Source organism: Lissotriton helveticus, chromosome 2_2, assembly GCF_964261635.1.
Source record: "Lissotriton helveticus chromosome 2_2, aLisHel1.1, whole genome shotgun sequence".
Classification (NCBI taxonomy): Eukaryota; Metazoa; Chordata; class Amphibia; order Caudata; family Salamandridae; genus Lissotriton; species Lissotriton helveticus.
The window spans coordinates 284,293,504-284,365,592 of NC_136060.1; the positions used below are offsets into that span (position 1 = coordinate 284,293,504).

At 45.7% G+C, this 72,089-nt stretch overlaps 2 long non-coding RNA genes across 3 annotated transcripts; one reads left to right on the plus strand and one right to left on the minus strand.

Moving 5' to 3' along the window:
• Nucleotides 1–27,750: 27,750 nt before the first annotated feature.
• LOC144821408 (uncharacterized) lies at nt 27,751–38,894 on the minus strand. Of its 2 annotated transcripts, XR_013608347.1 has the most exons (5): nt 38,776–38,894; nt 38,617–38,676; nt 38,444–38,520; nt 38,115–38,160; nt 27,751–27,845 (listed from the first exon to the last, which is right to left on the minus strand). It is a non-coding gene; the product is annotated as an uncharacterized LOC144821408 (long non-coding RNA). The 2 variants fall into 2 exon arrangements; XR_013608346.1 differs by lacking the exon at nt 38,115–38,160.
• Nucleotides 38,895–39,981: 1,087 nt separating this feature from the next.
• Nucleotides 39,982–40,761, plus strand: LOC144821798 (uncharacterized). The gene is made up of 4 exons (XR_013608447.1): nt 39,982–40,100; nt 40,200–40,259; nt 40,356–40,432; nt 40,716–40,761. It is a non-coding gene; the product is annotated as an uncharacterized LOC144821798 (long non-coding RNA).
• Nucleotides 40,762–72,089: the final 31,328 nt, after the last annotated feature.

Genomic DNA, 72,089 nt, shown 5'->3' on the forward strand with positions numbered 1-72,089 from the left:
GGTTTTCTGGGCTTGTGGTCGATTTCTCTATTCCCGACCTGGTTTTGTTTTCTTTGTTGCTGGTTTCCGGTCTTGTTGGCCTCTCCTTGTTTGGTGGGCTTTCTGCTGGGTTATGGGGTTCTTCCCCATCCCTGTCTTTTGGGTCAGGTTCTCGATCCTGTTCGGCTCCTGGGTGCTTGATGCTTCCTGGGCCTCCTCGGTGGGGTTTCCTCCTCAGGTCTCTTGGACTCGAGACCTTTCTTTTTAGGTGTTTGGCCGTGTTTCTGGCCTGTGCTTCTCCTTCCTTTTTGGGCTGGGTGATTTTGCCTGCGCTCTGTTGGCCTTTTCTTTCTTTGGCTTTCTTCCGGGTTGTCTCGTCTTCCTGGTGAGTCTGCCTGGCCCTGTGTGCCTTCCTGCTGGTTCTGGCCTTGGCAGTCTTCTCCGGTGGGTTGTTTTGGCTGGTCTTGGTGTCCTGGTCCGGGTCCCGGTTGCCGGTTTCTCGGGTTGGCGGCCTCCTTTTCTTGGTGCCCTGGCCTTTTTCTTTGTCTCCGGTCCTTGTCCCTGCTGTCCTGTTCGGGGTTGCGGGCCGGGGGTTTCCTGCGGTCTTCCTTTCCTCCTTCTCAGTGCTCCCTTGGGTGGCTGCATTTGTTGTGGTTTCCTGGGTGTGCTTGTGCGTGCGGAAGGCCGGGTTTTCTGCTTTGGTATTCTCCAGTTGTAATTATGAAGGTGTCGAGGACGGAGGGACCTGGGGGCAATGTCCTATTACTTACCAGTAATCTTCATTACTCCGGGTCCCGTAGTCCTCAACACCTTCATACGCCCCCTCCCTCCCTCCCGGGAGGCCGGCCTTCCTGTCTGGGCTTGGTTGTACAGACGGGATGCTGGGCAAGTACTGCTTATGTACTCCCGGTGGGAGGGGCAGTATTAGGGTCCCAGCATGCCTCTGCTCTTTTTTTTTCTGTCGGGAGATAGTTATCTCCACTTGTAATTATGAAGGTGTCGAGGACTACGGGACCCGGAGTAATGAAGATTACCGATAAGTAATAGGACATTATGGGAGACATATTAAGCCGGTTACTTTTCTCCTGTCTTTTTCCAGGAAAAAATGTATCTCAGCAACCTATTCTCTACTCAATCCAGTCTCCTATGGTCAAACATCAATTCGAGACAGAGTTTGGGAATTATGGGATTTTATTCTATGATTGCAAAAAGTTAGCAGTCCTAGTGCTCGCCTAGCCATTTAGTTATAGTACATGTAAGTGCACACTTCATTGTTTCGACTTTCGTTCACTTAATGCCGTTCAGCATGTACTATTTATTTTTTGAAGTTTCAAGTATTTTTTCCACAGTATGCCTGAATAATCATTTGCAATCGGCATATACGCTAAGGCTCTTTCATGTATGCTGGTTTTCACGGAACTTCACATGCTTTGCTACTTTGGAACCTATTTGCTAGCACTTTCATGTGGTTGCACCGTTGAGCCAAAAGATCTGTCCTGAAGAGGACGAGACCCTATCACCATATATGATACTGAACTGTAAACACTACTGACTGAATGAAGATGTCGTTTAGTGTATGCATGCTGTGCTATGCAATAAACCCTTTTGCCACCTGGACATTTTTGCTGGTACAAAAGTGCTTATTGTTGCACCCAACCATTGGGTGCGATCACAAGAGCACTGAACGCTTTATGTACTTAAAGTACACAGTCATTAACAATAGGCATTCTAGAATATTTGTTTGTCTGTAAATAATGTTTGTCTGTTGGAATATAAATTAAATCTACCACAACCATTTAGAGTCTGTCACAACACCTATTGACAGAAACCACTGTATTTACTTTTCATTAGTTGCAGCTAGTTTCCAAACCATCAGAATTTAGGACTGTTAATGGTAGAACTGACCTACTGAGTGTTCAGAATTTGGAAATTATTATCCAAGTAATGGAGCAAGGACTCATGAAAAAGAGACTTGCTTGAAAACAATCTTCTCATGTAACCTATAACCTCGTGCTAAACTTGTATTGTGGAGATAATATGCATTACATTACATTTATTAGTAAGAACAAAGCTTGCCTATGTGTTTTATTAATAAGTAACTCGAGTGTGATTCTAAAAAGGCCGATAACTGAAAATCTTTAGTGCGCATGCGTCTACTGCATCTACATAGTATGACGTATCTTTGCTTGGAGGGAACTTTCTGCACTTGCGCAGTAGCGTACAAAATGGCAGCTTGTAACTCACATGCTTGCCAAAAAACTAAACACAGCTATTTTACTAATGGTAATGCGGGAAGAGTAGTAATAAGTAAATGGGGGTAGAATAGAGACAGGTGGTATACAGTGAAACAATTTATTTTTGATTTCAACGTTTGTTTTTTTGACTCTTTCAATATTGCTTATTATGGGCCTAGAATTGTGAGTCACTGTCTATTCCCTCTCGTTCTACCGCACATGCGTAGTACAACCAAGATGGAAGACGCAATGTCAACTTGAATATCATCCGCGGTTGCTGATGGATACGTTCCTGAGAACCGTAACGACAGTCCACTGAACTGGATGGGAACCTGCAGACTTTTATAATTTGTAACAATTACAGTGTGAATGTGGATGGGAAATAAAGTTTGAATAAAGAATTTAGGGGATGGGTTTATTAACAAAGGGCTAACTGAAAAGAGTAACATGTAAGCATGGCGTGACGATCACCTCCCCTTGCCTGTACAATCAGGGTTAGTATTTTCATAAATTTGAAACATTAATGGGTGGTAGTAGCATATGGATGGGTATAATTGAGGTAACATTAGATAGTTAGCTAGCTAGAGGTTGGAATGCTGTCCGAGAACACAGAGAAGTTGTAGACAGAGATGCTGAAGAAGAATTGAATTGCATTGCTGAACCAATTATCTTAAGCAAATTAATTTAGAAGAAGATCGCGGAAGAATCTCAAGGAGGAAGAGAGTGTCAGAGAGGGGTGCTATGCAAGGGTCAGTGATAGAGAGGTCGACTGTCCTGTCCTAATTCCTGTCCTGAAGACTTTGTTTGCCAGATCTTTCCTGAGAGACCCTTACCAATTCCTAGGCCTGGGAGTTGATTTTCACACAATTCTAGGTAAATATAAATATATTTGTGTATGCGCTTGTGTGCTTTTCTCTCTATCCTCTCCTTTTATTGCAGTGTCATGCAAAGTATAAATGAATGCATTCTGATTGATTATTTGAACCTTCCTTCTTGTGAGAAACAGAGTTTGTTCTGTACTGTGTAAGTGGTTCACCTGAATTAATTTGAAATAAAACTTTAAAATTAATCCAGAATCTGTAATCATTTCCAATGTGTAAGTATAATAACTTTGCAATACGGTAGTGTGGCCAAATGCCACACTCTTCTGCTCATCGCTATTAAATGTGATGTGGCACTATGCCACTCTTCTTCTCCTCTTTCCTCTTCTCCTCTGTGATGTGGCATCACAACATCTTGCCATGCTCTTCTTCCTTTTGCTCTTCCATGATTTGGCATCATGCCACGCTCATCTCCCTTTGACCAGGTGTCTCAATGTGATGTACACTTCACATGGAACTCCCTGGTCACTGCATCCTCCTAGGACTGATTCTCTTCTTCTCTGTCTCCTGACTAGGCCTTCTCTTCACAGGGACCTCCCTAGTCACATCTTGTCCTCTCTGTAGGACCTAATTCTTGTCCTGTTGGTAGGACATGACTCTTCTCCTCATGGAGTTCTCTCAGGTCTTCTTTCTACTTGTGGACCAATCACGTCTTTTTTCTCCTCATGGACCTCTCACAGATCCTGTCTCTCCTCTCAGGGATCTTCTTTGTGCTCCACTCTCTGCCTGGAAAGTCACCCTTCTTCCTTCACCTCTTCTTCACTTGAGGACGCACTGCTTGCACCTCAGGGCCATGCTGCCACATACTTGTTCTTAGCCAAGTGTGGGTATGCTTGTCAAGGTCGGTCACTCCATGTGACAAACTCAGTGGGCCAATGGTGGCCATTCTCTGCTGGGTTAGGGGACTGGTGCGGCCTCGTTCCTTCCCCTTTCCTTTTCTTTTCTCTGAGGGCTCACTCAGTTCCTAGTCTGGCACCTAACCTCCCTTTGCAGTTGGCCTCTTCTATCAGGCCAATGCACCTTAGGCCTTCTCTGGCAGCCTGTGGCTCAGTTGCTCATGTCACTCTCAAGCCTTTTCCTGGGCATTGCTGCTTTGGGTTTGGTTGCCTTTTTGTGTTACTACATTGGCCGGACCGTCCCTGGTCACTTGATGCTGTACATCACTGGCTTGCACTGAACTTGTGGCATACTGCTTTGCTGGTACTCTCTCAGTTTATTCGCATACGGCCCAAGATCATCTCCACAGGTGTAGAGTACTCTTGTGATCAGTCTCTTAGTTTCTCAGTTCATGCCAGGCGAAGACATGGTGGCAACTAAGTGCAGTGCTTGACTCTGCTGCAGACAATGTGAAATGCTGAATAGTCATTTCCTCTCTGTGTCAGTAGATTACTGGTTGGGGCATTGCCAGATTGAGCGTGGCCGCGGGCATGTGCCGCTGATATCTTCCTCAGGCAAATCCAGAGTGCCGCTGTCAGCGCTGCCTGTTGCCTTTGCTCCTTCCCCAATTCAAGCTTAGTGATGTGTGCCTCCCAGGGGGAATACCTCCACTTCCCCACTCACCAGTTTACCGGCTTGACTCCGAGGCCTCTTCAAAGTTCGGGCAAAACTCTAGCCTGCAACATGATGAATGCGTGCAGTTGCGGGCCACCAGATAGCACTGCGGTCACCGTCCTCAAATATTCACAGGGGCTGGCAGCAAAAACCGACTAAGGCCACACCCCGCATCCACAGGCAGGGACACACAGTGCCGCCAAGATCCGAAGGGACTACACCTTCATTTACTTATTTGTTACTGTCCTGGGACAATTTGGGCAGTGCCAACCCACTACTGCCGGTGCGGGCCTCTCTCAGGCTTGACGTGGCACACTACAGCAGGTCAATCTCAGTGGGCGGCGGCTTGTCATTGCAATTTGCCAGGTGGGGTCGTCGCCATTCAAGCCTCCCATACAGTGATACCAGGCGGTGCAAACCACTGCATGCACTTGCTCGGGAGCCATGCTAAGTCAGCAGGTCATGCTACTTTTCTCAGTACGCAGTAGCTTTCCTACTGGATGACTCTAGATCGCGGTCATGTTCTGTGCTGATACTGCCCCAGCTCGCTCATTGATGCTGGCGCCTTCTCCACGGGTGGGGCCGTGGTGCTACACAGTGCCTGACTGGGGTCTCACTCGCTCCTGCCAAGTGATTCAGCAGTCTGTGACCAGGCACAGTCTTAGCACAGTCCCTCTCAAAATTCTCCTGAACGCCCATCTGCAGCTTAAGGCAGCTGCGTCGCAGTTTTCCTTCAGCTTGCGATAAGCGGTTCGCACCTTGATCGTGTTTTTTGCTCTACTGCCTGTCTCATGGAGTCTCACAGCTATCTGTTTGGCTGCCCATGGTCCACGAAGGGGACCCTCTTAGAGGGCAGCCGCCTTTAGTGCCACATGTGGGCACACGAGCCAGTCTGATTGTTGGGGGACCCCTAGGGTCCATGCCGTGTCATTTCCTGGTAGGGGTGAGCGGGGGATGCAGTATAAGTGCCTCTTCCCGCCCACCTGGCGGCCTCTTTGAGGCTGCCCTTGACGCCGTTTGGACGTGTTTCCCCGGAGCTGCTTACTACAGCAGTGAGTGTGCACCTTCCCCCTTCCGAATCATGGCGGCTAGGCCCAGCTTCTGCCATGGCGGCAGCTCGCCATCGGGGGGGAGGACAGCTCCTGGAAGCCAGGGCAGCGGCACTCCTCACCTGGTCGTGTCAAGCACTGTGCTGAACGGGGAGGCATGTGGAACACCCCTTGGTTCGCCGTGCTCCGGGACCCGGCCCAATGGGGGGGTTAGGCCCACGGGTCCAGCGAATGCTTGTTTAGGGATTTGACCTGCATGAGCACGATGCCTCAGGGTGGTGAGATAAGGGGAGGTGGGGAACAGTGATCCCATCTGCACCTTCTACCCCCCTTTGCAACAACGTGTGTTGAATTGGGGGTAGGCCGCATGAGTTATTATTATTATTATTATTATTATTATTATTATAATTACATTTATTAAGCGCGCAGCTACCCGGAGGTTTCCCGGCGCTAAGGCAAACAGAACGATATACAGGGTGAGAGGAGCGTCAGACCAGCAGTTTAAGTATTGAAGAACCAGGTCTTAATTCCTTTACGGAAAGTCAAGAAGCACATTTCAGAACGCAGAGATAGGGGTAGGGAGTTCCAAAGAGAAGGTGCTAACAGGGAGAACGAGCGACCTCCCATTTTAGCTCTCTTGACACGCGGTATCCTAAACTTATTCCATGAGTAGCGTGGAGGGGCTGCTTCCGCTGGGATGGGCAGGTAAACTAGTGGAACCTCTGTGGATGCTTCACCTACATGTTGACCGCTGCAAGCAGGAACTGTTCTGGCAGTCGCCCGGCGTGGGCCTCACTCGCCCCATCCGGGCTTGTTTTCTGTCAGTGCCTTTAATGAGTGGCTGCCATGGAGGTACTTTGTCTCTGATTTCCCGCTTGGGCGGGTGGTGCAGCCTGCTAGCACCCATACTTGCCCATACCCATATTCCACTACCATGCTCCAACCTCTCCTGCTCGGCCTGGGGTCCGTCGCCTCGCTGCGCTGCAGGCTCTGCCCACCGCTTTGCCGTGGGTTAGGGCTGGCAGGGTCGAGATCAGATTTTCTGTTGCGGGAGGGGGGGCAGCAAGTCCTACGACTCCCTCCCAGTGGCTGTCCACTTGGCGGTGTCCATCATCAGGCCTTGGCCCGTGGGGGCCTGATGTGCTGTGGGTGGATGGCATTGAGCGTCACGCTGAGCGTAGGTCTGACCGCTGCTGCCCTATCCCGGGTGGCGGTGCTCCAATGAGTAGTGCCAAGTATCGGAGGGGGCCTGGTCACATTTCCGAAAGCTATGCCTTAGGGCAGGGTTCGGGCGGATGTCCCAAGAAGTTAGCAGTCATTAGCTTAATCCTGCCGTCAGTCAAGCAGGAGCATTCGGCGCAGTAAGAGGAAGGGGTAGCCTTGCACCCGTACTTGGCCCAGATGCTGCACCATGTTACCGTAACACGATCCGGGTTGTCAGGGATACCCTCAAATTCGCCGAGGTTCCCTCCACCACACACATACTAGGAGCTCAATTTTATCAGGTCCCGCAGGTGCGTCGCACGCCTTGGTACAGTGGGTGGGTCATTGAGGGCCCGCCGTTGGACTGGGTACGCATGTGCTGCGGAGCACCAGGGAGTGGCAGGAGCTACCAGGGCTCAATTGTGTGTGTCGGTAAGGGGCATACACAGAACATTGAGCCAAGCAGCAAGGGGTCAGGAGCTGGGCCCTAGGACGCCCGCTGTGCTAGCAGTTACAGAGTTTGGTACAGCGTTCGCCCAGCGAAAGGCGTCTTAGAACAAGGCAACTCAGCTCTGCATGCATGCTCGGGGGAGGCATGCCCAATTGTATATCTATTGATGTGAGAATGTGTTGATGGGGAATTGTCGGTGGAGATGTTAAACCAAGGTCACCTGCTGCCCAACTGAACAGTTGCTTGGGTGTGCGCTCCAGTAGGTGTAGGGGCCATAGTTAGGCAGTGACAACTGGAACTTGCACACGTACGACCAGAGCAGCACACCTTGAGCTCACCTAAGCAGTGCTTGCCTCGGATTGCTGCAGACCACGGTTCAAGGCCCTGTGCCAGAACATCTGCCGTGTCCCCAGCTGGGCATGGGAACAGCGCAGATGTAGGGCAGGGTTAGAGAAAGTTTTGCCAGTTTAGCACCCACAACTGGTTGGGTGTGGTTCTCTGGAGAACTCGATGGGCTTTGCCGAGGGGGTCCTCCTGAGTCTTGGCACCGGCCCACAAACCTGTGATGCGGAGCTAATCCCCTATTCTTCCCATGTCTTCTAAAGTTGACTGTGTCCTTGTGAAGTAACTGGTCCTCAAGTAAAGCGCTCCAATACCGGCTGGTCGGGTTCGCACTATACCAAGCATTGGAACGTTCATTAGTGCACTAAGGATCGGCGACAGAACGTTATTCTTATGAGAAAGAAGCAATGCAAAACTTCGAGTTTCTTAATTTCAGTGTGAGAAGGTGCAGTTCAACGAATATGGGTCTCTTTCACCATTCCAATTTGGGCACACAGGACTGGGGCTTTCATGGATCAATTACCCCGACGGGGGCGAGTGACTCGCATTTAGGCCGCAAGCATTCGTTCCGATTGTCGGGTGGCCCACGTTCACCAGGCTGAGTGCCGCTTATTCCCACTTGGCGTTTTGTGCCCCAGTCTTAGTCACTCTTCCTTTCACCCTTTCTCCCAAGGTTAGGGATGGGCATGTGCAGTGCTCCAGTAATGGGTTTGGCTTCCTGGCATTTCTTAAATTTTCCAGGGTCAAAGGTATGGGTGATTAGCCATTCATGCGTTCTGAGGGTGGCACGATGGGCGGAAAGCAGGAATTGGAGGCATGGGTTTCTCGCCACTGAGATAATATGGTTGGGGTTCCAATGCTTACACGGGAACAGCTTGCTAAGAAACTGGCACAGACTAAGGGGGGTGTCTCCCCTCTCAACTTTCTGGTCTGGGTGGAGGGCCTTCCGTGCGTCTTGAGTGGCGAGATGCCCGGAATTTAAGAAATGGAGCAATGGGTTTCCCACCACTGAGTAATTGGGTTGGGTGGCCATGGCAAGTACTGGAACAGCTTCTGTAGAAGCAACCAGGGGGGTCCTCTCCCATCATTGTGGTGTGACACCTGGGAGACAATGATTTGACTTTCCAGGGTAGGAGGGTACTGCTACCAGAATTGAATTCCTCCTGGTGTAAGTTATGCAACCAGTGGTGGGCACGTGAGTTTGATGGTCAGAGATACTGCAATGTAGTATGGGACTGGCCCGGCCAGGGGTTGCCGTGGAAACCTCACACAGGAGAGTTCACAGTGCCATGTGTAGAGGCCCTGAACAGAAGTGTTTGGTTTTATCAGGCAAGGCCGGATGCACACTAAAGTCCACAGGGAGTTTTAAAAATTGATGGGCTCCTGTCCCGAAGGGTCATGTCTGGCTCCTGGTCCAGTATGGGCTTGGACTTCTTTTGCTGGACCTGGGATAGGCTCTGAATCATCAGGATGTAGGTAAGAATGGCTACCTTGGGTGGGGGCCTTGGTTATGATGGTGGTCACACCCAGAGCTGTGGCGGAGTTACAGAGGCAGAAAGATACTACAGGGTACCCTCTTCAGGAGCACAAAGGGTACAAATGCCAAATATCACCAGGGAGGTCCTCGGTTGGACCCTGGAGGAGCGACGGTGCCCACTAGTCTTACGGGCATTTGTAAGCCTGAGCATCCGGAGGTCGCCTAGAACGCTCCGTCCCCCTCTGGGCATGAGTAAGGAGGTGGACTGGTGGTCCACCGGTGGGAGGGGTTAACCCCTCCCCCAACATTGTTAAGCACCATTTGGCTAAGGTCATGGTGTAATTTGGCTAATCAGGTGGGCAGGCGGCAGAGGGCTGCCTGCCCTTGGATCACCCATGAGATAACCCACCATGTTTGGCGTATTTGTTATGCAAATAAACCTGCAGCAATTTTCTCCACAAACAAGGTGTTGTGTGGTTTATTTCCTAATGGTATTGCTGTATGAGGGATGGGGAGTTTTACTGATATTGGCACTAAGGTAGCAGCATGTGTGGGTAGGTACTGAAGGGTCTCTGTGTCCCTCTTCTTATGAGGGAATAGGGTCACCCTCTACCAGGGGCGACGTGGCAGGCCGTAGTGCGCTGTGCCTATGGAGACATCTTCTCCTCCTGCATTGGAGGAGAGGCGAAGGCAGCACACGCATGTGGCCTGACCCGCTTATCGCTATTGTAAGGGAGAGGGCTCTAGGCCCTAATGCAGTGCTAATAGCCACACAGACACGTAGTGATGCTATTGGGAACTGCCCCAGGGCACGAGCGTCCTGCCTCTTTTTTAGCAGGGTCACCTGACCATTGACGCTTGTGGTGGGTGTGTGTAGAGTGTAGGTACAGCATAGTCCTGAACACTGGAATGTGTCACGTAGGACACGTCACAAACTACCCCAACTGTTGTCTGAGAAATGCATGAAGTGTGACTGACGCTTCACCAAATTCTTGGCTTTTCACTGGTACTATCTTGCCAGAAATTATTCCACACCTCTAAAGGAGTTCTCACTCCCCACATTGGGTATTTTTTTCATGTGGAGAAAGAAAACAAAAATATATAAAATATAAAAATGCACATTTTCATCTCACTTGTGCCTGAATCTATGACTTGCTCACATATTCGAGGCATTCTGCTTAATATTCTGAATATCATACACAGAAGGAAATGTAAACAAATCATAGGTAAACATGTACACCGGAAGTTATCGCCCAGTTTTTTGGGTGAATGGCCACTCAGGTGCTTTAAGGCATGGGGAACTTCTCCAATAATGTGCAGCACTAACAGATATAGTGGCAAGAAAATAGAATGAATGGAAACATTCCGTTCTGGGTGTTGGTGAGTAAATAAATATTTTAATAGCGTTAGTGGAACATTTCGCAAATATTAGTAAGCACTGCTGATATTTAGCTATTGTTTTAGCACTTAGGGATGGTTTCCAGGAAGTGCTTAAATGAATATAAACCTTTGCTTTCAATGGTACTAAGGAACTCATTAACGGCAAGGCCATACCGGCTTTCAGATAAATACACTAAAAAGATATAAACCAGAGTATGCAGCCTGGGCTGAATAACAGTACTTACACAAACATCCCAATTTGCAAGCTTTACACATATGTTCTAATTTCCATCACAATGAGCTCTGAATTTAAATAATTGTCAGATTATGTTGGAAATTTGAAGAAGCAATCAAATGCAAAGTGGTTTCTATAGAGTAGTAATTGATTCTTCCACTTATTTTGCATATTGAACTCATAAACAAAAAAAATGCCGCGCAGACTTAGGCAAATATGCTTTTATTATTTAGAATTGTCAACATTTTTACATAAAGAGGGTAGATCATACTTACATCACACTCCTCCATAAATGCGGTGGGCTGTTTTTTCTAATGTACGTTTTTTCGTCGGTTCAAATTTTGCAGGGGACATTGAGTGGTTAAAACCCGAGACCGTAAGAGATTTTGAGAGACTGACTGTGTGTATCCAATTACAAAAAGTAAAACTATTCTCATTGAGTAGTTCTTCTATGATCGGAGTAAATTTTGACTTTTTTGAGTCTCTAAGTGCTAATGTGAACTTACACCAGCCACAGGTTTCAGGAAGTTCTTCTAAAATTCCATCTAAAAGCATGCAACATCTATGTCTCAGAAGGGGGGTGTTGTTTTAACACGTCACTTTAACATTTGTTTTTTTTTTCTTTTTGTTCTACACTGGGAACATCTTGTTCACATTGGAGAAACCACCTTTCCCTGTGCTCCAATACATTTGTTTGGGAGGGTCCCTCTACGTTCCCACCCTGCACACAGGTTTACAGCTAATATTTACCATGAGAAAATAGTGGACATTCTCCATTAGGGAAATCTGCTTTTTAAAGGGTGTATTAAAACATTCTTTGCCAAATTCACCCCAGGACATCCTCTCCCTACTCACGGGAGAAAAATAACGTGTACAAAAAAGTATGTGTGAGTAAATCTCGTTATAAATATAAATTCACTTTCTGAGAATACTTAATGAGATTTTACACTTGCAAATGAAGACATTTGGGCGCCTATGTTGTATTTAGGTGTGGAAATGGTTTTGTGACCGCCCGGACCGACACAAGTTATATTTTGCATAGTCTCTTGACCCTTACACTCACCAGATGTTGGGCTGAGGGTCACTGTGGTTCCTGGGTTCTACCTGGGGAATACTGATTCTGTGGGGAGTTCTGGTGCAGCCAAAAGATCAAGGCCCCGAGTGGGGTCAAGGAAGATGGCATCTGCGAGGAGGTGATCGGCACAGGCCACAGGCTCCAATCTAGTAGGCTCCCACATGTCTGACTTGATAACCTGCACTGCATGGGGTGAGACCAGCAGTGAAGACGGTCTGGCAGGCAGAGAACACAACTGATTATCTGCCGCAGCCCTCTCACCATGGGGCTGCTCTCTACAAGTTGCAGATCTGCTCCTGTGTATTGTGCCCAGCAAGCCCCTGCACGTCCGATATAGCAGTTGGCACTGGAGGGGAGGGGTGGGGGGGAGGAGGGCGAGTTGAACCCAGCTTCGAAAAAGTTCCTGGCTGCCTAGGGCCAAAACTCCCCTTGCAGCTTCTCACTATGCATCAGCCTTCTGTGGGGGAGGCCTGATTTCTGGGCCTTGCGGTTCACTCCTGTCTTGCAGACCTTGTTCAGTGGATGCTGCTGGGCGGTGTGCCACTAGAGAGATCGGCTGCCCTGCCCCTGCCATCGCCTAATAGACTCTGCTGCCTCCCTCGCTTCTCCTTTGCACTGCACAGCAGAGCCAGAAGGTTTTAGAGCGGACTCTGAGTAACAGTAGGCACAGTATCCTGTTTGCTGTTGAAGATGTCGGGCTGAGACGCGAGCCTAGGGTGTGGTCGACTTGGGGGTGGAGGGGTGCAGCAGCATCTCTGTATGAAAGTAGACAACTGGTACCTTGAAGAGTGACAGCCTCCCCACCTCTCCCCTGAGGAAAGTCTCTGCACACAAGCCCCAGAAAGTTCTATAGTGACTAGGGCAGAGCGCCACTGTAACCATTGTCCCTAGCGCACAGTGCTGAAAGACAGGATTTCCTGTGGACCTGGACAGGGCTTGCTTCACAATATCATTAGCTGTGGGTGCCTGTTCTGAAAGGATAAGGGTCATCCAGCTTACTTTGACTAATCACACAATGGCAGCCAGAAAGGCAGAATGGAACACTCCATTCGAGGCATGCTCACCAGATTTACTCCCACCACCCCAAGGAGCCTGCAATTGGCCCCGTAGACACCCAAACAGGCAGCTCTGATGGATGTGGCGGATCAAGACCAACCCAGTTGATGCAGGCCTTATCTTATCTTCTCTTAACAAAGTTTTATATAGCGCTCGTACACCCAGAGGTTTCATGGCGCTGACCGACAGAGGCTATGAGGCTGCAGCTTGGAAGGCATAAGGAAAGTTAGGCAAGAGTCTGGACAAACAGCCAAGTTTTAAGATGTTTCCTGAATGGCAGGTGTAGGGTTCGTGAAGAGACCTCTGACGGGGCAGACGGTAAGGGGTAAGGTAGGCCTGGGGACATAAGAAGAGACACACACACCGCTTACTAGTTTAGTGGGACCGGAAGCCTCGATCGACCTCCTCCCCTTTATTTAAAGCCTTCTGGCCACGCCTGGCCAGAAGGTGATACAATGTGTGTATGTGTTTCCGGGTCTCGGCCGAGACCCGCGAAACACTAGAATGTTACATCCCTTACCAAGTTAGTGTTCAATTTTCTTTTCTTGATTACTTCCTGGCAAAGTCACCATTCAAAGTCCGCCAGTATCCGACTGGGTCTCGGATTCGGTCTCAGGTTGTGAGATCCCCGCCCTCGGGTCAGTAGATGTTCAAACTCTTCTCTCCGGGGAGGTGAGGATGTGTTGGTGATCTCCTCACTCTCTTGGGGCTCACACCTGTTGTCAGGTGAACTGGCGATTTCAGATGCGGGTTCTCCAATTATCTCCGGGCTTTCCTGTCTCGATGAAATCCGTTTGAACCACGAAATATTCCGGGTAATTTCTTCTCCCAGCTTCTGTGCTGTCACTGCCGTCCCTTTTGTGGCCTTGACTGTCCATGGCTCAGCCTCATATGGAGTCTTGAATTTTCCTCCGGGTCGCCTTGCTCTCACCAGAACCGCATCACCTGGAGCCAGCACTCTGTCTTGCGCCCGCCGCTTGTGGCTTGCCTTTTCATTTGTCCTTCTCCTTCTCTCTTGAGATTCAGCTGGTGAGTAGGGTTCCGGGCTCCAGTTCTCTGCTGTTGGTAACAGGTCGCGTCGTGGCCCTGCGAACATTAGCGACCACGGGGATCTTTGGGTAGTGCTGTGGGGGGTGCTTCTGTACTCCCTCAGGAACACCTGCAGCGCCGCCTCCGGATCTGACCCCTCTACCAGTGCAATTCTCAAAGTCTTGTTTACAGTCCTCATGAATCTCTCAGCCTCCCCATTGGCTTGGGGCCATTGGGGCGTGATCCTTCGGTGGGTTATTCCTAATCTTTGTAGAAACTCTTGAACTCATGTCCCTGAAACGGGGGCCCATTGTCCGTTTTAACGACCTGCAGAAGGCCAAACATTGCGAAAATCTTGCTGAGTATGGGTTGTACATTTGCGAAGCTGGTAGATTGAGCTACTTCCACCACCGGGTATTTCGTGTAGCTGTCAACCAAGACTACGGTCACTCTCCCGTCGGGGAAACTCCCAAAGTCTAGACTGACCCATGACCAGGGCGCTGGGGGTGGTTCTTCCGTTATGATGGTGGCTGGTGCTTCTGGAAGACTGGTAAGTTGGCACGCTCGACAGTTCCTAACTAGCACATCTACTTTTTCGTCCATGTGAGGAAACCACACCTTTTCCCTCATCCGGGCCTTCATCCTCTTTGTTCCCTGATGTCCCTCGTGAGAGAGTGATGTTGCTCGGTCTTGAAGAGCCCGTGGGATCACTACTCTCGTTCCCCGCAGTATCAGTCCATTGTTCGCCCGGCTGAGTTCGTTGTGTACTTTCCAAAACTGGGACAACCTCGTCCTATCTGCTTCATCCCAGTCACTCACATTTCGCAGAAAGTTCTCCCACGACCCGATATCCATTGCCGCTTTAACTCGGGTGATGACAGCGTCTTCACCATACTGGGCCACAATCTCTTCGGGTGCCATGGCTTGGGGACACGATAGTTGGGACACCATGTCGACATAGTCCTCCGTCCGTGCTTCTTGATCTAGGGCTTCACTTGTTTCTGTCTGTGGATGCCGCAACAGGAAATCCGCCGGGTTCTTAGCTCCTGGTCTATAGACTAGGTCCATTTGGTAGTGTTGAACCTGGATGGCCCATCCTTCAATCCTTGGCGGTGGATGTGGGGCAGTACCTTTGAACAGAGGCACTAGCGGCTGATGGTCCGTAACCATCCTGAAGGGTTGTCCAGTGATATATAAGTGGAAATGATTGCAGGCCCACTTCACAGCCAACGCTTTCCTCTCTATCTGTGAGTATCTGGACTCCGTTGCGGTGAGCGCCTTACTGGCGAACGCCAAAGGCACCCATGTTCCCGGTTCTGCTTCTTGCGTCAACAATGCCCCTAGTCCTACCGGGCTTGCGTCAACTAAGATTTCAGTTTGGCGCGCCGTATCAAAGTAAGCCATGGTTGTGCTGTCCAGCAATGCTGTTTTTATCTTGTTGAAAGCTTCCTCTTCGGTCGTCGACCACCGCCATGGGTTTTCCTTTTTTGTCAAGTTTCTCAGCGGTTCAGCTATAGTGGCCAATTGTGGGATAAATCGGGCGCAATACTGAGCCATTCCCATGAAGCTCCTCACTTCTGAAGCTCTGGTTGGAGCTGGAGCATTCTTGATTGCAATGGATTTCCGTGGGTCCACTTTGACTCCTTCTGTACCGAACACGTATCCAAAGAATTCTATTGACTGCCTAAAGAATTGACACTTTTCTTTGTTCAGCGTGACCCCAAACTCTGCCAATCTTTTCAGCGTTGCCTTTAGTCTTTTGTGATGGTACTCGCTAGTCTTGGCATGGATGAGGATGTCGTCGCTGACATTCAACACTCCACTCAGTCCCGATAGAATCTCTTTGATTGTGTTTTGAAAAATCTCCGCTGCCGAGGTGATGCAAAAATTAAGTCTTTTGTACCTCCGTAGGCCGAGATGTGTGGAGAACGTCGTGATGTATCGACTCTCCTCCGCTAGTTTCAATTGGTGGTATCCAGCATTTAGATCCAGTTTGGAAAACCATTGTGCCCCATTTAAGTCTGTAAGGATGTCATCCACTGTGGGAGTGAGGTGCCTCTCCCTCTTGATTGCTTTGTTCGGCATTTTCATGTCTATGCATATTCGGATTTTTCCAGGTTGTCGAGGCTTCTCCGCGATCACCATTGGCGACACCCTCGGTGTCGGTCCTGTCACCTTTTCAATAACCCCTTGCTCTTCTAGTTTGATCAGTTCTTGTTCTACCGCAGTCCTGAGATGAAACAGTATTCTCCGATGCCTTAAGGCGATAGGGCGTATGGCTTTGTCTATATGTAGTTTGACTGGTGGCCTCTTAATGGTGCCTAGACCTTGAAACAGTGAAGGAAAGAGTTGAAGGATCTCTTCTGTGTGGAGCATTTTGACTGCATGTGCAAATGCAATCAATTTGAGGTCTTCCGCCGTGTGGCTACCAACGAGTAGCTCCGCCTCCTTATCAATGACGTGAAAAGTCGTCGTCAGCTCCTGATCTTCAGCTTTCACCCGCACCGTCATTTTCCCTCTCACAGGCAACGGGGTTTTGCTGCCATAAGTTAGGATTCGTGCCTTCGATGGTACTAGGTGAGGTCTTGGTCTTAGTGCCTTGTAATGCTGAATGCCCATGACATTGATCGTTGCACCGGTGTCTATGACTCCTGTCACCGTCGACCCATCAATTTGGATTTGGCACTTGGGTTGTGGCCTGCGCCGTCTCTTGAGTTCACTGACAAATGATACGTAATAGCATTCGTCTTCGTCATCTGTTGACGAGTCATCCAGCCGGTTCGGGTGACGGGATGGTGTTCTATTTCCTCTTGCCGGGGGCCCATCCCGTGTATCTTCTAGAGCTAACTGTCGAACTGCTTTGGTTGGTATTTTCCTTCCCTCTGTTCTTTGCCCTCGCGACATTCCTCTTGCTCCTCCTCTGCATACGCTGGCAAAATGATTGTTTCCTCCACATTTGTCACATGTTTTGCCTCGTGCAGGGCAGCTCTCGCGATTGTGTTCTTCGTATCCGCAGGACCCACATTGTGAGCGTCTCTGTGTTCTGGTCGGCCATCTTCCTCTACCTCCACGGTTGGCGCTCCGTACAGCATCTACTCTTTCTGTCTTGACTGTGACCTCAGAATTTGCTGATGGGTTGATGACTGATTCCATGGCTGCTGCTCGCACATCTGACAGCTCATGTGATCGAGCAAGCATTAGTATCTCATCCAGCGTTATGCGGGGTTGCCTCAATATTAGCGTTCTCAAATGTTTGTTCTTGCACCCCTGAATCAATTGTGCCGTTACCTCTTTCTCTTGGTCATCATCCGGGCATGTGCTTATTAATTCCCTTAGTCGGGCATGAAACGCATCCATGGTCTCCCCTTCTCTTTGCCTGGATTGTCTGAACTTGAATCTTTCAAAATGGGGATTTAGTTGTGGGTCAAAGTGCGCATTCAGCGCCTGGACTGCGCCATCGTAATCTGTTGCCTCTCCAGTGTTAGGCAAATGTAGGAACAACTTGTATAGTTCATCGCCTCCGAAGTGTAGTAATAGGGACCTCTTCACTTCATTGTCTTTTTCCCTCGTTGCCATGAAGTAATTATTCAGGCGACTCAACCATACCCCCCAGCGTGGCGCTGCCGTGCTTGGATCTGCTAATGCACTGAATGGAGGAATAGGATTGATCTGAGCATGTGGAGATGGTTGAATCACTGCGCCTGGCCCTGGCGGTCCCGCTTGTTGTGCCGGGGCTGCTTGTTGCCCTGGGGCTGTGACTTGTTGTGCCCCTCCCACTGCTGCTGCACCTTGTTGCACTGACATATTTGTGTCGTCTTGCACTTGTTCCCCTTATCCTGTGTGTGTAGGCTACTTCCTTTGGGTGTTGCGCCTTGAGCACTTTCTTCGCTGTGCTGCCTGCTTACACTGTATTCAAAGTTCCCACACAGCCATGTGGTTATATTTCCCCTTATCCTCACTGGTCTGGATGCTCACACTTTGTAATGTGTTCTATTATTTATTATTGTCTTTATTTTTGATTATTTATGCTTTTCCCACAGTGGCCACTGCCAATGCTTAGTGTCCTCTTCAGCGCCACCGCCGTCCAGCTTCCCCAGCTCTTAACACTTCCCGTTTCCACTTCGGGAGCGTCGCCGCTATCTCCTGCCGGGCACACGGCCTCGCCGCAGGCATTCAGAGTAGGGAGGGCCTCAGACGCACTGCGCATGCGCGCACAGCCGATCGCGTCATTCGAGTCTCATCCGGGCCTCACCATGCAACCAGGCCGCGTCGCTCCCCGTCCACTGCTCCGCCACCCGATTCCGGTCCCTCATGCAGCACAGCCCACGCTGCTTACCGGAACATCAGCACATGAACGGCACTTCTGGCGGCACCACGACGGACCTCACACGGTGCCCAGATCGCGCCGCGGCAGCAGACCGCTCCTCACAGGACTCCAGCTCCAGGGTGCATGCGCCTCGGCACCACCTTCGTCGCCAGTGTAGGGGTCGTGAAGAGACCTCTGACGGGGCAGACGGTAAGGGGTAAGGTAGGCCTGGGGACATAAGAAGAGACAAACACACCGCTCACTAGTTTAGTGGGACCGGAAGCCTCAAGCGACCTCCTCCCCTTTATTTAGAGCCTTCTGGCCACGCCTTGTCAGAAGGTGATACAATGTGTGTATGTGTTTCCGGGTCTCGGCCGAGACCCGCGAAACACTAGAATGTTACAGCAGGAGGTTGGGGCAAGAGCGAATTTCCAAAGGAAAGGAGTTCCATAATTCGGAGGCGAGGGTGGCAAACCTTCGCCCTCCCTTGCGTTGGAACTTATAGTAAGGGACAATAAGGAGGTTTTGAGAGGCAGAGCGTAGGCAACAGGAAGGAGTGTATCTGGGCAGGAGGTCATGAATGAACTTAGGACTGCGAGCATATAGAGATTTGAAGGTAATGCAAGCCATTATGAATGTGATACGTTGGGTAATGGGGAGCCATTGGTGTTGTCTCAATAGGGGTCTGGCTGACTGCCAGCGCGGCAATCGGTATATAAGTTTGGCTGCCTGATTTTGGGCCATTTGCAGGCGTTTGCTAAGGGCAACAGAGGGACCCATATAGATGGCGTTGGCGTAGTCTAAGTGTGACAGTACCAAGGCCATCACCACCTGGGTCAAGGCTGGTTGGGTGAGCATCCGACTTATCTTTTTATCTTGCGGAGCTGGAAAAAACATGTGGACACAACCGAATTCACTTGGGTCTTTAATGACAAATGTTTGTCAATAAGCACCCCCAGGCTTTTGACCGAGCTGGAAGGGGTGGGGCGAGTTCGGGTGGCCAATAATGCGGGCCCCAGAATAGCTGGCTTTTGCCGAAAAGGACCAATTCGGTCTTGTCAGGGTTTAACTTTAGTTGGTTACAGTCCATCCAATGACGTACGTGGAGCATGGTGTTCTGGAATTCATGGATAGAATCTGGGGAATTGTCAATTGTGAAGGTAAGTTGCAGGTCGTCTGCATAATTAAAGGTGGTGACTTTAAAGGTTTTGAGAGACCGAAGCAGAGGGAGCATGTAAATATTAAATAGAATGGGGGCCAACGAGGAACCTTGGGGGACCCCGCAAGTGGTGTGAGTTTAGGGGACGAAAAGGGGGCCAAACCGACTGCTTGCGTGCGGTCACTGAGGAAGGACCTGATCCAGTCCTGGGCTGAGCCGCAGATGCCGGCTAGTTTGACACGGTTGAGGAGGATGTCATGGGCGACCGTGTCAAATGCTGCTGACAGATCAAGTAAGACCAGGGCCTGAGGGATTCCCATGTCTGCGTTATGACGCAGGGATTCCAGGACCGCCGTGATGACTGACTCAGTGGAGTGGGCTGGTCGAAACCCAGCTTGAAAGGGGTCCAGAAAATCGGATTGCTCAATAAAGCTGGAAAGATGTGACGTCACGTGGGCCTCCAATACCTTGGCTAAATAAGGAAGGAGGGAGATTGGCCTGTGGTTGGATAAAGTGGCGGGCTCCGCTCCCGTTTTTTTAGGAGGGGCACCACAACTGCCTCCTTAAAAGAATTAGGAACCACACCTTGAGTTAAGGATGTATTAAGGAGTCTTAAAATAGGAGGGGGAAAAGCGGAAAATATGTTTTTTAAGATGTAGGGAGGGCAGCAGTCTTGAGGAGATTAAGACTTTACCCTATTCAGAAGGGCAAGTAGGGAAGGGGCATCCAGGATAGGAAAGTGATATAAGGAATGGGTGCTGGTAACGTGTACCGGACCAGGGGAAGGGGGAGTGGTGACAGGAATACTAGATTTGATGGTCACGATTTTATCCAAAAAATATTGGTTGAGAGTATTACAAAAGTCCTGAGTGACCGCGGGTTTAGGCAGGATTCTTCCAGGGTTAGAGAGTTTATTGACGATGGCAAAGATGTCCTTAGAATTGTTATTTGATTGTTCAAATATACTGGAAAAGAAGGCAGCTTTGGCTAGGATGAAAGCCTTCATGTAGTCTGCACAGGCGGCCAAGTAGAGGGTCTTTTCGAGAGGGTCATAGGCTCTCCTCCATACCCGTTCCTTTTGCCGGACGATTAGTTTTTTTGCCCTAAGGTCGGGGGAGAACCATTTGTGAGCATCAGATTGGCGAATGGTTTTGAGTTTCTTTAACGGGGCATATATGTCACTTGCAGCTGAGAGCCAGTTAGAGATGTCGGCCTCGGCCTGATCGATGTCATATTGTAGGCTGGGATAGAATTCTCTAAATTTCCCAAGAGGGCTGTGGTGTCCAGGGAGCCACATTTTCTAATGAGGCCCTCCTTGGTGTTCGAGTTTTTTTTTAGGCTCAGGGATAGAGATGCTGAATTTGATCAGGGAATGGTCAGACCATATACAGGGGGAGACGACGGGGGGGGGGGGGAATGTTAAGGTTAGTGCTCCAGATCTGGTCGAGTATGTGTCCTTTAATATGGGTAGCGGTAGTGATGTGATGGCTAAAGTTTAGACCTGTAAGTAGCTCCATAAGTTCACTGTCTGTTGAACCAATAATTAAAGTCGCCGATTAATAAGATTTTAGTATAATCGGTGACCATGGTGGCCAATTGGTCACACAGAGAGAAAGGAAAAAGGGTCATGCTCTGGGGGGTTCTATATATCAATTTGCATAGGAGTGGACCCGACTTGGAGTCGAGTTTAATGACCAGGTTATCAGCTGCGGGAAGGTCGAGAGACGTCATTTTGGAGAATACATAACTTTTGTTGATAATGGCTGCTACTCCACCCCCAGCTTTCCCTGAGTCTCGATCGACCTGTAAGATGTAATAATTATCTGGGAGAGCTGCTAAGATATCCGGGGATGAGTCAATGTTAAACCAAGTTTCCGTGAGGAAAAGAATATCATGTTTATGACATGCGAGAAGAAGAAAAATGTCGAGTTGATGTTTTACTAGGGACCTAGTATTAAGGTAGAAGATGTTTAATCGTTGAATTTTGGCCGGTACAGACTTAGATTGCTGATACAAGCGGGGGCCTGAGGCAGGGGTCCCAAAGGGCTGGAGGGGGATTGAAAGATACACAGGTGTTTCAGGTGATCGATGGAGGCTGGGCAGGGCAGGTGGGCTACGCTGCGAAGATTCCTCAAGGTCTCCGTGGAATATATTAATAAAGGAACAGGGGGACTGGCCCCTGGGCCCGGCCTGGCGCGGACGGGCACAGATGGGCTTAGCTTTGGCGCGCCATTGGCGCGTCCGCTGCGCGGCCGGGGAGGGATAATCATCATATGCTGGCGAGAATGGGAGTGGCCGGGCGACTGCACCGGCAACCCGGGGCTTCCCCCAAGATGGCGGCTACCCTCACAGTTCCCCGCAACAGCGCCTAATCGGCTGCACGGGTGAAGCAAAATACAGTGAGGAGGAGAGGGAAGTGGTAAGTGCACAAGAAATGACGTTTAAAATAATACACAAATTTTTAAAATTACGAGCGAGTGGTGCTCCCGGCTTCCGCCTCAGGAGTTCTCAATACGTTCTGTCGGTACTGCGGGCGAGGCTGGAAACGCGACTTAAATGCTGGCGAGAATGGGAGTGGCTGGGCGACTGCACCGGCAACCCGGGGCTTCCCCCAAGATAGCGGCTACCCTCATAGTTCCCCGCAACAGCGCCTAATCAGCTGCACGGGTGAAGCAAAATACAGTGAGGAGGACAGGGCCTTCCTTGCATCCCTGTTTACTGTCTCAAAGTGGACTTTCAAGAGCTCAAGCACGACCTCTCTCAGGCCCTGAAGAAGGTTAGGCAGGTCTTGAGCTCAATGGAAGACAGGGCATCCACACAAGAAGAAAACAAGGACGCAAGGGGTGAAGAGGTTGAGATGTTGAGACAGGAGTATCTTTGCTTAAACAAGCGACAGGCTGACCTTCAGGATACTTGGAGAATAGATCTCAACATATCAGCATTCATTGCAGGGAGTTCTGGTGGATGATTAGGGGACGGAGATACAGAACTATTTCCAGACACTATTCCACTGCATCCTAGGCCACGTAGAGGACACCCCTTTGCTACTAGACAGGGTTCATTGGGTGAGTGAGCCTTGGAGAGGCATTACAAGACCTCCAGATATCCTGCTGTGTGTCCATGACTTCCAAATCAAAGAAGAAATCCTCAAGAAAGCCAGAGATTTGTACCCCCCCCAATTTAGAGGACATAAACTATCACTCTTCCAGGACATATCAGCGCTCACCTTAGTATGATGCAGAGGCTTTAAAGTGATTATTTAATGTATGCACTCTAAAGAGATCTCATACAGATGGAGGAATCCCTTGAGGCTTGTGTTTTGCAGTAAAGGGTTACTCCACTAATCCAAAACAGTTATGGAGGCATGTCCCATCTTGGGCCTGCAGGGAGAGTCCCCCATCGCTTCTCATTAGGTTTCCTTCAAAGCTCCTCCCGCACACATTTTACAGGCGGAGAGTAGCTAAATCAAAGAGTCATCCTCACCCTTGGCCCAGGGAAAGTGCCCAGGTATGCCAGGCTGTGCTGGACAAACTGACACCAGAAGCTGGCAATGGTTCTACATGACCTGCAACACCTCTGACACTCGGCTCATCCGCTGTGTACATATGCTTTAGGGCCTTCCTTTATTGAACTAAATGGTGGCGGTGTGTAGTAGCGCTACCACTCGCTCCCCGGAAGATAATCATCAGCTTTGTGAATGGAACATGCCCGGCTTTGCGGTACTCTATTGTTAATTTATAGGTGTCGGCTTATCAGTGCATGCGCTGCATGCGCTGTCTCAGCGAGACTAAAGTAATGTTTATGTTGGCTGAAACTTAGTGTAATTTGTTATGAATTTGCCATTGGCTTAACTCTGGCATTGCTGTTGTAATCTAGCTTTCTGTTGGCTGTTAATACATACCTAACTTCCAGGTAGTCCGGAAGCAGCAGTGCCTAACTACAGTTACCCTCCGCAGCAACACTCTGTAGGGCGCACAGGGAACTTTCTTTTTTCTCTTCAGCAGCGCCTGCCTTACAAGTCACATGATGCTCGGGCACGCATTCAGCAGCAGCGTGGAGATGAATTTGCTGCCCTTTCCCCCGCCCTCTACTTAGCGCGAGGAGAATCTCTTTGTATTTAACCGAGCTACCCCTATGTACGACAGCCGCAGCTCTCGGCCCTCCTCCCACGGATGCTGGCACTGTGCGGTGACGTCACAGTGATTGCCAGCTCTGCCCATGCTGGTTCTGAGGAGGGGGCGGGACCGGTCCCTTGCCACAGCTCGAGGAGGGAGCAGCTCTGCCGAGTCGTTGTGTGCGGCTGCCTTCACTCCTTAACTGGGATCTGCCTTTGTCTCTCCGTCGGTCTCTCCTCCGGGCTGGCCCTAGAGCAGACATTCGTCAAGGTCATCATTGAGCTTCCAGGCAGCAATCCTGAGTATAGAAAAATAAACAGGGTCCGCAGCCCATTGGAACGAGCACCAGAAAAGCCTCGACGATAGGCGAATGGCTGGTCATTATTCTTCACGTTTTTCCGCCTGTCAAAAAAATTCCAAAAATAATTAAAAAAATTCTGAGCGTTATTTTTACCTCAGCACCTTTGTCTTTCATGCACCATTTATTTTTACCTTAGCACCTTTGTGTTTCATGCGCCATTTATTTTTACCTTAGCACCTTTGTCTTTCATGCACCATTTATTTCTTAAAGCTTATTGGACGTTCCATCGGGATCGCGTTTCAGTCACGGCAGTGTGTTTTGTGCCGAAAGCAGCTTGGATGTTGAGCCATAGTTTCTCTCTGTTGAATGTTATTCCGCAGTATTTTGACAACGGAGAGGCTTGTTTTTTTCGTTAACTTTTGTGGAAGTGATGGAGAGTTCTGCACATACGCCTTTCACTTTCTGTGCACTCGCTCTCGGCAGTGGTACGTTTCGTGTCTTCCACACAGCACTATCCCTGTGCCACCCTGCCAAGGCACATCACTCGGGTGTTTGCTGCCAAGCGTAGGGCAAGTCGGGACATGGCACCAGGCGGGGGGTTTATGGGGGCTTGGAAGCAGGCAGTGCTCCACTGGTAGCATATGCCAGGGCTCCGTGTTGCCAGTACCCCAAACCCTACCTACATCCGGACCCTTGGCTCTGCATCAGTACCGGTAACACCGGTCAGTCATTCCTCGGGATCACTCACAGGCGGGCCCGGCAGACCCAGAAGCTGGCTCTGGCTCTGTGCATAGCAGGGTGGGCACGGGGAGGGGGCTGGCAGCCACTCGGCGGGCGGCCTGGTCTCACTACTGGAGTAGTACTGGGGTGAGCTACAAAGGAAGGAACTGTCCCAATAGTGGGTGGCAGTTAGTTACAGGATCTACTGCACGAAGTACAGCGGGTTATAGTCCACACTACATTCAGGGGTACAGTGGTTCACAGGAAACTGCAGTAGGGGGTACAGTGGGTTACAGGAGACACTGCAGAAGGGGGCAAAATGGGGTACAGGACACACTACAGCAGGGGGTACAGTGGGTTACGGGAGACACTGCAGGAGGGGGTACAGTGGGTTACCGGAGACCCTGCAGCAGGGGGTACAGTGGGTTACAGGATACACTGCCGCAGGGGGTACAGTGGGTTACAGGAGACACTGCAGCAGGGGGTATAGTGGGTTGCAGGATACACTGCCGGAGGGGGTACAGTGGGTTACAGGAGACACTGCAGCAGGGGGTACAGTGGGTTACAAGATACTCTACAGCAGGGGGTACAGTGGGTTACAGGAGACACTGCAGCAGGGGGTACAGTGCATTACAGGATACACTGCCGCAGGGGTATAGTGGGTTACAGGATACATTGCAGCAGGGGGTATAGTGGGGTAGAGGAGACATTGCAGCAGGGGGTACCGTGGGTTACAGGATACACTGCAACAGGGGGTACAGTGGTTACTGGACACACTGCAATAGGGGTACAGTGGGTTACAAGGCACACTGCACAAGGTACAGTGGGTTACAGGATACACTACAGCAGAGGGTACAGTGCATTACAGAATACACTACAACATGGGGTACAGTGGGTTACAGGATACACTGCAGCAGGGGGTACAGTGGAGTACTGGAGACACTGCAGCAGGGGGTACCGTGGGGTACAGGAGACACTGCAGAAGGGGGTACAGTGTGCTACTGGACACTCTGCAGTAAAGGGTACATACCTGACGTGTCACGCAGTTTGGTGCTTACTTTTCCTCCATGTTAAAGAACAGTAGATGTTTCTGCACCCAGGCTAAAGTGCTGCATAGCTAAATACAAATAAGGTCTCAAAGGTGAGAATGATTGCTTTGCAAATGCTTGTTTTTAATGATAGTGTTTTGTTTGTTTTTTGTCAGGGGCTTCTTTGCTATTTACTCTTCACACCTACATTGTCTGCACTGCACATCGCATACATTCTGTGGCCCTGTAGTCCCTGCTCTCCAGCCATTACCACGCCCCTTGCTCAGACATTTTAACATAGGGTTCCATCATTGCTACTCTGTGTGCTGAAACTATGAAGGTCAAACTCACCTGCCGCAATGTTAGAGGCTTAAACAATCCAATCAAGAGGTACGTAGTTTTATCTTTCCTGGAGCAGAACGGCAGTGACATCTGCCTACTCCAAGAGTCACATCTACTAACCAGGGATAAGCAAAGAATGAGCCCCCACCGGGTTCTTCATACATTTTGGTCATCGGGGCACACAAAGAAGGACGGGCTTGCGATACTGCTCTCAAAGGCCTTTTGAAGGGAAGGTGGGGGGTAAATTGGTAGAGTTTCAAGATCGGATGATCTCATATCGGATGCAGATTGGCCATCTCCATTACTCAATTGCCTCCCTCTAGGCACCTAATGACCAGGGGGAACAATTTATAGAAGGAGCCCTGACACAGGTACTGCAATCCCAGATGTGGCTAATTTTGTGGAAGGTGACCTATGCCTTGTCATGAACAGGGCTTGAACTGGTCAGGCTTGTCGTTTGCCAGAAGTTTCCAGTGGTTAAGTGAATGTGGCCTAAGTGACGCTTGGAGTCAATCACATCCTTCTGTTAAAGACTATACATTCTAGACCGCAGCCCACAAAACATAGGCTGGCATTGAATACTACCTAGCCACCCCCACAATACAAAATTCTTATCGAAGACATAAGCATTGCCCCAGGTCCCTATCAGACAGGCCCCCCCTCATGCTAGTCCTCAAGGTGGATAAGGGTGGCATTTGGCCCTCCCACTGGAGTCTCTGTGATTTCCTCCAGAATTAGTCTAAAACCACTGACTAGGGGGGCAGTTATTACAGATTTCCTCCGGGACAACAACACTAAAGGAGACCCCAGTGTTTACCCTTTGGAAGGTGCTGAAGGTGGTGGTTAGAGAAGAGCTGATAGCCATATCAGCAGTGGATAACGGTCGTCGGCGAGAGAAACTAGAGCAATTGGGTTAGAAGTCATACACAAGCACGCAGGGGCTCTCTGAGTTTGGCCGGAACTATATGAGCTGTGAACACACCTAAAAAGACTGGACGTTGACAAGGCAGAATATGGATTGACACGCCTTAGACACATGCTTAATATAAGGAGTAACAGGTGTGGTCAGATGCTGGGCCATCACATTTGGTCTAAAATGCAATTAGATACTATCAGAAATATGCATGATGCTGGTTGGGAAGAGATTCATGGGGACATGCAAATATCAGGGGTCATTTCACAACTATTATAAAACCCTAAACACGGACCATGGTCATCCTCCCGAAAGTATCCATCCCCACTTAGAATTAGAATGGAAGAATAGATTTCTGCATTTCTAGGTTGAACCATTAAAATCCATTGGCCCTGACAGCTTCTCTCCCCAGTTCTATAAAGCATTCTGACAAATGCTAGCCCCGCTCCTCACTAGACTTTTCAACACTTTCTCCAACATGGACACAATAACTGACATTATGCTTGAGGCCCCCATTACTATCATTCCCAAGCCTAGCAAAGACAAAACACTGTGCAGCTCTTATAGACCTATTTCCCTCCTCAACATTGATGCTAAGCTGTTCAGGTGGATCCAGGTGCACCGTCCATACCCTGTTATGCCCGGCCTTGTTGACCCCAATCAGGCTGTGTTCATCTCCAATAGGCAGAGCAGAGATATACTCAATGTATCCTTCATCTCATTGACAAGATCCGCCGGTCTAAGAAGGAGGCGCTGCTCCTTTCCATCAATACGGAAAATCATTTGATAGAGTGCATTGGCCTTACCTATTTGCAACTTTAAAACATTTCAGTTTTCAGGACATGTATTGCTGATTTATTTATTTTGCAATTGGAATTTGGTGGGCGTGCGCGGAAAAATGAAGTCCAAGGGATCACAAAGTAATTAGAATACATTTCTTTATTTTATATTCAATATCCAAAAAACGCTTTAAATTCCAGCCAACGCGTTTCGTTCTCCATCAGAGAACTTCATCAGGGCTGAAAGAATACAGAAATAAAAACTAATTAAACACGAGACATATACATACATGAAGAGAGAACATACAAGGCAAAAAACATAAATTACAATAGTGAACAATACAACATTAATATCAAAATATGAATGTACATCCCAAACAGACAATAAACACATTTAAAAATACATAAATACCCTCAGCTTATATACCCTACTCACAACCATGATAAGGGTAAAAGGGTGGAAAGAGACTGTTTGTAATCCAAGGCAACATGCAATCATTCGAGAGCTCCAGTTCCAGTACCTACAGAAGGGACTTTTACAGACTATGTTCATATACTGTAGCCGACATATCGGAGATCATGACTACGTCGTCTACCCATAGTTTGTAGTCGAACCAAAGGGATGTGGACACAGGAGCATCGCTTATCAAAGATAAAATATCCCAACACCCTATGAGCTCTACTTGAAATAAATATTTGTTCAGATTCAAATTGATGTTTTTGTGAACCACATAACATATTTGAGAAACAGCCAAACTAATTACATTCATAAAAGCACAGTGTGTTTACATTTTTGGTATAAACATCACGACACGTTACAATATGGACAATATCACAACTATAATAAATGCTAATAATGAGAACAAGGCAAAAAATTATTAATAAAGTTCAAATGTATAAAACATGAGGCAAGAAGGCAGGGGACAAATGATAAGTAAACCGTTGGTCATCATGACCCAAAATATTCGATCTATGTGGAGAAATGGCAAAAGACATATGCTAAACGTCAATCCTAAGGAATATATTTTGAGACTAGAAAAAAAGGGGGGACAACTAATAAGTAAACCAATGATCATCATGACCTATATTATTTAATCCATTTGCGACACAAGTATTGCAGATTTATTTATTTATTTGTGGATTTGTAACGCACATAGCTGCCTCAGCAACAAGGCATCCCAGCGCAACCTGAAATGAGAGACAAGAGCAAGAGAGAACAACCTAGGGATTAAACATCAGACGTAGGGAAAAGCCAAGTCCTTATGGCCTTACGTAACACCAGAAGGTTCAGAATGACTCTAATGTGAGCCGAGAGCGAGTTCCAAAGTTTTGCCGCCAAAAAGCGGAAAGAGCGTCCCCCGGCCCTCGCTCTCCAGACTGAAGGTACGCAAACGAGTGAGAGGTTGGCAGATCTCAGCGAACGTCCAGGCACATAGGGCATCAACAGACGGGATAGCCTTGATGGGGCCTGATGTGTAAAGAACTTATGTGAAATACACAGCGCCTTAAACTGAATGCTCTTTTCGACGGGCAGCCAGTGAAGTTAGGGGAGCACATGAGACACCGAGCATGATCTAGGTAGTGCCACCAAAAGCCGCGCCGTCTAAAACCTAATGCAATACACTTAATAACTATTTCATAGATAAAATCAAGATCATCAAAGTGGATATCCCCATGAGTTCCCTTTCAAACTGAAATAAACTGGATGACATGAGCCCAGTCACTTTACCATCATTGCAAGAAATCAGTAAGGAGGACCTTAAGGACCTACTGATAAAAGTAAAATCAGGATCCTTTATGACCCCTGCCCCCCAAAAATCTCTTTTTAATCGTTCCCTCATCTCTGGAAAGGTGCCAAATGCATTCAAGATGGCAATAGTGGTACATCTTCAGAAAAAACAAGGTGAAGATCATCTCACCTTGAAAAACTACTATCTCATTTCCCTTCTGCCTTACTTAGCAAAACTATTTGAGGCAGATGTGGCACATAACCTCTGCACCTTCATTGAGGAATCTGAATTTCTGGACCCCTTCCAAGCTGGCTTTCACCATGCTCACTCCACCAAACTAGTCATCCTCTCCATGGTGGAGGATGTGTGAGCTGAAGGTGACAAAGGTGACACCCAAACACTGGTGCTCCACTACCTATCCGCACCTTTGACACGGTGGACAACAAATCTCCTGGTGGACCGCGTCAGGGCTGCTGGACTAAGGAGCCCGGCACTGGAATGGAATGGATGTGGAGGACATGCAGCTACTTTTCAAATTAGATAATTCCCCTGAATCTAACAAATATTTCCAAATCAACAATTCTGTTTATCTGTGAGTGGATGAACAGCAAATATTTGAAACTAAACATGGAAAAAAACAAAGTTATCATTACCAAAAATAAAGTAGACTATGGGATTGACTCTATATAGCCACCTGAGGGTGGTGACCACTTACCCCAAAAACATCAACAAAAAGTCTCTAGTCCTCTCAAGGTTGGATTATACCTATTCTCACCCAAAGGCATCATAAAGAGACTCCGAATTTTCCAGAACCAGGCAGCCTATTTCATCTACAAACAACCAAAACATTCCCTAATCACCACCTTGATGAAGGACCTTCACTGCTACCTGTTGAACAAAGTATCATCTTCAAAGTTGGCTGCACTATTTTCAAATCGCATCCTATTGAAGGCCCCCTCTTCATCATTTCTCGAATCATAAGGCACACCCCTAATCACCTTTTACATTCTGCCCACCTGAACTTTTTATCAGTCCCTCATTTCAAAAAGAAGAGACGGGGTGGCACCAGGTTCTCAGTTATGGCCCCAAACTTTGGAATTGCTTACCCCCAGAGCCAAGATCTGCAACTTGCTATCCTGTATTTAGGAAATTGTTAAATACCTAGCTTTTTAGACAAGCCTACAATGAACACACTACCCTCGCTATTTGCCACCCTGTTTCACTGCTCAGCAGCATGAAAACGTTTGGTGAACATGCGTTTTATAGACACAGTAACATAACATAGCATATTTTGGGAATGGAGAAACTGCCCCTCGCAGTGGAGGGTAAGCAAGATACCTACCAAGAGCTGTGGACTTCCATTATGAACAATCTCACTGGTGAATTCAATAAGTTGACTTGCCTAACCTATCTTAAGCTGCTCCACTTGACCCCACCCCTGACATTGCTCTCTGAGATGACCCATGACGCCAAGGAGTAGGGTGCGTAGTCCAAGACATACTCTATCACTAACACCGGCGAGCTTGCTAGATAGTAGGTGATCTGTTGTGCATTTCTTCTTTGCAGGAGTGAAAAGGGGAGAAGGGAGTTTCACAGGGATAAAAGTTGGGATTTGCTCATTGTTTAACAATTACATTCCGCTGCTGGTCTATGGGTTTGTAAGTGGAAAGCAGTGTATAATGATTGCCTCTGTGTATGTTTAACCGTGATAAACAGAATTGATTTATATAAGACACCACCCCGTTGGCGTGAAGACAAAAGGGTTGTGAATGAATCCACCATCCCACTGTGTGAAGACGTTGTATGCTCCACCAAAATACAGGTCTTTGGATTGTTGGTGAGTGTCTCCAATCAGAAAATGAATTAGTTAAAGTGATGCTTAGCAAACTCTTCACCAGTAGGTGAAGAGATGCTATCTTCAGGCACTTTCTGGGTTGAGATTTGGTGTAAAATATAAGTGGTCTGGCCTCTATACAACCTGGAATGCGGATAATATTTCTTTATGTAGGACTTCACTTTCTTTCAGGGGCCCATGCCTCTTTTCATAGCTTTAAATTATACACTTCAAAGTGGGTTTGTGTACCCTAGGATGGTGGATTATATATGATCTTATTTTTATTACATGAACCACTCATGTGCAGTCTTGTTTAGGGAACATTTAGGATTCCCCTTCCCTAGAAGGTATGCACCCATTGAAGGATGGTAATCAACAGGAATTCATTGTCCTACCACAGTGCAGGGCTACAATTGAAGGCAAAACGATGATAAGAGCTGTCTCTGCCTACGTAAGGTTCAGGGAGACCCTGACAATTAATCTCTGTGGATGCATTGAACCCTAGGGAGAGGGACATAGGGGCCTACTACCAGCTCAAAGCTTGCAGGCCCCAATCATCACTCCCCCGTCACCTCATGTCTTTCCCTTTTAAAATCACCACTTCATTTTAACTTGACAGGAAAATGGCAGGGCATTAGTGGGGATGAAATTATGTACCTTGCCACTTTATTGGTAACTTCTCTTGCTCCACCTCATAATTTGCATCAGTTATATATGTGGCAGAGCATTAGTAGAGGAAAATGTGGTGTTTTGTATTCTGTTTCTATATTATGATGGTGACCTCTGGAAAGTAGGTATCCATGTTATATCTGGAATGTGGGGCGGTTGGTAATGTGAAATGTGGCAAATAGCATTCAATGTGAGTTGTGACGGTGTTAATTATAGATGGGGTCTCTACAGATACTGTCCTAATAAAGAAGATCCTTTACATCTGAACACTGTATGGCGTTGTCCTTTGATTGCACATTTGGTGAAGAGTAATATGCCTGAAATCATGCTCCCTCATTCTGGGCTATTTTGAATAGTGGATTCACTTTTATTATTGCTGAGACCTCAATACTATGTGTGGGGCTTGGTATAGATTCAGTGGTAAAAAGAGCTAGCAGTGAAAGACTTCATTTGGAGAGGGATCTTCACCTCCACTGTGGCCTTCACAGATGCCGTTATGATTGTTTTGGACCCTTTTTCTTCATTTGCTGGATTACTGTTTCCGTCTTGTGAGGTCTCGGGAAATCAGTAGAGGCAGTGGGCGTGCATGCCTGCCAGTTGGATACACAACCCTTGGGCTACGTACTGAGTGTGAGGTGCAGGGTCATGAGAATTCCTGTTGCTCAGAGACACTTTGATGCTTTTTTGGGCAAGGCATGTCTGTAGCGCCTTGTGCCCTGAGTGTGTCTCTAGTCATATGCTCACCATTTGGGTCCAGTAAATCAGCAGTTTTGAGGAAAGACATGTCCTGAGCAAGACGTGTCGGCAGCACCTTGGGCCTCGAGTGTGTCATCAGTGATATGGTCCCCATCTGGGAACGGTAAAGTGTGCGTGACTTTTTTAGCCTTAATGTAACTGTGTCACATAATCCATTTTCCAATCTGCAATCTGCAAGCCCGCTGGTGTCACGTACAACTACTTCTGGGTGCAGAGTGGGCATGGGCACAGCTTGTTGGCACATGGTGATGGGCACACCTCTTACTGCCTTTATTTTAGAAGTGTCAATTGATAAATTGGCTAGATTTCACAGGAGAGACACGCACACTGTGTATTTATTTTGATATTTTGTATTATACTTCCCATGCAGTCTAGAGTGTGGTTTTGGGGGATATTATAATAACATGCAGAACGTAACAGCACCCCCATTCTTTCTTACATCTCAAGGCAAACCTCTCATTGCGTGGCAAAAACTGGAAGAAGTGTTCAGTCATTATGCCCATGTGTGTGGAACTTTCCTTAGTGCTGAGAGAAAGTAATCATTATTAATGCATTGCCTTGAGCCCCAGAGGAATAGGAGGGTTTAAGCACCTTTCTGTTCTCTCTGACAGAAAGTGTGAGAAAAAATTTGACCTGCATTAAATTCCCAAAGTGATTGCTTTTCTTGAACTGTATCACTTTGGAAGAAGAATGCAATGCCATAGTGAAATGGTGGAACAGTACATCACAGAGTTGCTCAAATTAGTAGTTACCTGAAATTTTGGGGCATTCCTAGAGGAGTGCTTGAGGTACCAACTTATGCTGGTGTGTGTATTAGATAAGGCTCAAGAGAGTATGTGACAAAAGAACAACCCATCCTTACAGGAAGTTCTCACTATTGCTAAAATACATGAACACTCTAAAGCACTTGTGAACATCATACGTAAAGATGCTGTGGGGATAAAAAGTGATGGTGTTGCTCTAAAGATTGTTCAGGAGTACTCAGTATAGCAGAAGCCAGTAAGGGAGAAGCCTTCCACCATTAGGAGATCGATCCCGAAGCACTTTCAGGAAAAGTGCTTTCGCTGTAGCAATTCTGGGCATGTTGTGAATTATAAGGATTGTGCCGGCTGCAAATTTAAATTTAAGAACTGTGGTCACAAAGGCCACTTTGCCAAGTGTTTCTAGGGCAACAAAAGACATAAAGAAAGTAAGAGGAGTTGTCTTCATTGAAGAAGAGTAGGAAGAAAAAAATTGAAACTTTTGAAGCCAGATATAAAACACAAAGGTTACGGGGTGAGCCCATTGATTTGTTGTGGTACCTCTGAAGCATGATTGAATTTAGAGACAGAATTATTCCAGGGAAGATTTATATTTTAGGAAAAGGTGATCTACTAATTAGTTGGTTCCACCAGTGGGATCTATATGTATATTTGAATCCCACCGAAAGTCCTCTGTTCGTGTTAAAGAGATGCCTTCCTTCAGGTCAGTTTCCAAAGGGAGTGAATTTTGGATAAGTGAGTGTCCTGATGTCTTTGCTAATAAGCTGGGTTGTCTGAAAAACTATTGACATCGAACAAAATTAAAACTAACTAAAAGAACTGACTTGAACAAACTCATTGAAAATGGAATTATACAAGAAGTGGGGGCTACAGAGTGTTTCTCTCCAATTTTAATGGCTTGTAAAGCCAATGGGGAGGCCAGGTTTTGTGTGGAGTTAAGTGAACTCAACAAAACTGTGGTGGTGGACCACTACCCACTCCCTAATATGCGTTATTATGATGGTGCTTCCCTGGGCTTAACCTCTGCTAATCACCAAATACGGTTACACTCTTTATCCTAAGATTTGAGTGCGTTTGTAATGCCTTTTGGTACCTTTAAATTCTTGAGAATTACTTTTGGGCTGATTTAAGCTGCCTCTGTCTTTCAGAGAGCGATGGAGTACATTCTCCATGGTGTTGAGGGGGTCAAGGTATATCAAGATGATGTTTTGATCTTTGGGACCAATGTGAAAGAAGATGATGATGTGCTGAGGCTACGCGAAGCGGGTTTAACGTTAAGAGGTGAGAAATGTACATTTGATGTTCAGTAGATCCAATATTGGGGACATTTGGTTACGATGTCTGGATTTAAACCAAAGTCTTCGTTGGTGAATGCCATTAGTAGTCTCTGTGCACAGAAAAACAAGGATGAATTAGTTAAGTTCCTTGGGATGGATGAATCCTACAATACATTTGTGCCAAAATTTGTGTAGAAAACATGTTGTATGAGGGACTTGTTAATGAAGGGAAAATAAATTGTGTGGAGTCAGGAATGCAACAGGAAATTTGAATGTGTGAAATCGTGTTTGGATGAGGCGCCGAATTTAGGAAGCTTTGACCCTAAGGATGAATCTCATATCATGCCAGATGAAAGCTCAAACGGTTTAGGTGATGCATTGATGCAAAAGGTGAACGGGAAAGAAAGAACTATTTTGTTCATCTCTAGGGGCCCGAGGGGTGCTGAGCTTCACTATTCAGTGGTGGAAAATGAGGCTTTAGGTATGTTCTGGGCAGTTTGTAAATTGAGCACATTTCAGGGGGGTGAAGTTTCAAATCAAGATGGATCTTAAGCATCTTAGGGAAGTGTTTTCAAGAAATGGCATAGATTTTGTTTCTCATAGAATTTGCAAGTGGGTTGTAGAAAAAGAATGCACCAAGACAAGTGGTTGTTCTGTAGATGTTCATTGATAAAACTTATACAAGAGCTAGTGTAGTTCAAAGTGAGACATGAAGTTGGAAACTCATATTTTCATTTGGTTTGTCTAAAGTTTATTTGAAAGCCAAGAAGGTTAATCTAAAGCCACTTTTGTGAGGCACAGCCAGCATGTGTTTTGCCCCATGTGGCCGATAGGCCGGGGCTTTCTCAAGGCTGAGATAAGCAACCACATCTTAATACAAATCCAAGCAAAACAAAATTAAATTAAATTAAATAAAGTGAAAATAAAATAAATCAAAATGTATCTCATGCCTGTGGTATCAGTTGTGTTTCATTACAACAAAGCTACAACCCAAAAGGGTATAGAATATATTAAGCATCATGAGAAATACCCAAGACATTGTTTCAAAGAAGAAGAATCAGTAAGACATGAACACGATGTAAAGAGAAAAGAAGAAAAAAGAAGATACAATCCACAGGTGAAACCAGATACAAAGAACCGAAGGAAACAAAAGAGAAGTAAAGTAAACAACAAAAGGGAGACAAAGGCCAGAAAGAGTAAGATATAAGAAAACATCCAAACATTAAGGAAGAGGTTAGAGATGAAAGAATAGGAATTGTGAGAAACAATGATGAAAGGAAAAGCGGAAACAACCTTTACAACATATTTTTTACAACGCATGCTTTTACCCCGCATGCCTTTACAACACCATGACTTTCACAACTCGTGTTTTTACACTTCATGCTTTTACAACGCTTTGACCATTACAATGAATAACAGTACCATGCATAAGGTAACATTTTTAACTTTTATTGTTTATGTATGTAATAATTTTGTTATTCTACTACTTTTATATATACTTTTTAAATTAAATACTATTAATAATTAATAATCTTAGATCATTAAAGGTCTTTGATTAAGAACGAAATTAGTAAGTGAGTATTAATGTTAGTATTAATGTAGTATTTAATGCGGATGGTGTAGTGATGAATTAATACTTGAATATTAATGTTATTAATTATAAATAAACCTGGATATTTAATTTAAGTATTATTAATAGTGAGTGGGTTGTATAAACTAAGTATTACAAATTAAAAATGAAATATTAAAGTGTTGTGAGGATGGAATGATTTGTATTGAATTATAAGGCAGAAATTACAGATATATAGTATGTAATAGAAATATTATTTTTTGCAAATTTAGAAAAGAAATGAAAAACTAATTCATGAAATTTAAAAAAGTGATAAAAAAGGTGTAAATATTAACTTTTTACAAATTAATTTATTAATTGATTAATTTTTAAGTTTTGCCATTTTTTAAATAGATGTTGTGTTGCCAAGTAGTTATGTGTTCTAAACATAATAATTTAATAGGTTCATTGTACAGGTAACAAAGTGCAGGTACTTACATTTTTTACATAGGCAATTGAGAACTCAGGGGCTCATTATGATGGTGGGCGGACACCCGTCCACCCGCCATCATAACATTGCTGGGACCACCTGCCAGACATGCAGTGGTCCCACCAGTGCAATTAGCATCCTGGCCTTTTAACATTGCCTACAGCGCTGCTGGATGCAGCACCATCCACTATGTCAAAAGAGCATGCACAGGATTTCCCTACACTACGTGGCAAGCACCACGCGGTGCCTGCCACTTGGTGCATTGAACTGCAGGGGAGTACCATGGGTACCCCCCCAGTGCACCCTCCCACACACAGAGGGGGCCCGCAACAAGCCCTCAAAGCCATTCTCCACCTGTCTTTTTGTTGCGGGATATCCGCAGAAAAAAGACAGGTGGGAGGGCATATCATAATCACTACATTGGTGCCTACCCGGCACCTTCCGCCACAGAAACATAGGGATTCCCAACGCCATCCTAATTTGGTGGTGGGAATTTTCAGTATGATGGCTCCATCACAATGAACCCCTCAATTTGTATATTTGTAAAATATTATGAGTTTATAAAAAGGATTAAAAAAAAGTGTAATTTTATACATAATTATAATTATTATTTTATAAATAACAAATAATTAAATTGCATTTGTACTTACAAAAATGTCAATTTGAATTTAATAAGTAACTTTTCCACTGTTTCCCATTGATTTCAAGGGGGAAATAGTCCTTTTTTTATTTTTACATTAGATGCTGACCTTTGTGGTTGTTTAACAACACTACTGGGTCTAGACTCCCAAGCAGTAAGGCCAAGCCTTGGCAACCGATCTAACAACAACAATTTGCCAATACTGCAACCTTTTGATTCCGATCTAAATTGTCTCCACTAATTTGAAATAAAACAAAAGAGGAGGTTCAGGGACTATTATCTGGTCCGATTCAATCAGGTAGTTTATTTATTCCAATTAGTTCATATTTAAGAAATTTATATTTTTTTGAAGTTTTTCATTTTTTGATAGCGGCGATCATACAAATAAAATTATACAGAAATTCCAAATCCAGAAAACGTCATTTAAACAATAAACTGTGTGCTTTGCAGCCTTCCATTCATACTCACTCTACACATTCATCCTACACAACATGACACTATTTACAATGATTCGAATTCTTTAACATATACATATCATTTACATATCATTTCTTCTTAGCCATAAAGAAAAACAGTTCAGATTTATTTTTCTTTTTGCATGATTGATTTTGAAGCACTACTGTTTTAGCAAGACTTTTATGGCTGGAAAAGGGGGGGTCTACGCGTTTCGAACTCTAACATTTATGGAGTTCTCATCAGGACCACAAAAGACCAAGCTGTGAGAAAAATAAAAATAAAACCTAATTAGTTTTCTCCTTATTAGTCTGCTTCCTCCCTCTTGCATCAACTGATCCCTCTCTTACCTCCAACGGAACTTGATAGGCAACCAGACTCAATCTGTCGTTGTTGCTGAAAAATTAAACGAAAGTGCTAATTGTTACCCTCAAACAAAAGCCTCACTGCAACCTCGATATAGCAATGCCACACGTTTTCAGGCGAGCAGGGTTCACCCGCTTCACTGGTCTTTCCCTTTCCCACAGGGACTACTATAGTTTCAATGTCACAAATACTACGTGGTTATTAGGGCGACTACTATATGACCGCTTTGCTAAAATCTATCGTCCTCCATGCTATAACTCCCACACGCATCCACCGCTTAGTTCGACAAATGCATTTTTTTTAAAACACTTACATTTTTTGGGGGGGGATTTCTGGATTCAACAGGGTCTAGGGGAGGGCTTGCGGGGGATGCTTTGCGATGTTTAAAGGCTGGAGTGGATGGAAAGGAGAGACAAATATGTTTTATGCGGGGCCCTCTGGGGTCGGCAAAGGTTGAAATAAATTTTTGGTGGAAGCTCGACTTACTTTATAACACATTACATCTGGGTTGTATTGGTTCTTCGGGTCCCTTCGCCTTGGTGCGCGCTGGGGGGCAGGAGAAAAAAATATAGAAGGGCTGTTTCAGAATGCGTTTCAAGTGTGCCGGGGGTCATGTATCTTAGCAAGACTCTCTTTCTGTCTCACCTGTTGCCGCGACCGGGACCGTTATCTACACTCCGTCTGCTTCAGAAGCCCTCTGTGTGCAGCGTCTTCAATTGTCGTCTATCCGGCGCTTCCTGATTTTTGATTTCCTGTATTTGGAGGGAGTCTGGGAGTTGTAGTTTAAAACCTGGTGTTCATGGGAGATGTAGTTTTTTGGGTTCAGGCTACTTGTTAAGAGGTACATTCTCGCGTCTTGTGCAGGTATCTTTGTACATGAGTACAGTTGTTTTTTATTTTATTAATATATCAGCATAGGACAGAAATTAATAGGTTATGTGTCCTATTGGATCATCGGAGGGATGCATGTTCCTTCGAGCGGTCGATCAGCAACGGAGTAACCAACCTAACTCAGGTTGTGAATTTCAGACAGTTCATTAAGCCCATCGATGGCAGTATTAAATTTTAGAATAAGCATTGCCTCTCTCCTTGATAGTTTCAGCTCCAGATCTCCACCCCGTTGGTCTCTTTCCACTTTGGATATCACTGTCCACACTAAATCGGATTCTTGATGATTTTTTAGATGCCAATGATTAACCAGTGGCGCTGTCTGGACATTGTTTCTGATTCTTGACTTATGCTGGGTGATGCGTGCCTTTACTTCCTGGTTCGTTTTTCCTATGTACAACATTTTGCACGGGCACAAAATCCCGTAGATGACATATCTAGATTTGTAGTTTGTAAATGTGTTGTGTTTCCAGAATTTTTTTTTATGTTCGAAGATATTTCCTTCCATTGTAGAGGGACAGCGCCACTGGTTAATCATTGGCATCTAAAAAATCATCAAGAATCCGATTTAGTGTGGACAGTGATATCCAAAGTGGAAAGAGACCAAAGGGGTGGAGATCTGGAGCTGAAACTATCAAGAAGAGAGGCAATGCTTATTCTAAAATTTAATACTGCCATCGATGGGCTTAATGAACTGTCTGAAATTCACAACCTGAGTTAGGTTGGTTACTCCGTTGCTGATCGACCGCTTGAAGGAACATGCATCCCTCCGATGATTCAATAGGACACATAACCTATTAATTTCTGTCCTATACTGATATATTAATAAAATAAAAAACAACTGTACTCATGTACAAAGATACCTGCACAAGACGCGAGAATATACCTCTTAACAAGTAGCCTGAACCCAAAAAACTACATCTCCCATGAACACCAGGTTTTAAACTACAACTCCCAGACTCCCTCCAAATACAGGAAATCAAAAATCAGGAAGGGCCGGATAGACGACAATTGAAGACGCTGCACACAGAGGGCTTCTGAAGCAGACGGAGTGTAGATAACGGTCCCGGTCGCGGCAACAGGTGAGACAGAAAGAGAGTCTTGCTAAGATACATGACCCCCGGCACACTTGAAACGCATTCTGAAACAGCCCTTCTATATTTTTTTCTCCTGCCCCCCAGCGCGCACCAAGGCGAAGGGACCCGAAGAACCAATACAACCCAGATGTAATGTGTTATAAAGTAAGTCGAGCTTCCACCAAAAATTTATTTCAACCTTTGCCGACCCCAGAGGGCCCCGCATAAAACATATTTGTCTCTCCTTTCCATCCACTCCAGCCTTTAAACATCGCGAAGCATCCCCCGCAAGCCCTCCCCTAGACCCTGTTGAATCCAGAAATCCCCCCCCAAAAAATGTAAGTGTGTTTAAAAAAATGCATTTGTCGAACTAAGCGGTGGATGCGTGTGGGAGTTATAGCATGGAGGACGATAGATTTTAGCAAACCGGTCATATAGTAGTCGCCCTAATAACCACGTAGTATTTGTGACATTGAAACTATAGTAGTCCCTGTGGGAAAGGGAAAGACCAGTGAAGCGGGTGAACCCTGCTCGCCTGAAAATGTGTGGCATTGTTATATCGAGGTTGCAGTGAGGCTTTTGTTTGAGGGTAACAATTAGCACTTTCGTTTAATTTTTCAGCAACAACGACAGATTGAGTCTGGTTGCCTATCAAGTTCCGTTGGAGGTAAGAGAGGGATCAGTTGATGCAAGAGGGAGGAAGCAGACTAATAAGGAGAAAACTAATTAGGTTTTATTTTTATTTTTCTCACAGCTTGGTCTTTTGTGGTCCTGATGAGAACTCCATAAATGTTAGAGGAGTGGTGTGGCTCACTGGTTAGAGGCGGCAGACCCGTAAGCAGAGAATGGCCCGGGACCAGGGTTCAATTCCCGACGCGGCAGGGTCGTGGACCAGGGTCAAAACGGACTCGATAATTCTCGCCTCGGTGCCTACTCTAACCAGGGAACACACTCGGCAACTCTGGGCATTAAGCTTGCCTCATCTCTACAACGGCCCCCCACAGACGCCGGGGATGCCTGGTTTCACCTTGGAGACACCCAGAAAGGGACCATCTCACAGGGAAAACCAGGACGGGTTCCCCAGCGGTCTTCAGCGCCTAGATACTCCTTGGAGTCGTAGTGCGCTTTACAAGTACACCCACATTTACACCCACATTTACATTTAGAGTTCGAAACGCGTAGACCCCCCCCCTTTTCCAGCCATAAAAGTCTTGCTAAAACAGTAGTGCTTCAAAATCAATCATGCAAAAAGAAAAATAAATCTGAACTGTTTTTCTTTATGGCTAAGAAGAAATTATATGTAAATGATATGTATATGTTAAAGAATTCGAATCATTGTAAATAGTGTCATGTTGTGTAGGATGAATGTGTAGAGTGAGTATGAATGGAAGGCTGCAAAGCACACAGTTTATTGTTTAAATGACGTTTTCTGGATTTGGAATTTCTGTATAATTTTATTTGTATGATCGCCGCTATCAAAAAATGAAAAACTTCAAAAAAATATAAATTTCTTAAATATGAACTAATTGGAATAAATAAACTACCTGATTGAATCGGACCAAATAATAGTCCCTGAACCTCCTCTTTTGTTTTTTTCAAATTAGTGGAGACAATTTAGATCGGAATCAAAAGGTTGCAGTATTGGCAAATTGTTGTTGTTAGATCGACCTTTGTGGTTGTGCGTTTCTTTCTTCATTTGGTGAAGTGTCGCATGCGAATACGAATGGAAGAAAGAGCTGACGTGAGTCCCTTGCTCACTTTGCCACTGGATTCAAGCAAGCCGGGCTGAAAACGGCTGAAATGCCAGAAACCGGTCCTCGGTAGCTTGTTTCCGGTCCAGGGAAGGCATGGCTTGGCAGTTCGGGCTGGACTGTTCCCATGAGGCACAGGGTCAGACTGATTTGCATATGGTCATGTCTGAACTGGGGTGGCAGAGTGGGCTAAAGAACGGTGATGGATTAAACCCAGATCAGTTGACTGGGGGTGAGTGTTTGTATTGTCAACGCTACGTCCATCATTTCCTTTGGTTTTTCTTTGTTTGCCATAAGTTGGCAGGGTATGCTCAGACGTGAGTCCCTTGCTCACTTTGCCACTGGATTCAAGCAAGCCGGGCTGAAGACGGCTCAAATGCCAGAAACCGGTCCTCGGTAGCTTGTTTCCGGTCCAGGGAAGGCATGGCTTGGCAGTTCGAGCTGGACTGTTCCCATGAGGCACAGGGTCAGACTGATTTGCATATGGCCATGTCTGAACTGGGGTGGCAGAGTGGGCTAAAGAACGGTGATGGATTAAACCCAGATCAGTTGACTGGGGGTGAGTGCTTGTATTGTCAACGCTCCGTCCATCATTTCCTTTGGTTTCTCTGTCTTCCTAGCACTGGCACACAATCAGGCTGCCTGGTGCTAAGCACTCATCTTTGCACAATAGTGCAATAGTGCCTGTTTCATGTCCAGCATAGGATTTGTACTGGAAGTACAAAATGCGCGGCCTAGACAAACCTTTAAACTTTCCCACTCTGAATGTGTGCTGTACAGTGCAGCACACATGCAAAGTTTGGTCAAAATGAGAACATGTTCAGCTGTTAAAAACCAGAGGCGTAATTTTTGGGAGGAAAGCCATGTCTAAAAATGTAAGTAGATAGAGCTTTGCTTCAAAAACTATGGGTGATGGCATGGTGGCACCCAAGTACCCACCATCCATTGTATGCCCCCTTGATGAGTGTCAAAACAAAGAAGCACTAAAACCACTTTGCGTTACTTTAGGACTTCTTATCATAGCGAATTAAGTTTTGCGATCTGATGTAAATCTCAAAAATCTCAAAAATGTGTGCCAATAGTGCTGGAAGTTATGCCGAAAAAGTTTGATAACAATTCTTTGCAAAAAGACATGAAAATGGCGCATTATCTTTTAAGTCATGCTCCAGTGAAAATCAAGAGGAGACCTCTTCCTGTTATAATGTATGCTTTTCTTTGATTCAGGGCATGCTTATTATGAGAATGAAGCTCCTATTTGTATTAATTACGAAGATGGATACAGAAGTATTGCAGTACATTTTCTGCGATAGAAATAATTTACAAAACATATCTAAGCACATTATCTCCATCTAAATTAATGTGCTCTAAAATTAGTATACAACAACTTGTATTCACTACATCAGTAACATGTTTAGGCACGTGTGATTTGAATAATTACCCAGTTACCCTGGGCTCTGCAGATATTTAAATCTCAAAGGGTGCCACGCCCACTCCTTGAAAAAAATATGTTCTTTGCACATTGCTATCTTACTTCAAGTCAGCTGTGCCTTGCTAAAAAGGGCATTGTCTATCATCTAGTCGCTGCATACCTAATAGAAGGGACATCTTTTTAGGTCGAGCATGAGCCATCGCACAAGCGCTGCTCTGCGAAGAGCTGTGGTAGTTGAGTACAGAGAGAAGCTTCGCCCACTCCCCCGCCCTTATTTGTCATTGGCTTGTGTGTTTGTTATTTCTAAATGCGGGCTTCTGATTGATTATGAGGCTTGTTATCCCGCCTTAGAACAGCCATGTCCTCATTTGTATTCTCCCATGGCTGCTGGCTCCTTTACTTGGTTGTTACACAGGGCAGGTCCGATTTCCTTCATGTACATGTAGCGTCGCGCAGATTTGACTGTGTCTTTTCCTCTCCTCTCCTCCCCCACCCCGCCTGCCTACCGATTGTCCGTGCCTTCTGCCCCTAGCCTCGCCCTCTCGTAATGTTAAGTTGCCAACCATTTGCAATGCAATAGGTCTCGTGTAAATTGGAGACCTATTGCATTGCAAATAGTTGTTTCTCTAGCTGACGATCCCAATTATATGTATGCTGTTGCCACTTTAGTTATATTTGCCATTTTAAATTAAACCTTACCTAGTGTTGTTTTTAACTTCATTCCCTGCAGAGTTTAACTTGATTTATTTAGTGGTGCAGGGGGGGGGGGGCACAGGGTTTTATTTTCGTGCCTCTCTGTATTTGCATGTTTTTTAGGGATTATTCCAATGTAGGATGTGATTGATGATTAGTACTCACCAGTATATTCTCCAAATTTTTGCAATTTTGGGAGTCCTTATTCTACCATTTGTGACCATTTAGTATAGCACCATAGTTTTTGGAGAAAGGCTAGGAATATCTAGGAGAGGCCTACTTAGGGCAGACTGCAGCATGTCCTTCCCCATCCTGATTTTAAATTGTAACTTTTGCCACTTGTGCTAAATGTGCTATTTTTTAATCCATACTTAGGCCCCCAGTAGGATGGCGGGCAAACTTCAGTCCGCCCGCCAACCTAGTGGTGCTGAGACCGGCCGCCAGTGGACTGGCGGTCCCACACTGCCCATTAGGATGCGACCCCGACCCTGGCGGCTGCATCCCAAATATTCAACATTGTGGCGGGCCGTGCTGTAAGCAGCACCCGCCACAATGTTGAAAATGCATGTTGTGCATTGGCATGCACAACGTGACAGGCACCGCGCGGTGCCTGCCACCTTGTGAATGCCAATGTAGGAGGGTACCATGGGTACCCCAAAGTGCAGACCCCCACCCCCTTGGTCCCCGCAACAGGCCCCCAAAGTAAACTTTGCATGCCTTTCCATGGCGAAGTCTCTGCCATGGAAAGGCATTCCACCGCCATCAACATAACATGGGTGGCGGTGCCTGCAAGGCACCGCCACCATATTATGGGCCTTTTCCGCCCGGCAGGCGATAGTGACGATTGCCTACCGGTAGAAAAGCAGCAGGCGGTCTTTCTGTCCACCGCGGTACCAACCACCATGCTAATGTGGCGAGGGTAAATGGGCATTCAACGGGGTGTTTTGGCGGGTGGATTGCCACTGCCGGTCGGGCGATGGCGATCCGCCCGCCATTCTAATAGGCCACTAAGTGTTATTAATTACATTCTGAGTGCATTTAGTTGGTGCAGGGGGCTAAATGTTTTACATTTGTGCCTTCCTTCATTTGCACTTTTTCTGGGCATCAGTCTGACATAGGCTGTGATAAGGAATAATCGCCACTTTGCACTTTTGGGAGCCATTCCTCTGCGATCTGTATCCATTTTGGTTAACATGCTAGTTGCTTGGGGATGGGAATATGTAGGCCTAAGAATGTCAATTTAAGGCAGACCAGAATCATGCCAAAGGCAGGGTCCTTAGCGCCACCCCCCCCCAACCATCATGCGCCCTGCTAGCAGCCATGCTGCTTAACAATGATCTTAATTCCAGGAAAGACAGGGGTTCTGTATGGCCATGAACAAATCTATAGCCTCTTTTCTCCTGAAGTGACAATTCAGCAGGATGTTTTACAGGGACGGGACTAGTAGATCGAATTAGCAGCAAAGCTTTTTGTCCCCATAAGCTTGCTTTCACTCTCACTTGAGTGGAACCTTAATGCTCCCTCCTCTGTAAAGCATCATGTAGACATTCATGACATCATTTCAAACCTGAAATTGTGTATGCTGTGCAACATTGAGGCGTGGCTCTAAGAGAAATCAGGGGACATCATTAAAGCTCTAATCCCTGTAGATTGTACCTCTGTATTTGGACATAGTAAAAAGTCGGGGAAGAGGCCGCTGTCATATTTTTTAAAAACATCTAAAGTGTATGAGATGAACTGCAGATACTGATTTGTAAAATTGAACAATGAAAGTCCCGACAGTCACGGTTTATTGTATTAAATTAGATATCAACAACCTCATAGGGGGTTCAGAAGCAATAGATATATTCACATCAGTACTCTTAGAGACTGAAATTAATTTATCTAGAGTATTTATACTGGTGCCAATTTTGAAAACGCTGGTGTTAAACTGTTTTCAGATCCAGAAGGTCTTTTAAATTATGTCTGATTCCCCCAAGTCCCTTACGTATGAAAGATCATGAACTTGCTATTATTTGTGCTTTTAGCCCATAGTTTATCTCCTTTACAGCATATCCTTTGCCTTGGACAAACTATTTCATGCTTCCCTTCCTTTGTCAGTCTTAGAAAAAGCCTAATTGAATCACGGTCCAAGAACAGCAAATAAAGGCGTGCAACTGAAAGTCTGACTACTTGGTTAAAAAGGTAGAGATTACACTAAATAAATATTACAATACATTATTGGCAATCTTATATGCATTAGCACCTAACATTATCGGCAAAACCATACAGACTTGATCTTCGTTTAACTGGTTTACAAAAGGAACTGAACCCCTTACACCAAGAACTGCAGTCCAAAGAGTGGCACTGGTGATGAAACTACGACTCAGCCAGTAAAATATCTTGGCAGAGATTGAATTATGTATACAATAACTCAGAAGGCTAAATTAAAACATCACATCTTATCTGCACCTAAAATGTCAGCAGCAATCTTTACCTCTATCCAGGAACTCAGATGTTCTCCCCTTCAGTAAATCTGGAAACTTTAAAGGTAAAATGTAACCTAATGGCAAAACATGTTATTAAGGAGGGTTCAGCCATCATATAGGAGCCTCGTGCCTAACTACGTGGCTAGAGAACACTAAAACTAGTCGGCTAAAACGGGTTGGCCCCTTATCAGGACCCAAAACTGTAAAGCTGGTCCGATCTTTGTGGCTGACAAGGTCACCTAAAGATCTCCTATCTAAGAATATTTTAAGGAACTACTTCAGAAGGACTGCTTAGTCACATTAATACACATTAATACACATTATCAATACTTCGTTGCAGACGTGCTCAGTACCTAAAGAATTTAATTGTGCAGCTGTTGACCTTTACTGAAGAAACCGTCACTAGATCCAGGGGATTTATCCAACTATCTCCCTATCTCTCTTTGCATAGTTTACCAAAACTGTTGCAGAGAGCATTTTTTATACAATTAACAGCCTTTGCAAAATGATGAATTATTGGACCCTCTGCAGGCAGGCTTTAGACCAGATGACAGACCAGGTGGCAGCACTGAGACAGTGATGGTGTTAGATGATCTGTGGAGACATAGAGATGACAATATACCTACCTCCCTGTCGCCTTTGATACCATCAACCACCAAATCCTACTGGAGTAAAGGACCATTAGTAGTGAAGGCTTGGCACGGGAATGGCTGGATGACTTTTAGTCAGAGAGGTACTTTGTGGTAAACATGGAAGAGTTTTCATCTTCAACTCAGCCAATAAGTTGTGCAGTTTCTCTGGGAGCAATCGTATGCCGCCATTTATTCATTATTTATGGTGCTCCATTTGCTGCTTTGATGATACCAAATGGGCACAAAAAATCTTTAAGGATCTGGAAGTTACGGCCCATCAATTCTCAAACTATCAGAGTCAGGTTAATAAATGGATGCAGGACATACAGCTGCAACTTAATGGAAACACAACAAAATGTTGCTGTCCCTTCAAAACGTACTCATTTTGGAATCTTCCCTATTGACCTAGTTTTCGTGTCCCTAGACCAGCACCAGTCCTATATGTGAAAAGTCTAGTAGTCAAAGAAGATGTCAAATTTTCACTGGCAGAACAGAGGTAGCTTTTGGTAAATTCTTGTCTATTTATGTATGAACTTTGGAAAAACTGTGAGGCTGTTTCACTTTTCTGCACAAAATTCAGCTCATCAATGCATCTTTTTCAGTCGAACTAGTGCAAGTCAATGTATCTTGCTCCTCTGGACTGCATAGTACAGAGACTAGAGATTATACAAAAGCATGCGGCGAGGCTGGCTTTGATTTTAAAGGCAAGAAATCATGTTTCACAAACTCTGATTTTCAGCAGTATATCCCAGTCAGAGAGTGTATTGTTTGTTAATTCTTTATGTCCGATAAATTAATCAGCTGTTTCCGGCCAGTTCAAGAAGTATCAGCCAACATGTTCTCTGAGAATCTATACTACTATTATAAAGCAAGAACTTTGGACCTTTGAGGCGGGTAAACTCGGGAACCACATCGCCAATCCACACACCCGATACATCATTGTAATCGTCAGGGTGTGCAGATGGACATAGGCTATATAAATAAAAAATATATACGTTATTTAAAAAATTGACGATAAAAAAAGTAGTCCCTTGCAAGTAGCGCCGGCCGCGACCTGTGTGGTGACATCAGGAGCGCGGGGAGGAGCGGCGTGCAGGAGCGGAAGAGGAGCGGCGGACATCAGCGCGGGGAGGAGCGGCGGACAGGCTGGAAGGAGAGGTGAGGAGCGGCGGACAGGCGGGGAGGAGCGGTGAGGAGCAGTGGACAGGCGGTGAGGAGCGGCGAGGAGCGGCGGGGAGGAGCGGTGAGCGGCGGATGAGGTAGGTTACAGGCGGTGAGGAGCGGTGAGGAGCGGCGGGGAGGAGCGGTGAGCGGCGGATGAGGTAGGTGGGAGCGGCGGATGAGAACATGAGAACATTACAAGTGAGCAAAAAACAAAAGCAAACGTTACATTAAATGAAGCAAAAGCAAAAATGACAATCGTGAGCCAAAAAAATACAAGAGCTAGAAAACGGTCCATTACAAAAGTGACAATCGTGAGCGTAGCAAACGGTGCATTACAGGAGGAAAAAGTGACGTGTGCAGGTTACAAAAGCATACAAAGTAAACATAGAGGTATAATACTGCAATATATGGAGGAAGGCTCCGGGGGACCCACGGACAACGTCGGGGCAGTGGGGGGCCTGAACCCTAATTGCTCTCGGACAACATCGGGACGGGCTGCTAGTATGAAATAAAGCATTTTTGGTAGTCCCTCAGATTCAACATGTATCTTTGAGCAGCCAAAGTTTCTCACTTGCTGCTGTAAAAAGATGCATTTCGGAACATTTTAGGAGGCCGATACTGATGTTGACCAGACCGGAGTCCATCGACATCAGTCAGGAACTAGAACCAAACGACCACTTGTCGTCGCTTCCAGACCTGCAATTAAGATGCGATCAATCCTATACTTAACAATGGGTGCATGCATTCCTGCAGAGGTGCAGTTCATCCCTGCACCCAGTGGCAGGCACCCAATAGTGCCTGCCACCCGGTGCATAGATCAACAAAGGCCGCCATTCGGCAGCCACACACCCATGGGGGCCTGCTGGGGATCCCCAAAGACAGTTTCCCACTGCCTTTCTGTGTCGAAAAGGCCGGCACAGAAAGGCAGTGGGAAACTGCCATTGTACTCCCTCAGCCAGAAAGAGTCGGCCGGAGGGAGTATTGAAGGGTTTTTGGATGGCGGAAGGGCTCTACGAGCCCATCAGAAGCCATCCGGAAAACCGAGTCTGATTCCTTTCCAACTGAGCAAATCAGAAAGGAATTCTATTGGGCAGATCCGATACGGTTAGGATGGCTCTTCCCAAGGGTCGGAGCCATTCCTAACTGCATTGAACTCGGACCCTAAGAAGGAACCTGATTTTCTTATTTTCAGAAAGGGTCTAAAGGCTCTTCCAAAAAAACAAATAATTCTGCAGGCTTTTTCTGGACAGGCAAGCTTTTTTATTTTAGGCCTTGAAGGTTTCAGTGCCAGGATAGTCCCTGTGGGGGTGATAGTTGTACTTTATAAAGTTTAGAAACATAAACATTATGTAGTTGAAACCTGGGACTATATACGCATCTGACTATATACGCATCTGTTCATCATATCCACGTCACGCTTTTATGTGTGCAAATGACAAATTTCTATAGGGTGGTATACTGTCATGGCTGCCATCACTCAGACCACGTTACTTAGGGCGCTGCCTGTGATGGGTCGGGTCGCGCTAGAGCTAATGGTTGCGGCGCCGCCACGCCAATGATGCTCAGGACACCATTCTTTAGTTTCACCGTGGCTCCGACTAACTTGTCGGCCACGCCCCCTTTATTTTTGTAACTCTTTGGTTCGTCTCCTGGCGCTGGCTTGGTTGTTAGATTGGGTCCGGTTAGCCAGGGTTTTCTCTGCATCAACTCGGGCTGGGACCCAATTTGTGTGGTTCGGGATAGTGTCCTTCACTACTCGGCCCATAGTTGCCGGCTCGGGGGCCGCCTCAGTTGTGAGGTGAGGTGTCAGCTGGTACTCTCTCAAGAAACTGTAGATGGCTCTTTCCACTGATGATCCGTCAGCATGTCCTGCAGTCCTGCAGGCCACTATTCTATCACGGCTTGACTATGCCAGTTCGCTCCTGTTGGGGGCCAATCAGGCAGAAGTCACCCGGCTGCAACGTGTTCAAAACCCTGCCGCTAGAGCCTTGGTGAGTTTACCGAGGTTTTGTTCCGTGAAGGAAACTATACGGTCATTACATTGGTTGCCCATGGCACAACGGATCGATTTTAAAATTCTATGTCTGTCTTTTAGGATCCTTAAATTGTCCTCCCCCAGATTTTGGAGAACCTTCTTATTCCTTATGTACCATCCCGGTCACTAAGGTCTTTGGGTCAAAATCTGGTGGTGGTTCCGCGGTTTAAGCTCTGCCGTGCTGGGGGAGGTTCCTTTCGAGTTTTAGCGGTGAAGCTATGGAACTCGCTTCCATCTCAAACTTGTGCATTGGATAATCTGCTGGAGTTCAGGAGAGCTATAAAAACACATTTGTTCCCTTCTGCATTTTAGGATTCTGCCTTTTGTTCATCTAACTCTATGATGTCTGTTGTGTTGTGTGTGTTGCCTGTCCAAAGCGCTGGGGCGCCCCTTTGCTGGGGCAGCTGTGCGCTATACAAGTGTGTATAACATAACATAACATAACATGTGCAATGCGTACTGTTTTGTTGAGCGTACGCATGAATCTCTCCACTTCCCCATTGGCCTGGGGCCAGCGGGGAGTCACTTTCCTGTGGTGGATCCCCCAGCTCTTTAGGTAGTCCGCGAACTCCTGTCCCTGGAAGGGTGGACCGTTGTCGGTTTTGACCACCTCAAATATTCCGTGCGAAGCAATGGTTTTTTCGAATTTGGTGATGACCTCCGTGGCTGTCTGGCTTCCAACAATCTCACCTCTGGATACTTAGTGAAGTCGTCGATGATTACCAGTGCATAGCGCCCATCGGGAAGATGTCCAAAGTCTGCACTTACACATTCCCACGGCCTTTGGGGGTTGTCCTCAGTGATGACTGGGTGAGGGCGATCTGATTGCCCTGCTGCTTGACACCAGGTGCAGGTTCTGACTGTCTGCTCTACCAATAATAATAATAATAATAATAAGAGAATTTTATAAAGCGCCTGGTACGCTCAGATGGCGCGTCCCCGCGCTGAAAAAAAACGAAGAACTCAAAAAGCAGAAGAATAAAGTAAGCCCAGTTATCGTGAAAATAGATATGTTTTTAGCTTCTTTCGGAAGCTGGATTCAGATGGCTCGAGGCGGAGGTTAAGGGGTAGGGCATTCCAGCTCTTTGCCACCAGGTAGCGGAATGATCTTCCTCCCATGCGAGCCCTCCTTATCCTAGGAACCTTTAATAGGCCTTCATGGGAGGAGCGCAAGGCTCGTGTAGGTACATACCTGGTGACTAGATTCTGGAGTGGTGCTGGTGCCTTACCAGCAAGGATGCGATGACAAGTACAAAGGGCCTTAAATTCGACTCTGCTCCTTACTGGCAACCAGTGGAGGGTCTGGAGGGCAACTCTAGAGGCTGATCTTTTGGGAGATTTTAGAATGAGGCGAGCTGCCGCATTCTGTAACACCTGGAGGCGGTTTATTACTTTACAGGTTGCTCCCAGATACAGTAGATTGCCATAGTCTAGGCGCGATGTGACGAGGGCATGTACCAGTGTTCTACGAGCAGACGTCGGAAGGATATCTAGGACCTTCCATAGGTTTTTTAGAACGCTAAAACATACACCCGCCACACGGCCTACCTGGGGTCCAAAGGACAGGTCAGCGTCAAGCCAGACTCCGAGGTTCCTAACTTCCTGACGCGGTGTAGGAGCCTCACCTAAGCAAGTGGGCCACCACGCCGACGACCCAACAGATGGACTCCCCCCCACCACGAGCACCTCGGTCTTGTTGCCATTTAATTTGAGGCAGTTAGTGGACATCCAGGCTGCAAGATCTTGCATGCTGGCTCTGAAACTGTCCATAGCGAGGCCGGGGGCCCGTGAAAGGGAGATGATCAACTGCGTGTCATCGGCGTAGGACACAACTTGCTGGCATGGCCCACAGCGATCGGGGCCACTGGGGAGACATAAAGATTAAATAGAGTGGGGCTCAGGGGTGATCCCTGGGGAATGCCCTGGCCCAATCCGATGTCCCTGGAATAATAATTGCCCTGACAGGCCTGGAAGCTTCTCCCAGTCAGGAAGGATTGGAGCCATTTGAGTGCAGCTCCAGATATTCCACCACTGTTCAGACACTGTAGCAAGGTGGTATGAGCTACAGTGTCGAATGCTGCACTCAGGTCCAATAGGATGAGGGCCATAGTGTGACCCTCATCCACCCCCGACGTAGGGCCTCCACCGCCATCAGGAGCGCCGATTCCGTTGAATGACGGGGATGGGGGTACCTGCAATGCATCCATTCCTGGGAACCACACCTTGGCCCTCAGCCAGCTCTTAGTTTTCACCATGCCTTGGTTTCCCCGGTGTGCCAGATCGACGGCTTGCTGAGCTAGGCTGACGGGCATTACCAATCGCGGTCCTCGGAGGAGGCAGCCTCGGCTGTCAATTGACAGTTCATCTTTAACCCGCAGCATTGATTCTAGTGCCACTTTGGCTTGCGGTGTCCGCTTGCTCAGGGTGGCCTGAATCGGGCGCCAGTCATTCGCTTGGACGGCCTCTGCGACCAGTTGTAAACATTCGTCTCCCTGCGTGGCTTCGATGATGGCTTCCAGACTCATTGGCAGAGGCCGGTCGCTTTCCAGTACTAGCCGGACTATTCTTCGGTATCTTCTGCATCCTCTCTTTCCGCTTGTGTGGCTGTTCGGGGGTGTTTCGAGAGGTAGTCTGCGGGATTCGATGAGCCTGGTTTGTACTCTACCCGGTAGTCGTAGCCTTGCAGCTGAAGCATCCACTTCTCAATCCTTGGTGGAGGTTTGGACACTGAGCCTTGAAATAGGGGTATGAGCGGTTTGTGGTCCGTCGACACAGTGAAGTGATGACCATATACATAGACATGAAAGTGCCGACAGGCCCAGTGGATGGTGATTGCTTCTCGCTCTATCTGCGAATATCTTTGTTCTGTGTCCGTTAAGGAACGGCTGGCATATGCAATTGGGGCCCATTCTCCATTGCTTTGTAGTTGGGTGAGGACTGCCCCTAGCCCATAGGGGCTGGCGTCCACTGCAACGTTGGTGTATTTGGACGGATCAAAGTAGGACAGGGTCGTGTCCGCTGACAGAGCCAATTTCGTGGCTTTGAAGGCTTGTTCCTGTTCCGGGGCCGACTGCCACGTAGTGGCGGACTTTGTCAGTTCCCTCAGGGGTTTAGTGAGGTTGGAAAGGTCGGGGACGAAGCGTCCGCAAAAGTTCACCATGCCCAGGAAACCCCTGATTTCCGAGATGTTGTAGGGGGCTGGGGCTTCTTGGACGTCCCTCACCTTGTCGGGGTCCGGGCTATACCTTGGTCCGAGAAGGTGTAACCAAAGAAGCAGATCTTGTTTCTCAGAAACTGACATTTCTCCTGGTGTAGGGTCAAGCCGGACTCTTTAATACTCTGGAGGACTCCCCTCAACCTCTGATGGTGATCTTCTACTGATGACGCGTAGATGAGTAGATCATCGCTCACGTTCAGAACTCCTGGGAGCCCGCTGAGGACTTCACGGATGGTGTTTTGAAACACCTCAGTGGCACTGGAGATTCCAAAATTGAGGCGTCGGTATCTTCTGAGGCCTACGTGCGTGGAGAAGATGGCTATGTATCGAGAGTCCAGGTGTAGTGGCAGTTGGTGATACCCTGACCGGAGGTCCATCTTTGAGAACCATCTTGCGCCGTTCAACTCTCCCAGTATGTCATCGATGGTTGGGGTTAGGTGTCGTTCCCTCTTTACTGCTGCATTTGGGAGGCGCATGTCCACACAGATTAGGACTTGTCCCGGCTGCTCCGGCTTCTTGGCCACAAAGATTGGGGATACCCATGGGGTGGGCCCGCTGACCTTTTCGATAATACCTTGTTTCTCCAGCGCCTCCAGTTCTTCTTCAACCTTCTTCCTCAGATGGAACGCGATGCGCCTGTGTCTCAGTGCCACTGGTTGGACCGACGGGTCTATATGGAGTGAGACCTCCTTCCCTTTCAGGCATCCGATGCCCTTGAAAACGTCTCTAAATTCTTCCAAGATGGCGTCTAGTTCGTCTTCTAGTACCGCCATGGCGAACGATATGAGCCTCAGCTCCTTTTGCTGACTGTCCGCTTAGTAGCATGCCGCTGCCTTCTTTCGTGACATACACCGTGGTGGGGACCTTAAGGCCTTGGTGTTGCAACTCAGTTTTGAAACAACCTATGAGTGGAATAGGTGTCTTCTGGACATACACGAATACTCTGATCTTTGCTTCTCGTGGGGGGCGATTGCTAAGCTGGTTGTATACGTTGGCCGCCATCAGCTCAATAGACGCTCCGGTGTCTATAGTGGCTCTCACCTCCTGTTGGTGAATTTTGATTCGCCACTTCGGCAGATGTCGCTTCTTCCGTCGTGGCTGATCAATCGCAAACACATAGTGGACCGGGTATTCACTCGTGTCATCGTCCATGTCTTTGCTGTCCCGTTCCTCCACTACCGCTTGCGCAGTTTCCTTCTTCGACTTCGTTGACCGGCACACCGCCGCATAGTGGTTCATCCACCCACATGCACTGCATCTCTTCCCTCTCGCCGGGCAGTCTTGCATGCAGTGTGGAGGGCCTCCACAGTACCCGCACTCCTTAGGCTTGTCTTGCTGCTTCTTCCCGGCATTTTGGCGAGCTTTTGGTCTTACCACATTTGCTTTTTCTACCACGTTGACTTGCTCCGTTTTGAAGGGTCGGTGAAGGGCTGCTTCCATGTGGGAGGCTCTGGCTTGCGACAATTCTTTGGAGCGGCCCAGGGTGAGGATGTCTGCTAGTGGCTTGCCGTCCTCCTGCAAGATGGTGACTCGGAGTTTGGAGGAGTAGCACCCTTGGATTATCTGTCCCCGGATTCCCTCCTGCTCATCCCGGAATCCGCACGTGCTGGCCAAATTTTTCAAGCGTCCGTGGAAGGCATCCAGCGACTCCTCTGCTTCCTGTTTAGCTTGGCGAAAGATGAACCTCTCATAGTCTCTGTTCGCCATAGGTTCAAAGTGCGCGTTTAAAGCATTCAGGAGGGTGTGATATGTCTTCGGCGTAGCTTCCACTAACGTTTTGTAGATACGGTGGATATCCTTACCCCTAGGTGGAGAAGTAGCGCTCTGCGTCTCTCACGGGCTGTGCCCGCCCCTTCGAAGTAGATCTGGAGACTATCAGTCCAGTCTCTCCATCACGGAGCAAGGGAATATGGAGCCCCATCCACCACAAACGGTTCAATGGCGGGGATCGACGCCATATTGGCGCATGCGTGGCACTCCTCGTGGCACGTGCACTGCTCACCTCGTGGGCGCACCAGTAGCTGCCTGGCCGAGGGTGGTTATGACGATGCCGGAGTTTCCCTCCTGTGGCCGGCCTTCCCACACTCTCTCCACGATGGTTGTCTGCCCTTTGTCCTGCCCTATCCTTGGAGGCGGGCTCACGAGGCACCTGGGTGTAGGTCCAAATCTGGGCGTAGTGTGAACTTTCCCCTACGCAGGGCACTAGCAGGGGCCCCAGGGGACACCTCAGCAGCAGCACCCAGGACCAGGAGCAATGAGCAGGCGACCTCGAGGGCGGCGCGACTTTCGTAGGCCCAAAGCAAAAGGACTCTCGAGGTGATGGAATCACGAGGTGATGGAGGGATAAACAGCACAGTCTGGGGTCTTTTAGCCCTTCGTCGCCAGTGTGATGGGTCGGGTCCTGCTAGCGCTAATGGTTGTGGCGCCGCCATGCTAATGATGCTCAGGACACCGTTCTTTAGTTTCACCTTGGCTCCGACTAACTCGTCGGCCACGCCCCCTTTATTTTTGTAGCGGGCGCGTGACGACACACGCCCGCGCTAACGTGCCCTCGCAGGCGCAGGTAGACTGCAACGCTACCCTGCACCGCAGGACACTAGTTGTGCTTAGCACCCGTGCAGTGTGCAGCGACCGGCCACACCCACCCTGGAAGACCCCAGACTTTGTGATTTCAGCGTCCTGCTCAAGAGGATAAAGTGCAAGTACAGAACTCAAACTTTTGTTTCCTATTAGTAGAATGTGCGCTGTACGTACCCAAATTCTTACCAGAAACACTTACCGAGGATTCCTGGTTTTGTTTTCCCAGCATTATTTGTATCTTAAAGACTGTGCAGACAGCACTCTGAGTTCAGCATTTTTTTCTTGCTATTAGCTACTTACCTTGTAAGAGCTCTGGAGTTGGTATGTTTCTCTCTGTCGCTCATTACCCCATGTTTGATTGCAGGGACCTGCAAAAAATAGAAAGGAGAGAAATAAGCAGTTATCAGCTGCGCAACAATTTTACTTTTTGATGAGATGCATGCATAATTACAAGCTACAATGATGTACATAGTGTTTGTGGAACTTTGCTGCCTAGAAATCATCCTTTTCTGAGATACTCTGACTTTCCAGAGATTGGAACAGTCTAGAGACTGTATTAAAACAAAGTTATTTATTTTTCTTCTAGTTGTGATACTTCATCCCAAAGCATCTGGTGTGGCATTTTCTTATAAATTTCATGTTTGACTTCGATTTCAGAAGCAATACATTTTCTAAATATTGGTGCTCCTTACAGTGTCTGTAGGGACTTTTACATCAGCTCTACGCAGGCCCGGACTGGCCGTTGTGGGCACCGGGCAATCCCCCGGTCGGCCGCAGGGGTGGGGGCCGGTTTTGGGCCCTGGGGGCCGTTTTTGTTGCAGAGCCGGTTTTGCAGCATAGCTGCAAAATCGGCCCTGTAACAAAATCGGCTGAAAAGCGGCCCTGGCAAAGCGTTTGCCCCCCTCTCGCGCGGGGGGCGGGGGGCCGGCCGAGCACTTTGCCAGGGCCGGTTTTGGTTCCCAGTCCGGCCCTGGCTCTACGTCAAAGGCATTAGGTTGTAATGTATTTTCTTTCCTTGTATCTTTGCAGGTTTTATGTTATACACTCACATGCAGTTCATAATTAAGCAAGCAAAAAGTGAGAAGTTAATTGGTAATCAATAGATACAACATAATTAATAGAACTAAAATCCTTCATGCGTTTAGGAATTCTCACTTATCTGTCTCCCTTATTTTTCATGGATGTATACCAGATAAAGCCAAATTGACCAGTGCAGAGGTGTGCATATCCAGAGGGATCGGGTTAGCAGAGAATGCTGAATTTCTTTTCTCTATTATCCATCCACTTTTTCTTTCCCCTGAACACTGTTTGTCCTGGATTCTTTATGTTGGAGTGGGGCGTATACAGTGGTTTGATGGTGCTGGGAATTATCTACTTGATTTGCTTCTCACTGTTAAAGGATAATACACTGCTATTGTGACTTTCGTGCATGCCCTTGCTTGCCAGCTGTTAGGTGTACCTGCAAAAGCTATACCGTCACTTCTTACTCTTCTCAACACTTACATTGTTTCAGAACTGAGGTCTTAAGTTGCGTGTTGTGTCAAGGTTATGTTTATCTGTTTATTGTGTAAAAGACCGCAAACCTCTGTGGGGTGACTGCTTCACTAAGGGCTTCCGATATTCCCATTTTGCCAAATCTTCATTTACACTCTATGAGCCTTGATAAAATGAATACACTTTCAGCAGTCTTAGCTTTAAGAAAAGTTTCTATAACTTGTGCAGTACATTTTTGACTTTCATACAGAGATAAAGCACCTTTAGAACACAGTGTGCAGCTCATTTACTGACTTGCTTAGTGTTGTTTTCGAACTCAAGCGGTGTTGCAACTGTGTTTTAGAAAGTAGGTTCTGGATCATTAACTGTTTTTAAAACTATTTTCAGAAGTACATCAACATTGTGGTCTTATTCTTTTTTACCTTCCTTTGCAGATTTTCAAAGCGTTTGTAGCTGTGATCTTTCTGGTCATACTACTAAAATGATGAATAGTTTGTACCTATCGCCACTGTTGTCATATGATTGCTTTTTACTTGGGATCTTGTGTAAACTAAGCTTAGTTCTACAAGGTTTGAGTTTCCCACCCAGGGATGGCTGAAGCTGGTTCACCTCACCATCATTTGAGTATGAACATTGTTGTAGCCCCACACAACCCTGTTCAACATACTTCTTGATGTGGTGTCCGTGCTTTATGAGATCCTAACATACCCTTATAAAAGGTGTCAGAGACGCAGTGGTAATTCAAACCTAATTTTGTTCATTCGGATACCACACGAGTACTGCACTAAAAAAGATACTTTATATTGAAATGTGTTTTATTTCAACAGTCTCATCCTGCTGCTTAGCACATGAATAATAACCACACAAAATATAATGAGAACATTTTTCAAATGTGGTTTCTTGTTGGACAAGGTATACACCCACGTCAGGCAGAACCCATCACTCTTGACAGGTAAGCTAGATACACAACTAAGATAACCTGTGCTCACTCTCCAGTAGCTTGGCGCAGAGCAGGCAGGCTTATCAAAAGAGTCAATGTGGAAATTATTTGTGCAACACAGTAACACAATGAATACACCACAAAACACTCCAGACAGGTTTAGCAATATCGTTTATTATATTGTGACTAAAACAAGACCAAAATGAATAAAATCCAAACAGTTCCCAAGTTATCAAGTTCCATTCATAAAGTAAATGCAGTGCTTACAAATATGGATTTTGCTTTCAGATTCTTTACGGTAGAGTCAGTGCAAATCAAGCTACTTCCTCAATGTGGGAGTGCACATGAATTTAGCAGGTTTACAGTGGGACTCAGGAGATCAGTACTCTGTGTCACACCCAGGCACCTGCAATATAATGCAGGTTGGCTGTAGAGAACTCACGGATCTTGTCTCCTTACAAATTCTCTTTCCTCAAGCAGAGGGGGCTGCGCCGGGCTGCCAGCATCTGTATGAACAGTAATCCTGCTCCCAGGGAAGGGCGGCTGACGCATTGATGCGGGCGCAGCTCTGGTTTCCTTCAGCGCTGCAGTGTTTTCCAACTTCCCTGGACGCTTGGTCTGGAGAAAGGTACCAGCCCTTTGGGAGCTCACCATAGCCTGCTGGGGATCAAGCACAATGATCTGGATCGGCACAGAGCACTGTTTGGTCCACCGAACAGTGCTGGGCTGTTGTAGATTTTAGGGATCAGCCATGGCTGATCTTGTTCGAGTTTGGGCTGTCAGACTCACAAGCGGCAGAGTCCTTACGGCAGGAATAAAGTCAGTACATTATGAGACTTACAGTGCGCAAGTCAACAAGCTCTTGGAGAACACTTGTAATTCAGCTCAGGCAAAAAGGTAGCAGGCAGCAGGCCAGTACAACAAGACAGGCCGCAGGGTGGCAGTTCCTCCTGTAGACCAGCATCCAGCAAGCAACAGGCAAGCACAGCAAAGTAGTTAGCGGAGTGGCAGCACAGCAGTCCTTCTGGCACTGTGCAGATGTAGAGCCATCACTGTCTGGTTACAAGTCCAATGCAGTGTCTGATTAGATGAGATCGGAGAAATTATAGGGGGTGGCTTCAGAGGCACTCTCTGAAGTACACAGCTCTCCTTTCAGCTCAGTCCTATCTGCCAGCCTAGCTATGGGATGCTAATCAGCCCTTTGTGTGAAGACAGGACACTGCCTATTCAAGTGAAGTGTTACCTAATCGCCTCTATCCCTCCCGAATGACCGATTAATTTGCAGATGAATTCAGATGCAGTTGAGTGTCCTGTGTTGTGGCTGTCCAGAGGGAATGGACAAATGCAGCTGTCACCCATCCCATCACAGGATATGTATTGGAGACAGACTGTTAGGCACACGGAGCAGTAAGTGCAGGTAAATGTCCACTTTCAAAAAGTAGAATTTCTAAAATAGTAAATTGGAATCCAACCTCACCAGTGAGTAGGATTTAACACTACCATTCTAAACATATGAAAACATCAAAAAGCTACTCCTCTCTGATCACAAATTACAGTTTAAAAGATTATTAAGGAATTCCCAATGCTACTCTACAATAGGAGTAGGCCTCACAGTAGTGAAAAACAAAATAGGCTGTTTGTCACTACCAGGACATGTGAAACATACAGGTACATGTCCTACCTTTTACTTGCATAGCACCCTGGGCTTAGGGCTATGTATGGCCTACCTTGGGCATGGCTGATACATAATAAAAGGGGAGTTGGGACTTGGCAAGTCATTTTAAATGCCAAGTTGCAGTGGCAGTAAACTGCAAACACAGGTCCTGCAATGGCAGGCCTGAGACAGGTTTGAAAGGCTACTTGCCTGGGTACAAAAGGGGGTGGTGATGGACGGAGAATCCGAACCAATCAAACACTCACACCCAGTCAACAGATCTGGGTTTAATCCATCACCGTTCTTTAGCCCACTCTGCCACCCCAGTTCAGACATGGCCATATACAAATCAGTCTGACCCTGTTTCTCATGGGAACAGTCCAGCCCGAACTGCCAACCTATGACTTTCCTTGGACCGGGATCAAGCTTCCTAGGACCGGTTTCTGGCATTTCAGCCGTCTTCAGCCCGCTATGCTTGAATCCAGTGGCAAAGTGAGCAAGGGACTCAACGTCTGAGCACACCCTGCCAACTTATGGCGAACAAAGCGGTACAAAAGGGGGTGGTGATGGACGGAGAATCCGAACCAATCAAACACTCACACCCAGTCAACAGATCTGGGTTTAATCCATCCCCGTTCTTTAGCCCACTCTGCCACCCCAGTTCAGACATGGCCATATGCAAATCAGTCTGACCCTGTGCCTCATGGGAACAGTCCAGCCCGAACTGCCAAGCCATGCCTTCCCTGGACCGGAAACAAGCTTCCGAGGACCGGTTTCTGGCATTTCAGCCATCTCCAGCCAGGCTTGCTTGAATCCAGTGGCAAAGTGAGCAAGGGACTCAACGTCTGAGCATACCCTGCCAACTTATGGTGAACAAAGCGGTACAAAAGGGGGTGGTGATGGACGGAGAATCTGAACCAATCAAACACTCACACCCAGTCAACAGATCTGGGTTTAATCCATCACCGTGGATGCTCCGTCCATCACCACCCCATTTTGTACCAACTTGTCTGGGTGGCACACTCAGTGTTTCAGCCCACTAGTAGCATTTAACTTACAGGCCATGGGTTTAGGGTATAACTCTTTACTAGGAAATTACCAGCAAATTAAATATGGCAATCAGGTGTACACCAGTCATAAACATTTTTGGGGGAAAAGCATATGCACTTTAGCACTGGTTAGCATTGGGGCAGTGCTCAGAGTCCTGAGGCCAACAAAAAGAGAATCAGCAAACAGGAGGTAACAGGCAAAATATCTGTGGAAACTTCACCCTAAGGATGACAGGTTAACAGAACAGCACTGAAGGATGTCATTAACATTGAGAATAAAAATAACTGTTCTAATAAGGTTGGAATGTCATTGGCAACATAACACCCTAAAGACTACTTCTTTGCACTATACTATGATAGAACGGAGTAGATGCATACAGTTTTTCTTGGGATTCAGTGCAATGCACACCTGTTTTGAGATCTGAGTTATAATTATCAGACTTCGACCAAGAAGACTGTTCCCTCAAAAGGAAAACACACATCAGCTTTGCTTCCCTTCTCTTCTCTCAGAATTTGCTCGGTTTTAGCACTCAGCTCAGAAATGGATGCAACAATGGTACAGAAGTCTGGCAGTCTATGCCAGGATTTCTGTCAGGATCTTTGTCAGGATCTTGTGCAATACTCTGGAGTGAAGATCTCTCTGCCTTGGTGGTCACTTTGGCTATTGTTGGATCCTTTTTTCTCAGGTAGTTTAGTTAACTTACTTATTACCTTAAATAGCTTCCCCACTGAGTGTTTCATAAGATTCAATTTGGTGGGTAAAGAAAGTGTTTTTTTTCTTTGATAAGTATTTTCTTATATTTTGAGAGGGAATGTTTATAGATTTATTTATCATATGAGTCATGTTTGGACCTCCATTTCCTTTCCTGCCTTCAGAAATTTAGCTTTTCTAGACAGAGAGCCCCTGTAAACCAAGGCAGAGAGGGTTTCTTTCTGTCTGGATTGAAATTTGTGATTGGTTAGCTTCAGAAAAATTAGAGCTTAACCACTCTGAGTATTCAAATGTGGTCTGATGTGGGTCAGGTGACGGTAAGGGCTCAGCCTGAGTGAGGTGTTGCAGCGGTACATTATAGTCAACTTTATTCCCAACCCGGTAGCAGGTAGGTTTAGTGTCAACATTTTTCTTTTGAGTAGAAAAGAGGATATTTAATTCAAAAGTAACAGCACTGTGGTCAGGCCATGTAGAAGGAAGAACGTTTTCTGATATTTGTAAGCTGGCTATTTGAAAAAACAGTATGACCAGCTAAATAGGTGGGCTGGTACAGGAGTTGAGGAAGGCCTATGGCATTCATGATCTCTAAGATAGCCGCTGTATATTTGTCATCTGGGAGCTCCATGTGAAAGTTCCAATTGCCTAGAATAGTGTAGTCGCTATGACAGGCCCGACCTCAAGAAGTGTATTTATAGATTGGAGAAAACTACTTCTGTGGCCAGGAGGTTGGTAAATAAGTAATCCTTTAAAGGAGCGATTGTCGGCCAACTTCAAACAGTAAGCGAGTGCTTCACACTCCGGGTTGGACATAGGACCAATTTGGTCTTGAAGTAGTGTTTGTAAACAATCCCTTACCCTCCAACCCTTTGTCCGGGTCTGTTGAGTCTAGAAATGAAATAACCTGGGGGGATTGCAATGATGTGATCTGGACTAGAAGAATCATTTGCCCACGTTTCCATGACAAAAATAATGTCTAGCTGATGGCTATCTATATGTTCTACTAGATGTTGGGCATGTTTAACAAGTTAGCGGGCATTTACAAATGCACAAAATATATTTAACAAGGACTTATGGGGACTGCTTTCAGTATGGATGGTCTGGGTGTTTGACGATGGCTTAATGAGGGGACACGATATCCACAGTTGCTACACGGAGTGTTATGACTTAGATGCAGCTGAGTGGGGTCTACACAGGTACAGCCTTGTTTAATAGATTTAAGGGAGCAAAGTTTGTTACCTGAAATAGTGCTTCTGTTCCCTTTCTCTAGGTTGAAATGGGCAGAGCTTTCGGCACTCGGCACAATCCAGGCGTGGATAGGTGATGACAGGCTTGACTTCGGTGCACCAGTAGCATGCCCACTGCACGTGTTCACTGCGTGGGCGCACCATGCTACGTTTTAAATAGACCTCACCTGAGGTAGCATGGTTACCCCCACCAGCGCCGGACTGCAATGATGCCAAAAGCCAGGTGGACAAAGGAAATGTGTCAAACCTGGGGCCAGCTACCACTCTAACCCTACAGGCTTCCCTGCAAGGGGTCTGTACTGGGAAAATATAATCAGATTCCGTGTGATTAAATATATTCACATATTTCCGCGAAAGCTTACAGTCAGTCTGAGGATGTCTCATGTGTATCCTTAGACAACTGTTAGTACCCTTAAAACTTGCATTTATTCACATGCTCATTGTGGCCTCAGGAGCAATACTTGATGATTTATTTGCAACCATTGACTAGCTCGTATGCATTTATGTTTGCGATCATGTAACAATGCACGCTATATTTACCATATTTTCTGATTTTATGCTTCTACTTTATACATTCATATATTCATTTTAATGTCTAATGCATAGTGGTTTTTGCATTAATTTGTAAGTGCCTTCCATCTAATATCATGCATCACAAAGTTGTTTCTACTAGAACAAATTGTGTGAATGATATAAAATAATCGCACACAGCCTTCTTGAAGAGAGAGTGAGGAACTTCAGACCCCAGAATGAATAGAGCAGAGCAGTTCTCCATGTAACTGTGCCAAGACCACTCATGGATAACAAATGATGGCACTGGGAATCCATTCAGCCTTGTTTTGTCAAGCAGACATGCATTTAAATACTGAATCCTTAATATTGACAGCATTCTGATACTAACATGTTTCTGAGCTAGGGTTAGATATATAGTGATCTTCACAATGTACTATGTACTAAGCTGCCTGCCTTTATAATTTTTATATTCTGTTCATTTATGTTTCCTAATATTGTTCTGATATATGTGAGAATATAATAACATTTATTTTGCGCTCAATCGGTTTTAAATAAAGCCTTTAAAATACCAGTGTGAATATTGTGTAGGTACACACTTGGTGTGTAAGAAAGCCAGTATCTCAAGACAATAAATCAACTACCCATAGTATCTGTCTGGTTTTTTCACATGTATAACATCCATTCTGCCCAGGTAAGATGAAAAGGAAATCAAAATGAGGAAACCCGGGATTTCTGGGAATTTGAAAATTTAGTTAGAATCAAAATGCAGTGGCTCCCTCGAAAGTAATGTGTGGCTACAACATACATTATACACAAACATATGTACTGAATACACAGTATTTTGGTCACTATTTTGACAATAATATGCTAAGATAAGCATTGATAGATAGGAGCTCTAAAAGAAGGCAATAGTGTTTGGTGGTATAAAGTGACAAATAGTTTTTCCTGTGCTTTTAAAATGTTAATGCTGCTTGAAAATGTTCACAAATCAAAGACTGGGATGAGTCCAAGATTAACAGCTGTATACTTTGTTATTTCAGTCAACTCATGCATGCGTCGATGTTTTGACCTCTTATACTATGAGTTAGGAGTGGGGTCTTTATCAAGACAAAAGAGGTAGCAGCCTGCAAGAATGAAGCGACAATCAATTATCCTAATGTATTAACAAAGGTGAAGAGGTGGGGCGCAGTCCTACCTAAAACGTATCATCTGAAACAAAACCAAAGCATGCAATACAGACTTTATGGAATGAGGATCTTGCTTCACAGTAAAAAGGCATTTATCTGACTCCAAAGAAGAGAGCTTTAGTCAAAACATAGCTAAATACTGATGACCTGGCAGGGTGTTGCAAGCTCATAGCATACATATGAGAATCCAAGGAAAGTTAATTGCAATATGTAGGGTCTCAGCTGGCTATATTGGTATAGGTATAACATAGAAAAACTCTCCACAAATCCCTACTGAGGATAAAACCATGCATAGTATAATCTCCTATTAGTCAATATTAGTTTTAATTGTAATAGAGGAGGGCTGTGCTGCTTGTATCATCCTCCCTCAAACTTGATTTACATCAGTCAAGCTACAAGATAGTCAAAGAAGCACAGCCATATGTGGGCCTAATATATATGGGCAATCCCATTTCTCTCAGAAATATCACAGCGTATGGAAATGCAAAAAATAAGGATAAGTCGTCTGTATCCACCTGTATCTCAGTTTCGAGGGCCAAAGATAATTCCGATAAGCTTTCATTAATTTAATAAAAATACACAGTGTATTCTGAGCTACTTTTGTGTATGCCTACTTAAGAAGGATGCATCAGTCGTATGCTACTCAGAAGAATTGGGAGCTTAAAACATCACAGAAATCAAACTCACACTACTTCGACTTTAATGCAGTATTAGTTGTAAATGCTAAAAAAGGATAGAAAAGGGCCATATTAACATTTCTAATTTTTAGAAAAATTACATTGTGATGCAATCAAGTGTAATCTTGAGGGAACTCGCCATTGCTGGGGCTCTTTTCCCAGAAGATGCAAATTAAATAATTCAGACTTCGCGCAAGCATCATTCACGAATTGTGAAACCTCAAGTGGGCATTAAAAAAGATGATATTGTCCTAATTAATTAACAGAAAAAATCTTTGATTGTGTTTATTGACAGCTGTATTTCCTACAAGTGAACTAAAAAATACTTGTGCTCCCTATTGATTACCACAGAAGGGTTTGGGTGCATTGCATTGTGGCAAACTTATAAATGAGATGATGATACACAGAATACATACGTTCACACAATTAAAGATAGAAGGAGCACTTTTTCAATAATTAATTATTCCAACACTTAGATTACTTTCTTATAGTCATATTTCATTAAATATCCACCAATTCCATATCAACAGAATCCAATGTGTCAGGGAGAAAGAAATCAACAAAATCCAAGAAATGAGGCAATATCCTGATTTGTGTATCTGTAGAATTTTTTTCTTTATTAGTTGTTTCTTAAAGCGAACACACAAATTCAGCCAATGCGTTTTGTCCCACCATAGAAGGACTTCTTCATGGGCTGTTAAAAAACATATAACACAAACAATACATGACACGTATTTACACATAAATTAACACATGTATTTGCATATAAATACTGTTAACATTACAGTACGTATACACCATCAAATGCACAAACATTTAAAAAAACTCTAGTATGTCTGAACATATGAAAAATATATGTACAAATACTATATGAAAAACTTCAATTAATCAGTACCATAGTTCCAGAAATGTTGTACATAATCTAGAAACAAAAACAATTGTGTAATAAATTAAAAGAAGGCTAAGGAAATTTTACACTACAATGTTTGTTGACAGCATCGTCAATGCCCTTCTATTTGAACCCATCTCCCTTTGTTCAACTGTTTGAATTTAACAAAATACTTTAGGGGAAAATGCCCCCCTAAATGCATAACTGAATAATTCTTTCTTAGTACAAATATATATGAAACATGGCATAGTTCATTCAAAAAGAGCGAAAATTCTAACCAAATCTCAAAGGAAACAAAAATAATGAGAAAATCTCAATCGTATTTAAACGGCATTATAGTTTGAAATAGGCAAATCCTTATGTGCAGAATAAACGCACAAATCAATGACCACAAACAAAAAACATCTTTCTCAGAATAGCGTAATTTGAGTCATGAGCATGAGGAGTAACTTACCAACAATTTGCCTCATATGTGGACAATACAAAAAGAAGACGTCTTCCTCAATGTGTTGGGACAAAGTCTATCTCATAGATATCGAAGTACATCGGATCCGCACAAACCAATGTTTAAGACGTGATAATCCGTTTAAACAAAGAAACGACAATATCCGCAACAAAAAATAATTATTTCATATAAACAAACAATTCTTGTTCTACAAATGTTTCAATATTCAGAACTATCTCTGATCCTGCAATGTGTGCTTCATACCGGGTTGCAGGTCCATCCCCAATAGAGATATTGGAAAATTAGTGATACAGTGCGTATCCATATGGCATGGTTAGTGGCCTGTATCATCCAAGATGTTCCCAAAACTCAATTCATTTGTTTCCCAAAACCTATAATGCAACCAAACAGATATTAAGTTGCTGTTAGTCATATATCCGTTTTCTGAACAGTCAGAGCATCCACCGTCCTGGGATTGCTTTGGGACCGCTAGGTATTAATCTTTGCAAAGTCAATACCTGATAAAAACAAAGCCACTATGCAGAGAGAAAAAAAGTGGAAAGTTAATAAATGTTATTTTTTAAAAGAACATCAACCTACACAATCTTTGCAAGAATTGTTTCATATATATGATAAATAGATGAAGAAAGTATTCAAGGTATCCCTGCCTTTTTAGATATAGCTACTCTCATATTATCCTAATCAAAAAGTAGTGAAAGAAGCAACTATACCAAAATCAAATCACAGGGGTGCATTACCTACTAGAGCTGGCAATAAGTGTAACAAATATAAATAGCACAAGCGTAGCAGTCATAAAAGAAACTGTCTACATATTTCTTGGGACACAAAATTTGATGTAAAAAGAAAGAGCCCAAACTTCAACCCTCTTAGGTTAACTTTTAGTCCCAATGAAAGATAATTGTCTTGTAGTATATATAAAATCAATCGGAGACCTATTCACTAAATAAGAGACAATAAGACCATTCTCCCTATTACTAATATAGATCACAATCCACAAGAAAAGAAAAAACACAATAGTAGTATCTGTCATTTCTCCACTCTTATGTAAAATAATATTTGTGGAGGTGTATTGCTCCCACAGTAGTCTAATCACCATTTACTTCCAAGGGGCCTCTATGGTGAAGCAAACTAGACACCCTTGTTTCCAGACAGTAGAAAAATGTAAAGTGAACATTGTATTTTGAAATAAGTGTGGTAGTTTTGAATTTAGGAAGTGTTGCTTCTACCAGCCCTTTAATATTCAAGCCTAGTTTGAATTAAAACATTGGTTTGAAAATATCCTGAATTATGTCCCAATGTTTGTGCACAATACTTTTGACTGGCTGTGGTGAAAGTATTTGCAGAAATAAGGCAGTCCTTTCTGTTGGTGCGGGCCTAAAGGTTCTAATAGTTCCGCCTTAGGAAAGTACCAAAATATTTTTCTTTGCTGCTTGCCCAATCTTTCTTGGTAGCCTCTTTTATTAGTTTTGTTATGAGGGTATTTGATTCCTTGAAATAGTCAATCTTCCGGGTACAATTTTTGAGAAATTGCCCAAATGGTAAGTTGTCTCTAAGACTTCTTGGGTGATGATTTCTATACTCAAGTACAGAGTTAAGCCAGTCTCTTTTCTAAAAAGTGATGTATAGTTTATTATCTTCAATTTCACCATCAGGTCAAGGCAAGCAATCTGATTGGGATTACTAGACATCAGGAACTGAATGTTCTCCGAGAGTGAGTTTAGTCAGGTATACAACTGTTCTAACTTTTCTTTATCACTCCCAAACTATGAAAACTCATATGGTGAAGTTACCATGAAAGTGATAGGGGGATATGAAGACTATTCTGTCTTCATAATGACCTGTGAATACGTTCGCCAGATCTGGGGTGAATATAGCTCCCAAGGTCACACCATTTTTTTTAAAGTTACAATCAAACTGGAAATAGTTCTTACTTTGTGAAATCTCACTTTAATTGTATGTGCCATGAACAAGTTACTGGCATGTCTCCTCGATTGCATCTTCTTGGGGTGATTGACTTTGTCCACTTGAATGAGGTACTCCAGTCAGCTATCTCTCAGAAACCTATAGCTCTGCTCCTTGTTACCAGAAGTTCTTCCTGGCATCTTCATCTGCCTCCAGAAGCTACCAATGGAAAATGTCCTGGAATTAGTGACAAAACTATTGAAGTGGTGTACAAAAGTTTCAGTGCTGATAATGGTTTCAATATGCCTATGAAGTGTTCTACATACTTTAGAACGAGAGCCTAACAGGAAACCAAAGGCCATATTTAATAAACCTTTCAAAACCTCAACACAGCAACGGACTTGTGCTGCTTTGCATAAAAGTGAGAGGACAGGAACTTACGCACCATATTTACAAAGATATGGTGCACTTCTGGTCTCTCCTTGTGCTGGCACACTTGTGGCAGTTTAGCGCCAACCCAGGCCTCCTTGTGCTATGACGCAAGGGTCTTGCATTGTAGTCAAAATAGTTTTTGCGCATAAAGGTATGTTTGCTGCATACAAACTATTCTTAGAGTATTTTTTATTTTTGTACGAGTGCTGCAGAATGAAAAACACGTGCAAAGAGAAAATAAAGTGATGAAGAAACAAATAGTTCTTATCATTGCGACAGCCTTGATTAGTCATACGATTGAGGGTCAAGGTTAGGTTTACAGACTATAGTAAATCTGGGTTTTCATCAAAATCTAGGGGTGGATGCTTGGGAACTCCTATGCTCCACCCATGGAACATCTCCAAGATGTTATGTGCTGCCTTGTGTTAGTTTTATGTTTACTAAGCCAATCAAAGCCAGGCAAATTTGACTTTGTGTGTCTCATTAAATCCTAAAATACATTTTGCGTCAGGGCTGTGACTCAAAATATTAGTAAATCTGCGCCTAGATGATTATAAAACAGGAATACAGTTAAATTCACACATTTTCAAGAAATATGTATTAGAAAAATTATCATGTTTATGCTTAAACCTAAGAATATATGGAAAGTTGTGCAAGAAATTAACTTGATGAACAAACATCAGAATAGTCTAGTAGTACGGAAGATGTAGCAGACCATGTTCTGTTAATGATTGGATCAGCACAACAGTTAGTAGGCAGATAAATTATTTTTAGAAAGAGAAAATCCAGTTTGCAAAGCAGAAAAAAAATGCAATTTTGCAATAGGAAAACCTGGGACTATACATGTTGATATATGTTTTATCAACTAAACAGAATGATACTGCAAAAAGGCACCTCATTCCTAATTTTAAGTCTAAAATATAGTAATAAATTCAAGAGGAAATTGAGATTAACAGTTGCCTTTAAAATGTTGCAAAAACAATCAACTTTACAACAGGGCACAGCAACAAGTCAAATAACCTGACCTTTAGGAGAAATCTAACATTAGACCCCCTTCAAACCATACATTTGTTGACGTTTCTGAGAGTTTGATTTAAACATATTTGCATTACATCAGCTTTGATGAAAAACTGAAGAAAGATAACATGTCAATCAAAGACAACTTGATTTTTTAGAAATGCATGCACAGAAATCTACAACTTCAATATTGCTGACAAAGGGGACACCGTAGTTTCTTTCAGTGGACGCTCAAATGTAACAAGCATTTGCAATGCAATCGGTCTCGCATTAGAGTTTATGCTATTGGCATTGTAAATGACAATGTCTTTTATTTATGTTTCAAAAACCAAACAATAAATAAAAGGCATTGTCATTTATAATGCAATAGCTCAATCTCTCGCGTAAATTCGAGACCTATTGCATTGCAGATGCTTGTTTAAATATATCTTTGGAAGGGCCTGTTGCTGGGGGTTGAATGAATGGTGTAACGGGTTGGGAGCCTGAGGGAGGTGAAGGTTAAGAATGGTATTATCTGTGACACTGCCTTGACTTCTCTCCTCTTGCACAACTGCTCCATAGGATCAGCTTACAGGGGAGTACAAATGTGGGTGGGGGCATGCACAAAATAAAATTACCATAACATCAGAGACAACTCAAACTTAGTTACCATTGTCAATGTTATGTCATTAGGAGACCCTCGTGGAAAACAACCCGGTTATTAACAGTAAGAATTCCATGTGCAACATAGAACCAAAATATGGGGCTCATTAGGATGGCGGACGGACTTGCGTCCGTCCACCACCCTAGAGGAGGAGGGACCGTCTGCAGGGGCAGCGGCGGTCCCTCCAGTGCAATTAGGATGTGACCGCCAGCCTGGCGGTCACATTCTCAATCTTTAACATTGCGGCGGGTGCAGCTTCAAGCTGCACCCGCCGCAATGTTAAAAATGCATACATTGCATATGTATGCAGCAAGCAGCAGGCACCGCGCGGTGCCTGCCGCTTGCTGCATACATATGCAGGGGGGTACCATAGGTACCCCCCATGTGCACCCCCCACCCCCCCTTCACCCAGGGGGCCCGCAACGGGCCCCCGCAGTGCAGCTCCGTATGCTTTTCCACGGCGGAAAATCCGCCGTGGAAAAGCATTTCTTTCAGGGCATCCTAATATGGCTGACGGTGTCTGATAGACACCGTCACCATATTAGTGCTTTTCCGCCGCGGTTGTAAGCCAACCGCGGCGGAAAAGCTGCGGACGGAAACCAGAACCCACCAGCCATCCTAATGTGGCGGTGGGTCTTTGGTGAGTCCGCTGAGGTTTTTCCGCATCCTCTGGGCCGGCGGTGGCTTCCGCCGGCCCGGAGGATGCGGAAAAACCGCTATCCTAATGAGCCCCTCTATGTTTATAAACGTTTTATAGGCTTCATTGTAATATGTAGATATTTATCCGTTCTGTTCTGATATGCCCGCATGTACAAGTACTCAAATAATTTTTTCAGCTGTTTTCCTCCTTCCTCCTGAATAGAGTCAACGCCACAAATACTGCGCAGTTGATTGGAAACCTCCCTGAACAGCTCAAAGTGAATTGCGTGAAATGTGAACCAATTGATGGTGCCCTTTGTCCACTTGGAGACAGGCAGATCTGACAAACCAGTGGGAATGAGATCCTGAGCACCAGTGATGGGACGTGGTGTCTGGCCAAAGTGGAGCCATCGGGGGCAGTGGACTTTTGACCTTTGAGGGTATCAGACCATGAATCCCCCTGTAAACTCTTAGGTTCCATCTTTGCCCTTTTTGGATGACTCGGAACCATCATTCACAGCTGCCTCAGTGGCCTGGTATTAACCACGGTCAATTTGCCAAACCAGTA